The sequence below is a fragment of the Apium graveolens genome, chromosome 3 (assembly GCF_009905375.1).
Source record: "Apium graveolens cultivar Ventura chromosome 3, ASM990537v1, whole genome shotgun sequence".
In the NCBI taxonomy this organism is placed as follows: Eukaryota; Viridiplantae; Streptophyta; class Magnoliopsida; order Apiales; family Apiaceae; genus Apium; species Apium graveolens.
The window spans coordinates 250,486,661-250,558,749 of NC_133649.1; the positions used below are offsets into that span (position 1 = coordinate 250,486,661).

The 72,089-nt window shown below is 37.8% G+C and overlaps 1 protein-coding gene and 2 non-coding genes across 3 annotated transcripts; 1 reads left to right on the forward strand and 2 right to left on the reverse strand.

The window, feature by feature from the left end:
• Positions 1-1,297: 1,297 nt before the first annotated feature.
• On the reverse strand, positions 1,298-1,403 carry LOC141715595 (small nucleolar RNA R71). The gene has a single exon (XR_012572352.1). It is a non-coding gene; the product is annotated as a small nucleolar RNA R71 (small nucleolar RNA).
• A 5,185-nt stretch (positions 1,404-6,588) lies between these two features.
• Positions 6,589-41,149, forward strand: LOC141714945 (uncharacterized). Its single transcript, XM_074518439.1, has 4 exons — positions 6,589-6,739; positions 31,771-32,153; positions 32,230-32,394; positions 41,111-41,149. Exons 1-4 carry the CDS (start codon positions 6,589-6,591, stop codon positions 41,147-41,149), a joined length of 738 nt encoding a protein of 245 aa, XP_074374540.1.
• Positions 41,150-61,966: 20,817 nt separating this feature from the next.
• Positions 61,967-62,073, reverse strand: LOC141715807 (small nucleolar RNA R71). The gene has a single exon (XR_012572556.1). It is a non-coding gene; the product is annotated as a small nucleolar RNA R71 (small nucleolar RNA).
• Between the last annotated feature and the right edge of the window lie 10,016 nt (positions 62,074-72,089).

Below are 72,089 nucleotides of genomic sequence, written 5' to 3' on the forward strand. Positions count from 1 at the left end.
TTCACTTTGACTTGTCGATAACTTAAAGTTCTCTAGTGAATTTTGACTTATCGATATCCCTGAGTTCTCTAGTGGAATTTGACTTATCGATAACTCAGAGTTCTCTAATGAATGTTGACTTGTCAATAACCCTGAGTTCTCTAGTGAAGAAATGACTTGTCGATATCTCCAAACTTCATGTATTCAATTCGCTTGTCGATGTCTCTCTGAGTGCTCAATTAGCTTTCCTGACTTCTCGATTAGTCATTTGGAGTTCTCGAGTGACTTCTCTATAACACTAAATCTGTGACTTATAGAGATCTTGACTTAGAGTATTTTTATCCAAACATATTTATTGAACTCCAAGCATCTTCAAAATTCTTCTTAGGCATGATCTTCTTATTCTTCTTCTAGATAGAATCCTTAGGCTTCTTGTTGTTTAAGGAAAAAGACTTCAGTCTACTCATATGCATTTTTACAGACTTTAAAATGTTACAAGTATAAATGCAAACTAAGATAACAATACAACTTATATAGGGTTGTAAATTTGACTTAATCTTGTTGAGGTACATGCATGTCTTTCACAATATTCTATTTAAACTAGTCTCTGCAGGAACGAACTTAACTTAATCTTAAACTACTTGTGATCGTGTACACTTGCGTGATTTTGTGTGAACAAGTTTTTGGCCCCGCTACCGGGAATTGTGTTAAATTTAGTTTATGTGCTTGTCATAAGTGGTTTTTAAAGTTCACCGACTCAGATTATTCTTCTTACAAAGTTTGCTTTATTTGTGTGTTTCAGGTATTCGATCAGGCGTGTATGCAAACATGTTCTCAATTTCGTAAGGAAACACTAGACGAAGTTGAAGAAAAGGAAAAAGAAGTTTTTGAAGAAGATGAAAAAGTTGAAGAAGAAGTTTTTGTTGCAATGGGAGAACCAGCAGCAGAAACGAAAGCGTTGAAGAATTATTCTCAACTGAAAATTAATGACATTCAGTCTAGCATTGTTAGACCATCCATTGCAGCTATACCTTTGAAATCAATCCTGGCACGATTCAAATGGTATATAATTCAGTCCAGTTTAGGGGTTCTCCAATGGAAGATACCAATATGCATATTAGCGATTTTATCAAGATCTGCGACACTTTCAAATTCAACAATATTTCTGAAGTTTTTGTGAAACTGAGACTTTTCCCATTTTCTCTGAGGGATAAAGCTAAAATCTGGTTACACACTCTACCACCAGGTTCCAATGCGATATGGGAGGATCTTACTCATAAATTTCTTACTAAATTCTTTCCTATGGCGAAAGACAGCTGTAATCAGGAATGCTCTTACTCAATTCACTCAGCAATCTGGTGAATCTCTATGTGAAGCTTAGAAGCGCTACAAGGTGATGTTTAGAAAGTGTCACATCATGGAATGCCTGAGTGGATGGTGATAAATTGCATTTATAATGGTTTGGGAACACAATCAAGACCTATGCTCGATGCAGCATCAGGTGGAGCTTTATGGGCTAGGAGCTATGAGGAAGCTTATGAGCTAATTGAGATGATGACCACTAATGAATATCAGAATACAACTCAGAGACTACCACAAAGTAAGGTGACAAGAATTATGGAGGTGGATACAGCTACGTCTATAGCTGCTCAGCTGAAGGCGTTGACTATGAAGGTCGATGAGTTTTGTGCAGGTTCGCATGCCACTGAAGCAATGTGCTATATCTAGTGAATCAACTCAGTTTGTGAGCAACTTTCAGAGGTCGCAACAACCAATTCCTGCCACTTATCATCCTAACAACTGCAATCATCCTAACTTCAGCTGGAGCAATAATCAGGGTGGTATACAACAGCCTTACCAGTAGTTTGGAAACAAGCCTTTCAATCCTCCTGGTTTTCAGCAACAGTTTGCGCCAAGGCAACAATTTCAGCCACAGGGAATGCAACAACAATCTCATGGAGGTGCATCTCCATCTTCGAATAGAAAATCTGAATTGGAAGAGTTGAGGCTATTGTGCAAAAGCCAAGCAGTTTCAATCAAAACTATGGAGAATCAAATAGGGAAAATTGCTAATGCTTTATTGAACCGACCACAAAGAACTCTTCCTAGTGATACATAAGCTAATCCAGGCAAGAGGGAAATCAAGGAACAGTTAAGGCAATCACCTTAAGGTCTGAAAAGGTTGCTAGCCCTAAAAATCATCAAAATGAAGAATCTAAAAAATTTCTCCAGAAGGTGGGTGTACCCACGCCCATATCAAGCGCGCCCACTCCCTTTCCATCTTCATAAAATGAAATTCTTGAGGAAACAGCTGATCAGAAGGGGGTTGAAGCAGAAATGAAGAAGACTTCAACTGAAAACACTACTCCTGAGCAAAATACAGGAGATAAACAAGTCTATCCGCCTCCTCCATATCCTAAAAGACTTCAGAAGCAGAAGTTCGATAAACAATTTACAAATTTCTGGAGGTTTTCAAGAAATTACATATTAATATACCTTTTGCGGAACCTCTAGAAAAAATGCCAAGCTATGCTAAGTTCATGAAGGGTATTCTTTCTCGGAAGCTTAAACTTGAGGAGTTGGAAACCGTTGCTCTAACGGAAGAGTGCAGTGATGTTCTGCAACAGAAACTACCTCCTAAACTTAAAGATCCAGGAAGCTTCAGGATACAATGCAGTATTGGAAACTTATCTCTTGATAAGTGTTTGTGTGACTTGGGATCTAGCAACAATCTGGCCATTTTCAATCGTCAAGAAACTTGGGTTAGCTGATCCAAAACCTGTAAACATGTCCTTAGAACTGGTTGATCGATCCATCACTTATCCGTGAGGTATTGTGGATGATGTATTGGTTAAAATGGACAAAATCATATTCCCTGCTGATTTTGTGATTCTGGACTTTGAGGAACTAAGAAGATTCCCATTGTCTTGGGGAGATGATTCTTAGCTACTGGCCGAACTCTGATCGATGTGCAGAAGGATGAGCTTACTATGAGGGTTCAGGATCAGGACGTTACCTTTAATGTCTTCACTGTAATGAAATTACCTACTGATGAAGAGGAGTGCTTTAAAGTAGAGTTTTTCAACTCTGTAGTGAATTCAGAGCTTGATCAATTGCTAAGGATTGACGCTTTAGAGAGAGCCTTAACAGGGGAATCTAATAATGAAGATGAAGAAGGGGAAGAGCAACTGCAGTATTTGATTACATCTCTGTGGAAAAGGAGATTGTACTTTCCATTCAAGTCTCTTGGATTATCAGTGCTTAAAAATTCTCAGGAGCATCTCAAACCATCTATTGAGGAAGCTCCCACACTTGAACTAGAACCACTGCCTGATCACTTGAGGTATGCTTTTTTAGGTGATGCATCTAATTTGCCTGTTATTATTGCATCTGACCTTTCAAGTAGTGATGAAGACAAGCTCTTGAGAATTCTGGGAGAGTTTAAATCAACAATCGGATGGATTATAGCAGATATCAAGGGAATCAGCCCTTCTTATTGCATGCATAAAATTCTGCTTGAGGAAGGAAGTAAACCAATCGTTGAACAACAGAGGAGACTCAATCCTATCATGAAGGAGGTAGTGAAGAAAAGAAATTCTTAAATGGATGGATGCAGGGATCATCTATCCTATTTCTGATAGTTCATGGGTGAGCCCAATGCAGTGTGTGCCTAAGAAAGGAGGTATTACAGTTGTTGCTAATGAAAAGAATGAGCTCATTCCTACTCGGATAGTCATAGGATGGAGAGTATGCATGGATTATCGGAAGCTGAATAAAGCCACCCGGAAGGATCACTTACCTCTTCCATTCATTGATCAAATGCTTGATAGGTTGGTTGGCCATGAGTATTATTGTCTTCTGGATGGGTATTTGGGCTATAATCAGATTTGCATTGCCCCAGAAGATCAAGAGAAGACCACTTTTACTTGTCCTTTTGGCACTTTCGCTTTCCGTCGAGTTTCTTTCAGACTTTGTGGTGCACGTGCTACTTTTCAGAGATGCATGATGGCCATATTCTCAGACATGATTGGTACTAATATGGAGGTGTTCATGGATGACTTTTCTGTGTTAGGGACTTCTTATGATGAGTGTTTGTATAATCTTGGCTTGGTGCTGAAAAGATACGTTGAGACTAATCTGGTGCTCAACTGGGAAAAATGTCACTTCATGGTGCAACAAGGTATCATTCTTGGGCACAAGGTATCTAGCAAAGGTCTTGAAGTGGATAAGGCCAAGGTGGGGGTTATTGAAAATCTTCCTCCACCAATCTCAATTAAAGGAATCTGTAGTTTTCTTGGTCATTCGGGTTTTTATCGGCGATTCATCAAAGACTTCCCCAAAATCTCTAAACCCTTGTGCAATCTGTTGGAGAAGGATGTTCCTTTCAAATTTGATGAAGAATCTTTGGCTGCTTTCGAGAGTTTGAAAAAGAGTTTGACTACAATACCTGTTATTACCTGCACCTGATTGGAATGAGCCCTTCGAGATGATGTGTGATGCTAGTAATTTTGCAGTTGGAGCTGTTCTTGGGTAGAGAAAAAAGATCATTTTCATGTGGTTTACTATGCTAGTGAAACCCTAAATGGTGCTCAGCTGAATTACACTACTACAGAGAAGGAGCTTTTGGCAATTGTCTACGGTTTTGAGATATTTCGATCTTATTTTCTTGGGAAAAAAGTGACGGTTTATCCTGATCATATTGTTATTCGATATCTAGTCTCGAAGAAAGATTCAAAACCTCGATGGATTTGCTGGATTCTCTTGTTACAGGAATTCGAGCTGGAAATCAAAGACATGAAAGGTATAGAAAATCAGGTAGCGGATCATCTCTCACATTTGGAAGATCAAGGAAAAACTTCACAGGATAAGACGTGATCAATGAATCTTTTCCAGATGAGCAACTTTTTAGGGTGCAAAAAGAAGAACCATGGTTTGCAGATATTGTGAAATATCTTATGAGTAATGTTATTCCCCGAGAACCCTTATGCTCAAAGGAAGAAGTTTCTACATGAGGTAAAGTGGTATCGATGGGATGAGCCATTGTTGTTTAAACAGGGGGCATGTCAGATTATCAGGAGGTGCATTCCGTATAGTGGGACGGAGGGTATCTTACGAGAATGTCATTCTACTGTGTATAGTGGCCATTATGGTGGAGAGAAGACAGTTGCCCGTATCCTTCAAGCTGGATTTTTCTGGCCTACTTTGTTTAAAGATGCTCATCAGTTCGTGTTGAGATGTGATCGCTGCCAACGAGTTGGAAATATATCCAAGAGAGATGAGATGCCTCTCAATGTGCTTCTCGAAGTTGAGATTTTTGATGTTTGGGGAATCGACTTCATGGGGCCATTTTTCTCATCATGAAATAATCAATATATTTTTTTGGTGGTGGATTATGTGTCTAAATGGGTTGAGGTTAAAACTTTGCCAACCAATGATGCTAAGATGGTGATCAGTTTTCTTCATAAGCAGATATTCACACGTTTCGGTACTCCAAGGATCATAATCAGTGATGAGGGATCGCATTTCTGTAATTGCAAGTTTACTGCATTAATGGAAAGATATTATATGAATCATCTTGTGGCCACAGCTTATCATCCTCAAATTAATGGGAAAGCTGAAGTCTTTAACCGAGAGATCAAGCGAATCTTGGAGAATGTTGTGAGTCCGTCAAGGAAAGATTGGTCTTTGAAGCTGGATGAAGTTGTTTGGGCCTATTGAACAGTATTCAAGTCTCCTCTAGGCATGTCTCCTTTCCAGTTGGTATATGGTAAGGTGTGTTATTTGCATGCGGAGCTAGAACATAAAGCATATTGGGCTTTGAAGAAGCTGAATCTTAACATGGAAGCTGCTGGAGAAAAGAGAATACTCCAACTTAATGAACTCGATGAATTTCGTCTACAGGATTATGAAAACAACAAGTTATACAAGGAGAAGTTCAAGAGGTGGCATGATAGGAGGTTAGTGCACAAGACATTTGTGCAATGGTCAACAAGTTCTATTGTTCAACTCTCGTCTCCGACTTTTTCCAGGAAAGCTTAGTTCACAGTGGTCAGGTCTGTTCATTGTCAAAATTGTGTTTCCACATGGAGCTGTGGAAATTCTTGATAAGAATCCGGACTAAGCGTTCAGTAAATGGTCAGAGGTTGAAGCATTATTATGGAGATACGAAGAACTGAGAGGTGGTGAGCGCCGTTCTTGAGATAACTTGATTTCGAAGTTCCACGTTAAGCTAAAGATGTAAAACAAGCACTTCGTGGGAGGGAACCCATGCATTTGTTGTATTTTTGATGAAGAAAAAAAATCAAAAAACTTAAATTTTTTCCAGAAGTGCATGAGCAGCTGCAGATGTCCAGTGCTCCCATTGATAGCTCGACGATTTCGGTGATGCAGGAGTGGTATGGCGGTAAATCCCGTGAGAATGGATTGGGTTATACATATGATTATCTACCGGGTGGCCAGCCACCTGACCAGACGTATGCATGGGGTTCTTCTCAGGCACAGCAGGCAGCTGTTAGATCCTCTCATGCAGTTGCTAGATCTTCTCGTGCACAGTAGACAGGGGATAGGACTGGACTTGGAGATGCTCTGTACAGGAGATTGACTAGGCGTATGGATTCCATGCATGACATTCACAACCATTTTTCTCAGGATTTGACACGGGCTTTGATTACTGCTTTTAGAGCCTCTAGTGTCGAGGTCGATTGGACTGTATTTGGAGCGAGCACTATTTACCCGCCACCTGATTCTCCACCCGAGGAGGGTGATCCCACCTACGACTAGGTATGCCTTGTATCCTTATTATTACCTTCAATGAGGACATTAAATATTTTAAGTTTGGGGGTGATAATGTAAGGATTAGTTGTGTTTCATGTTTATATAGATTCATATTGCATGTTTAGTTGTAGTTCGTTCATTATTTTTCATGATTGTTCATATAGGTCATATTTGTTCATGTTATTATGTGAGTCCATATAGTTGCATTTGCATGCATACAACATGATCCCGTAGGATGAGCTATTTCTGATTGGTAGGTTGGTGTTGATTTGAGTGTAGTGATGTCGAATAGAGGGATGATTAAGTCCTAATGACTTGATTTGCATGACCAGAAACAAAGTTTTTTTCACAAGTCTTATAGGTTTCTTTTGAACTAGATCATGATCATACTTGTTTATTTGTTGGAATTTAATCACTAAACTTTTTAAACTAGGGAAAAACATGAATTTCATTGCTAGTTGTGAATAAAATTAGGCATCAAATGGCTAGTAGCCGACTCATATTTTTATGAGTAGTCTAGGGTTGAATGAGATGGAGCGAAACACACTCATTCAGAATCATTGAAAAACAAATCAAGAAAAAATTAAAAAAAAAAGAAAAAATAAAATAAAAGAAAAAAATTGTGTTAGTATATGCAGAATTGACCAGGGGTGAGCTCTTTAATACTCGAGCAATTAAGTTCTAGGGGACTTTGTGCCTAGTGACCTAATGCTTGTATAGTTTGGGATCCGCTAACCTAACACTCGCTACATGGGTATTATTGTATAAGTCTTTTGGGACCTCATTCATTGCACGGTCAAATAAGCATTTGTGTTTGACATGTTTTAGTATTATAGCATGATCCTTGTATAACTCTAGTAAAATTGAGGTATTGTAAGTCATTATGTGTTTAACATCTATTCAATTTATAAATTTGTGATTGTTTTGGCGAAGGATGGGATATGGTTATTGATCTAGCGTTGAGAGTATATCTGATAAACATCTCACACACGCACATTTCTGGTTTGTATGTTGGTTTATGAGATTTAGTTGAGCTCTGTTTAAAGTCATTGCATTCTTAGAGACATTGCTTAGTGATTTGGTTATGGTTATTCTGAGGGGATCGTTGCATTGTCATTTCGTTGCATTTTCACGTAGTTGTATTCATGCAATAGTTTCTTATTAGTGTCGAGTCTGTTTATGCTTGAGGACAAGCATCTATTTAAGTTTGGGGGTGTGATAAGTGGATTTTATATCTACCTTGGAACGCTTCACAACGGCTTAAGTTGGTGTTTTGGACTCAAGTATTTGGTGTTTTTGATGTGTTTTGTGTAGAGTCGTTCTAGGGCACTAGTCAGAGGTGGAAATGAGCTTTTAAAGGATTATATGTTGATCAGTATAACACCCCCTTTTTAAAAATAAAAGGTAGATATTACTTAAAAATCCATAATCCTGCAAATAGAGCACTAATATATTTCTAAATAATAATTAAACAGTATAAAAATCTCCAAAATAATATTAAATCTCCGAACTGTCTAAACCAATGATATAAATGTCGAATTCTCTAAATAAATAATTAAGTCTAGATATTGATAAAGTTTGAAATCCTAATCAAAAAAATGGGGTAGCTCTCCATCACAAAGTCAAAGATCCCCCTCAGCACCTGGCAGAAAAAGAATACGATAAAAGCCAAACGCCCAGTACGGATTTGGAATACAGTTTCTAAAATAAAAATCAGAAATGAAGATTTCACAATTTATAATAAACAATAATTTTAAAAACAAGCATGGCTAAAACAACGAGGAGTTAGAATATTTCATACCGAGATCAGAATAAAAATACACACATCATAGAGTACCAAATGTGTGCAACAGAATGGATAACGTGTATGGCATATACAACGTCACCATAAATAAAATCAAAAATCAAACTCTGGGTGCACCCACGTATCCTGAACAAATATCAAAATGGCCAAAAGCTCCTCCCAAGAACTAACAGAAGGATACGCCGTGACCAATCACACTGTCACAGAAGTGTCATGTCACTAGTGCCGCGGTGACATGGCTGTAGTACCCCTACAGCTGGTTAACTCGGTATACCCTATATCTCTAAGGGTTCAAATAAAATATTCTCACAAAATTTTAAAATCACCTGTCACAAGTAATTCATATTCCCAAAATAGATGGTGACATAAATAATTTTTGAAAACCGCATATATAGATATTTAAAACTTTCCAAATCAATTTTTAAAACAATTTTCAGAAGTCAAAACGATCAAAAAATAGTAATGGAACGAATGAAATATGGAATTGAACAAATCACAGATATTTAATTTGTAAGAGGAGTAGCGCTGAATAAAAAGGGGACAAAATCCGTACCTCGAATATCAGCAACTAAAATACTAAAGGAATTTGAAAAGAGTCACTAAATTCCTGGCTCCCGACCTATTATAACTATAACTTAAATCTTTTAGATATATATACATTAGACAAATATTTTATATAAATTTTACAATTTATTCCTCTTGAGTTGATTGTCCGCAAACCTATTTAGTTAATAATGCTAATGAATTAATAATGTAAATGAGACTACTAAGACTAGTGGCCAGACATGATCAAATATAACATAAATAAGATATACTAACATGAATATATAGACCACAACATAAACCTTAAAAATGCACAGGGAGATATCAATCATATGTTACGACCGGTATTTCTAATCCCTATCTATATATAATTGTGTGTTTATAATTAAATTTTAAATTGTATGGAATTATAGATGTGGATGATCTATATAACTGAGTGCCTATAAAATAAATGTTTAATGTATTAGTTTATATAAAAAAAATTGAAAAGAAAATCTTATCATTTAGTATTTTTAAATGATAATCAAAAGTACTTCATTTTATATGAAAAATCGATTTTAAAAATCTTTTAACAATAAATTTTCAAATTTTATATCAGTAAATTTCTAAAATTATAAGTTATTTTATGATATTTATTTTGTGATTTATGGAGGTGCATTTATATTTATAAAAAATTGTTTTATATAAATTAGTTTATTTTTAAATTGCAAATTACTTAGTTGCCCATGCATGCAAATACCCTCCAATTCAGTTTAAAAGGGCATAAGAGACAATTCATACCCCACTAACCTTCTTCTATCCACCAAAAGACTAAACTACCCTTGCATGCACTTTTGCTTGGTTATTGGAGAAGGGCACTTTAGTACATTCCAAATTCCACTATTGAAGCATGATGAGCCATAAAGAGAGGAGTTAACCCAAAACCACATTCCACTCAAGCTCATCATTTTCACTCTCAAATTTTCTCTCCTCCCCCTCTCTTTTTCTTCATTCGGCTGAAGCCCCTTCCTCCATTCCCTTCAATTTTTCTTCATCAAATCCTTGCCATTCTAGTGTAATTCCATTACGCATTCATATAATATACACTTTACAAGAAGTTCCATGCTTAGGAGATGAAGTTTAATGCTTGCATGTCTTGATTTTATGTGATCTTCAAAGAGAAACTCTTTAATTCATGTGGATTAAAGAGTTCTTTATGAGATATACTTTTTATGTGCATAAATTAAGTGTTTCCGTGAATAAAACTCTTTTAAAACCTTTGCATGATACTGATCTTTAGTTGTAAAGTCATATTCTACTTTTCATGTTAGAGATAGGGCATTATTTTCAAGTATAATCATCTAATATATACTCTTCTTTTAGAAAATGTACATGCATGCCTAGTTTGTGTTAAATTCGACCTTATATGTGCTTAAAATGAATTGTTTCCTTGATATTATGCTTGATCTTAGTTGTTAAAAGTTAATTTGCATGATCTTTTGAAGTAGTTAAGTATTTTAAGTCGAATTTATGAGCTAATAACCCTCTTGTTTAGTCGAACTTGATTTAGTGATCATCTTGAGTTGCATGTTAAGTTTTCTTTTTCATGTTGGTATTATAGGGCATGGATGATCTCCACTATTGGTTTAGGCCTTAGTTAAGATGTCTTATAGTAGTAAATTTTCCTTGGTTGAGATTTAATTCATGGTTTTAAAGTGGGAGTTAAGTTGGAAAGGCTAGGATAGAATCCTGAATTTTTTTTCAGATTTGCATGTGAGTTTTGTGTTGATTTTGAATAGGCATTTCTTAGTAATTGTTAGGCCCACGCCACGGGGAGTTAATTATTGGGGTATAATTGAGTCTAGAAGTCACAAATTAGAGAAACCCAACCATTTAGTGAGGTGCACATACCAAAATTTAGAATCTGTCCAACAGGGACAGTTTTGTTGCAACTTAGAAATGAAGAGTTTTGACCATGTCATGGTAGGCCCTCACTAGGCCTTAGTTATCCCTAGTTAGAGGGAGTGTCAGGGGAGTTTTTCAAGCCATATTTCATAGGAATTGAGTTAGAATCATGTGTCATAGGAATCACGTTTTTTTAAGCTTAGGCCCAGGTAGGCCCAAGCTAGGCCCTTGAGCCACACCAAGTTTGAGAGTTGCCTTATGGTCATAAGAGTCTAGTGTAGAAGTTTGAGAGGTAAAATTGAAGTGTAAGGGTGTCAATTGTACTCATAAACCCATTGGTGTCACCCTGAAATCACTATAATGAGCAAAATCACTTAACCTTTAGTTTTAGGGCACTTATGAGTGAGGCCTACGTTGAACACCATAGTTGTAAGATATTATGAGATCAGTATAGTGTAAGGCCTAAGTCAGGGTCCATAAGAACTTGATGGTTTAGAAAAGGCACTTCGAGTTATGAGGACGATATTAAGAGTTTTGGCTAGTTTAGCATAACTAAGTGAGTTGAGTAAGTGGAGTGAGATCATGCCAAGCCTAGTGATGCAATATAGTGTGTATGGATATATTACTATGTACTTAAATGTGCTAATGTGAACATGAGTGGCTATGTGAACTATTATGCTTATAATGTAATTATAAGCGTTTATGTATATATAGGCCTAAGTGCCAATGTGCGTAATTTCGGTTTATAATTAGGTTGAGTTAGTGAGTATATATTATAATGAGTATATTATTATTTTGCGTAGGCTCTCGAGACGAGGGTAAACTTGCCATTAAAGTCGAGTGAAGCTCCATTTGCTCGCACCTGCCAGTCAAGTCAAGCCTTTCTCAAGGCAAGTGTTTCAACCTACCTTTTTGTTTATACTGCAAGATAGTGTTATCCCAGCTTTTATATATGATGCAAGTATTCTAATTCACCTTGATATATATGATCCAAATTTTTTCAAATCTATCTTTCGTATTATATGCAAGTGCTATGAACCCTCAAGTATCAATCGCAAGTAGTTTAACTTTGCTTGGAGATTTCTATGCAAGTAATTCAAAAATCATACCATGCTAATATATTAAGTAATTGTGATGTGGAACCCTGTGCAAGTTATACTCAGTAACCTTATCTTGATACCTAAAAGTCAACTATCCCTCAAAAGTCGTTCATAATTGCTTGATAACCCTATTCTTACCCCTAAAACATGATACCCTATTATACTTTGAACTGATGCTCACCTTCTTTATATTTCAATACCTATGTCTTATCTGGAACCATTACCTTGAACCTAGTTTGACTTAGTTCCTTCATACTATCCGATAACCATGTTAAATCTCATTGTCAAATCCCTTATGAATAGAAACTTTGCAATTCCATTCGATAAGGTATCAGTCTAATTGATCAGAACCTTAAAATTTATTGAACCTATTCCATGTGCTTCGAAGTTGATCTAGAACCCTTGATAAAGACATTCACTTGTTTAAGAAATTAATCGTCACTTGGCATCAGTTTTTTTTTAAATGAAAAAGTTAAAATTTGGATTTCTAGTCCCAAAGGGGGATAAATATTTTCTTTAGATAGTGGATCTGGACTGAGATGCAAGTCTTTTCCGCTCTAATTTGTAGGCTTAAAAGTTGCCTAGGGATCCCATTAATGTTCTAGAACCCAGCGAAGTTCGGGATTACTTTGCGGATGATCACCAGCTGTAATCCGTAGCGTCATAAAATGGTTTTTGATAAGGAAATGGTTTTGAATGGTTTTATTACAATAAAAGATGCCATCATCCTGAATGTTTATCTCTTGATACTATATTGTTGAATCTTTCAATTCCATTGTTAATGTTTTATTCTTGTTTATGTATATTATAGCGCTTGTTGAGCACTTAGCTCACTACTTGCTTACCCTGATATTACAGCTAGCAGATATGGTTAGATTAAAGCAGACAGCGCGTAAGACATGTGCTGCTGATTCATATGTTCGAGCTCATGTAGTTAGTGATTTTGTGTGTGAGGACTCGATATTAAAATCAGGTTGTATTAGTTAATAGTGTTGGGCTGTTGAAAAACCCTAAACTTGTAAGATCTTGGATTTAGATGTATTTACTTCCTTTTGTTAACTAATATATTTACTCGTATATTGTCTTTTGTAAATGTTTGCGGCGTGACAGGTTTTGGTATCAGAGCTACGGTTTAGAGTCCATGGACAACCCAAATAGGTTATATATTTATATAGGTTTATAGAATATTATACGAGAGTGTAGGTATAGGATATTCGAGTCATTCGCTACTAATTCTCTTATATATATATCTATGCATTGTTTGGAAGCAAAGGGCGCATTCCTCATCATCTTCTGAACCGTCTGACACAATTGCTTTCTCCGTGTATGCTGAGTTGAGGCGTTAGTTCGACAGGCTTCAGGGCAACGATCGAATGTTAGAGTGATCGAAGAACGTGTATCTGGACAGCCGAAACTATGAAGGAAAGCCTAAGGAGCAGATGAATGCGAGACTTGAGACCTTGGTCCAGTATGTTAACACTAAGCTTAATGAGATGCCATCGCACCGAGACTGTACCAGCTAGTATACTATCCATATGATTGCGGAAGAGCTCCAGTGTATTGTGAAGACGCTTCATGAAGAGAAGACTACCGGACCCCGTTGTGATGGAGTGGAGCCTTAGTTCTTTCCATTATCTACTTTTCATGTCATAATATTGTTGGGCTTTCTAGAATTCCCTGTTGTTTCCTTTAGTTAAGCATGTTATCCCTAGATCCAGACTCTATTCCAATCTTGATGTACCTTGACCCTAATTTCGATAATTATGCACTATCATTCTATTTGCTTTCAATTTTTCTTATGCTTTTATACGCATCACCCTTATTGTTTAATTTGAAACTCGATTGAATGAAATGACTTGTGACACCATGACCATGAAATTTTCTGTATTGTTCGTACCTCTTTTGATATAATTTTATCTCAGGATCATGCCACCTAAAAAGAAGAACCTGACAACAACTTCTACCACATATCCTAATATTCTTCGACTTCTGGAAACCTTACAACAACAAACAAACGCTATAGCTCAACAATAACTAACTCTTCAACAACAATTCGAAAACCAAGATAACCGTGAACCACACCAACCACCTGATCCACCAGTACCACCTCGATAAATTGTTACTTTCAAAGCTTTTCAGAATATGAATCCACCTGCATTTCATGATACCCCTGATCCAGTAATAGCTAATACATGGATTAGGGAAATAGAAAGAGCTTTTGAATTGGTTCAGTTAGGAGAAGATCAGGATATGCCATATGCTACTTATTTTCTGAAAGGTGAAGTCATCTATTGGTGGGATTCAGTGAAAGCTATGGAGTCAAATCATCCAGTTTCTTGGGAAAGGTTTAAGAGGTTATTCCAAGAAAAGTATTACCCTAAGTATATGCAGAATCAGATGGAGCTTAAATTTCTTGAATTGAAGCAAGGAAGTATGTCGGTATTGGAGTACGAGAAGAAGTTTACGGAGCTGTCAAGGTTTGTGATGAAGTATGTGAACACTGAGGAAGAGAAAGCAAAGAGATTCCAACAAGGATTAGAGCCTTGGATTAGAGATAGAGTGGCTATGTTTGAGCTTGATACTTATGCTGGAGTAGTACAGAAGGCTGCTCTGATTGAGAGTAATGGGATACAGTCAAGGAAACAAAAGGATAACAAAAAGAGAAAGGTTCCATTTTATGGAGAGAAGTCTGAAGCCGAAAGCTCCCAAGATATGAGTGTGAAAAGGATTGGATTCCACAAAGGCAGAAATTTTTGGAAGAAGGGAAATTTGAACAAGAAACAAGATTCTAAGGGGGACAACCAGTCGAGCCAAGGACAAGTTGGAGAAAATAGATTTCAGAGACCAGAGTGTAAGCATTGTTGTTAGGTCCCAATGTGTTTGTAGAAGGGGGGGTTGAATACAAACAATACCGAATAATCGAATTTAGTGCGGAATAAAAAATTGAAACAAAATTCAAGTTAAATAAAAATATTATTAAACTTGAAAGGTGTTACAACAACTGTATCGATTACAAGGGATTAATCTCAAATTAATTATCAAAAATTTAGAATAAATTTGACATGAACTTTTTCTATTTTTGCAATAAAAAGATTCAAATGCTAAACGCAATTTGAGATTAAGTTCTAGGGATTTTGATCCGCTAGATAGTTACACAAGAACAAGATAATGATTTCTAGTGGTTTGGATTTAACTTTACTAGCTAGAAATTATGATCTTGAATTTAGCAGAGAAGAGATGATATATTTTTCAGCTTCTGCTTTTTTTGTTCTTGAACTATTTTTCCGGATCATTAATTTGTTCTGCTGCTTCTGTCTTTTAAATATAATCAACAGAATTGAAATGAACTGGCAGGACAATCTTTGAATTGGCATGACAATCAGTATGACTATCAGTTGAGCTAGCATGACAATCGGTATGACTATCAGTTGAACTAGCAAGACAATCACATTGAACTGGCAAGACAATTCTCCTCCCTGATAGAACTTTCGGTGAGACAATAGAATTGACCTGGAATGACAATCGGTATGACAATCCAGATTGTCATGCTAGTTCATTTTCAATTGTCTTGCTGATTTAAAACAGATTTTAATCCAATTAAAATTCTGAAAATCCTTAATATTAATTCAGAATTAATTATTCAATTAATTCAATTAATCAATAAATTAATCTTTACAGATATAATTTATTTTCTTAATTAAATTATATGATTAAGTAATTAATAGAGAATTAATACTAATCTTGAGCAGCAACCATTCTTCTGAAAATCTTCTGAAAATCACTGAGAATTATGAATCAATTCCACCACTTCAATATTGACACTCGATGTACTGTCTGGTTCATGAGTGACTAACTTCCGTGACGTTTCTTCATGTCTTGACTTTGATACTTGATTTTCTTCAGATTAAATCCTTATAATTCTCTGATACTCTGACGAGATCTCTGTCACTTGATTAAATCCACAATCTTGATTTGTATCACTGAGGCTTGATCAATTTCTTAAGCTTCTTCCAGTGAATAAATTCCTCAAGTCTGTAGATGAACATTGTTTCTGAATCTTTTAACAGATGTTACTTTGTGAGATCTCTTTGACGGTAGATCCACTATTTACTTGTTACATTCTTATTTGAGTTGAGTTAAATCCTCGAATATACAAATAGGCTATGACATATGCCTTACAATCTCCCCCTATTTGTTTGTTAGACAATAACAACAAATACCTAGAGGATAACTCAACTAACAAATAAGAAAAAGATATAAACATAAATACAAAGTAAATAGCAGAAATGTTCTGGATAACATTTAACCTTTTCCAGATTCCAAATAGATGTTCCTCTAGACTGAACATATCTTCAAGTAGTTTCATCTTCTTTTGTACAACCACATTTCCTGTTAAGAAGCGCATATCTCTCTTGCTTCTCCCTCTATGAGAATCAACTGCTTAAAGAAGATCACCTTCGTTTACCACATCTCCGATACAATAGGATCCGCTGATAAAAACCAATGGTACTCCCCTTTTGGAAAACAACTTCTTACTAGGAAATCACCTTGTGCTTACCACCTCTCCCGTACAATAGGATCTGTAGTTACAAACAACAATGGCGTGGTGTAGTGTACATATGTAGGATCTTTTTCTTCCTCCCTGCTATTTCTCCCCCTTAGTTGAGGAATCCTCCAACCTATTACTAAAGCTTTTATCTCCCCCTTAGAAAAGGAATATATGCCGTTGTCTGAAGGAGTTCTCATATTTTACTTGGTTGGAAAAGAAAGAACAAGTAGTTTCTCTTTCTTCCTCACTGTGAGTGTGTGATTCTGTTTAGTGTACCTCACATGTATTTCACTCTTCTCTCCACTCGTGTTTACACTCATTCTCACAAGTGTATCACTCCTCTCATAGCTCCAAAATTCAGCTGTACCTGCAAGGAAAATCACCTTAGCCATCCTTAAGGAGGTCACATGTGGTGCAATGGGAGTTCGCAAATCCCCATCCTTATTAAACTCGTTAGATGAATCTGAGTCATAATCTACAAGTTGCCAGTTTCCCTTTTAGGGTTCCAGATTTGAATTCTGGGAAGGTAAACAATGATCCAACGAATTTAGCATAAAGATCAAAGTTCCCTTCTAATGTCTGTGAAGACATTTCCTTGTGACTCATCAGGTAATATCTGAATCATTGTCAACAAGTTTCCGATCTGCGCCTATGTAAGATCCACTATCCGCAGATGCATCTAGGGGATTTAAGCCTGGGGAGGTAGACACTAACCACTGACATATGGCTTTTGGATCAGTATCCTCTCCTAACACCTGTAAAGGCAATTGGTCCATTAAGGAACCTTGAACAATCGAATCTGACCTTAAAATGGTCGAAACTCTTGTTTCCGTCAACTCATCCTTTATGTGTGTAACCTTTCCTTGTGCATCAAGAATTGTTTATGTTTGAGGTGGTGACACTACATCGGATACCCTGGCCGACAGGCAAATTTCAATAAACGCACCCTAGTTGAGAAAATGAATCTAGTAACTGTTTTTGAGCCTTTTCAGCCATTACATCTTTTTGAGAAGATGTATGGGAGCTAGCAGTTGTCTCGGTTTAAATACTACTCATCTATTTAGGATACAGAGCTACTGGGTTGACTACAGAACCTTCCTTATGTGGTGCACTAAGGCACTATCTCCCTCACGCTCATTCATACTACATTTAGTGGTAAGAGAGTGTTGGTTGATTCTGTTTCTATGTTTGTCTTTACAGTCTGGGATAGAAGTTGTGGGTTTTCAACCTCATGACTGTCAATGAAAGAAAGTCATTGGAGACTGAACCTGTATCACAAAACATATGGCAATATAGAGATAAAATGTACTTAAGATATATACTGAATGAAAATTATACATTTAATCTTTTGAGAGAAATGATGTACAATAGTGACTTCAAAAGATTTTAAATGAAATAAGAAATCACTAATGTTGAAAGAAGTTTGATTTTCTCCTAAAACTCACTGCACATATAAAATAATATGTTTGTGCCTAGTGATAAGAGAGTTATAAATATGACGACTCTATTAGTTCATATTAAACTATAACTTCAGTTAGAGTGACATACCATGTCCTTGATGATTGCTTGAGTAGTACACTAGTTCATACCAACCTGAAGTGAGATTGTGAAGAAGAGATTGCATAGTCCAATAGATCTGCAACTGTAAAGTCCATGAACTGTGGTGCATTGACTTCCTCTTTTGACTCACCAACCAGGAGTACACTTGTACACATCTTACTAGAGTCCAATTCCAAGTGTAATGTGCATCAGGTGCATGATATGTCGTAATATTCTCAAGTCTCGTCACTGGTGCTATATGTTAGATACTGCTTCCTGATAATAACCTAGCACAATATACAAATTTTCAATGATAACATTACCATCTTACAAACAGCCATATTCCTCAGATAAACCTTTGCTGTTATCTCCAAAGGTAACCAGTGGGCCAGCTTTCTCAACCACATTTGATAGCAGGGCTATATCTCCGGTCATATGTCTTGACGATCCACTATCAAGAATCTACACTACCGGTTCCACCTGTTTAATGCCCTGCACTACAAATGGGTTAGACCTTCTTCGGAACCCAAACTTGCTTGGGCCCGGCATATTTGTAGAATTGACCTTTGTCAGGCAAAACAACATTCTTAACTTTAATGGTCTCAACTTTCTCAATGACTGGACATTTGACCTTGTAAATAGCCTTAACAAATTTCTGTTTAGGCTTAGGCACAAATGTCTCCTTTCTAGCCTTAGAAGGACTAGCAGTCTTAGACCTATCACGCATCTTATTATTCACATGCTGACGAGGAGTAGTCTTATCACTAGAAACATGCTTACCATTAAAATAAGCATACATCGGATTAAAAGAACAAGACATACAATTAGAAACACCACATGCTTTATGAGAGAGATTAACAACAGGCAAAATATGCAAGGTAGACATGGCATTTTTGTTATCCAACTTATGTGTGTTTGAGTTAGTCTCAGTTGCTTTCACAACTTTGACTAGAACTTTCGACACACTTGACTTGAAAACAACCTTCTCATTAGCAAGATCTTCAGCACGCATTTCTTCTTGAATAATAGAGGAGGTCGTATCAAATGGTTCAGCAATTGATCTTTTATAGAGGGGTTCATCAACACCCTTAAGCACATGTGGTACTTCCCTACCTTTAGCACATACACGAGGAAGGGAGTTTATGCCTAATTTTCCAATAGCAGTATTGTAATCATAACCTATTCCAGATGTTTGATTAACAGCTTGCTTACTGTAGAACTCTTTAGCCTTCGAACAAGAATTGAAGTAGGCTCTAACCTTAGTCTCAAGACCGGTGATCTTGTCTTTGAGAATAGTTTCGAGTTGTCTATAACAGTCAACTCTATTCTCTAGAAAAGATACTTGTTCTTTTAACTTGTCTTGATTAATGTGCACAAGTCTTAATTCATTGACCTCTTTCTCAAGGTCTTTGATCTGCTGACTTAACAGTTCATTATCACGACGAGCACAATCTAAGGAACCTCCTAGATGATAAACTAATTCAACATCAGTAAATTTTACCTCTTTTCTTGACGATGAAGCTTTTCCATCAATAGCCATAAGAGCAAGATTCTCATCTTCTTCATCTTCACTATCAGTATCATCCCAGCTTCTTCCCTTTTCCAGGTAAGCCCTTTCAGAGTTACTCTTCTGATTTGAATCATAAGAGTTATTCCTCACTTGCTTTGGCTTCCTTGCATTCTGTGGCAAAGTGTTCCAACTCATGGCAGTTATAGCATCTAATGGTGCTCCGATCAACCATCCCTATTTTGTATCCACCACTACTGGTGTTTGAGGATGAAGATCCACCTATCTGGAATCTGTTGTAGTTGGACTTGTACTTGAACTTGAGATTTCTCTTGAATCTGACATTGGAGAATCTCTTGACAATTTGGGCCATTGACTCATCTTCCAATTACTCCAGCTCTTCCAAGGAATAAAACTCATCACTTGATTGATTTGTAGTAGGAGGATCATATTCTGCTATTATCACATTTTCCTCAGCCTTGGAAAACTGTACCATTCTCTCTGACTGTTGAAATTATTGTTGTTATTGACCTTCAGCTACAAGAGCAGTAGATGTGCTGACCACTCTATCTTTCCCGTAGACTTCCTTCTGCTGAATCTGCTCCAACTCATAGGTTTTTAACACACCATAGAGTCTATCCAAAGAAATCTCACTCAGATCTCTAGCTTCTCTTATGGCAGTGATTGTATGTTCAAGATGAGTTGGCAGTGTTAAAAGGAACTTTTTGTTGACCTCCCTGATTGAATAATATTTTCCATTTATGTTCAGGTTGTTGATCAACGCATTGTACCTCTCAAACACTTCAGTAATTCCTTCTCCTGGATTGGATTTAAAATGTTCATACTCAGAGGTTAGGATCTCTAACTTGTTCTCCCTAACTTCCTCTGTTTCTTCATTAATCACCTCAATAGTTTCCCACATGTGTTTGGAATTTTTACAGTTCATCACATGTCTGTTCATCAAGGGATCAAGGGAATCAATTAAAATTAATTGAAGGCTGGCATCCAAGGAGGCTTCTTCCTTTTCAGGAGGAGTAAAATCTTCAGGCTCTTTTGCATAGGTTCTAGGTTTGGTAATCACAACATCATTTTCTATCACCTCTGGTTCAATAACCATCGGAGTTTTTGGACCCTTCCTTTAACAAGTTCAGATATTTGAGATTTGCAACTTGTAAAAATAAGAGCATCTTCTTCTTCCACATGATATAATTTTCTTTATCAAATAGTGGAATTTTAACAGTTCCAACTTTTTGTGAAGTCATTATGAATTTTTGAATAAATAAAAATTCAAGGAGTTGAAAAATCACAAAAGTCTAGGATCTTGATTTTTCGTTAATCAGAAAGCTCTGATACTAATTGTTAGGTCCCAATGTGTTTGTAGAAGGGGGGGTTGAATACAAACAATACTGATTAATCGAATTTAGTGCAGAATAAAAAATTGAAACAAAATTCAAGTTAAATAAAAATATTATTAAACTTGAAAGGTGTTACAACAACTGTATCGATTACAAGGGATTAATCTCAAATTAATTATCACAAATTTAGAATAAATTCGACATGAACTTTTTCTATTTTTGCAATAAAAAGATTCAAATGCTAAACGCAATTTTAGATTAAGTTATAGGGATATTGATCCGCTAGATAGTTACACAAGAACAAGATAATGATTTCTAATGGTTTGGATTTAACTTTACTAGCTAGAAATTGTGATCTTGAATTTAGCAGAGAAGAGATGATATATTTTTTAGCTTCTGCTTTTTTTTTGTTCTTGAACTATTTTTTCGGATCATTAATTTGTTCTGCTGCTTCTGTCTTTTAAATATAATCAACATAACTGAAATGAACTGGCAGGACAATCTTTGAATTGGCATGACAATCGGTATGACTATCAGTTGAGCAAGCATGACAATCGGTATGACTATCAGTTGAACTAGCAAGACAATCCCATTGAACTGGCAAGACAATTCTCCTCCCTGATAGAACTTTCGGTGAGACAATTGAATTGACTTGGCATGACAATCGGTATGACAATCCATATTGTCATGCTAGTTCATTTTCAATTCTCTTGCTGATTTAAAACAGATTTTAATCCAATTCAAATTCTGAAAATCCTTAATATTAATTCAGAATTAATTAATCAATTAATTCAATTAATCAATAAATTAATCTTTGCAGATATAATTTATTTTCTTAATTAAATTATATGACTTAATTAATTAATAGAGAATTAATATTAATCTTGAGCAGCAGCCATTCTTCTGAAAATCTTCTGAAAATCACTGAGAATTATGAATCAATTCAACCACTTCAATGTTGACACTCGATGTACTGTCTGCTTCATGAGTGACTAACTTCCATGACATTTCTTCATGTCTTGACTTTGATACTTGATTTTCTTCAGATTAAATCCTTGTAATTCTCTGATACTCTGACGAGATCTCTATCACTTGATTAAATCCACAATCTTGATTTGTATCACTGAGGCTTGATCAATTTCTTGAGCTTCTTCCAGTGAATAAATTCCTCAAGTCTGTAGATGAACATTGTTTCTGAATCATTTGACATATGTTACTTTGTGAGATCTCTTTGACGGTAGATCCACTATTTACTTGTTACATTCTTATTTGAGTTGAGTTAAATCCTGGAATATACAAATAGGCTATGACATATGCCTTACAATTGTGGAAAAAGACATCCATGAGTCTTTAATAAGTTGAACATGACATGCTATAGATGCAATCAGAAAGGACATTTGGCTAACGAGTGTAAGATACCGAAGCCGGGAGTTACATGCTATAAGTGTGGAAAGACTGGATATATAGCTAGGGAATGCAAGTCAACCGGACCAGTCAAGGCTTTGATGAACGTGGCAAGTACTAGTGCAAGCATGCCAGCTGAGGTATTGGCATTACCTCCACCATCTACCACAACTCCGCAAGCGACAGAAAGGACATTTGATTTAAAGATGAAGGATGCTGTTCAGAATTCTGAGGTGGTAGCTGGTAAACTTTTAATGAATAATGTTGAAGCTAAGGTATTGATTGATTCTAGAGCTACTAGATCTTTTATATCAGAAAATTTCGTTGATAAACTTAAATGCGATAAAATGACCCTGAACGAGGTAATAGATGTGGTAATTGCAAACCAAGAGAAGATTCCTATGAGTCAATTCTGTCTTAACTGTGAGATTGATATTTTGGGGCATAAATTTTCAGCAGACTTGATACTTTTCAAGTTAGGGGAGTTTGACATAATCTTAGGCATGGATTGGTTAGGGAAGAATAACGCCCAAATAGATTGTAAACCTAAGAAAGTTATTTAAAGACAGAGATTGAAGAAAAAAGTGGTATTTAAGGGTCAGAGGTAAGAGCGACTGTTTCTTACAATCGTCCAGGCTAAGAAATTGCTTTGGAGAGGTTGCGAATCGTTTCTAGCCTATGTAGTGGATTTAGAAAGATAGAGCCTCCGCATGGAAGATATCCCCGTAGTCAACAAATTTCCAGATGTCTTTCCAGATGAACTACCAAGTTTACCACCCGATCGACAGATTGAGTTTGAGATCAACCGTGCTCCAGGTACGGAACTAGTTTCGAAGGCACCTTATAGAATGGCACCAGAAAAAATGAAAGAGTTGGCGAGCCTGCTATAGGAATTGTTGGACAAAGGAGTGATACGTCCAAGTACGTCACCATGGGGAGCACATGTTCTATTCGTAAAGAAGAAGGATGGAAGCTTGAGGTTATGTATAGACTATCGGGAGTTGAATAAGATGACGATTAAGAACCATTACCCGCTACCAAGGATAAATGATTTATTTGATCAGCCGAAAGGATCTAAGTGTTTTTCCAAGATTGATTTAAGATGAGGATACCATCAATTGAAGATCAAAGAAGTTGACATCCTGAAGATAACATTCAGAACAAGATACGGATATTATAAATTTTTAGTAATGCCTTTTGGGTTGACTAATGCTCCTGCAACATTTATGGATCTAATGAACTGGGTATTTAAAAAGTATTTGGACAAGTTTTTAGTGGTATTCATTGATGATATTTTTATATATTCAAAGTCAGAAGAAGAACATTTGCAACATCTATGGTTAGCATTGGAGATACTCCGACAAGAGAAGTTGTATGCCAATTTTTCTAAGTGTGAGTTCTGGTTAAAAGAAGTTTAATTTTTGGGACATGTTATTGGAAATGAATGAGTCAAAGTGGATCCGGCAAAGATTGAGGCAATTATGAGTTGGGAGAGACCAAAGACACCTACGGAAGTGCGAAGTTTTCTAGGATTGGCGGGATATTATAGAAGGTTTGTTAAAGATTTCTCGAAAATCACCATGCCATTGACTAAGTTGACTATGAAGAATCAGAAATTTGAATGGAATGCAGAATATGAAGATAGTTTTCAAGAATCGAAATAGAGGTTCGTTATAGCTCCGGTACTAGTATTACCAGACAATCAAGGAGACTTTGTGATTTTCAGTGATGCTTCATATAAGGGCCTGGGTTGCGTGCTAATGCAACATAACAAGGTGATTGCGTATGCGTCAAGACAGTTAAAACCACATAAATTGAAGTATCCTACACATGACTTGGAATTAGCAGCTATAGTATTTACACTTAAGATCTGGAGATATTACCTTTACGGAGAAAGGTGTGAGATTTACACGGATCACAAGAGTTTAAAGTATATTTTCACTCAGAAGGAGCTCAATATGAGGCAAAGGAGATGGTTGGAATTAATTAAGGACTATGATTGCTCGATAAATTATCATCCGGGAAAGGAAAATATTATAGCTGATGCTTTGAGTAGGAAAGAGAGGTTGAATATGGTAGCGGTATCAAAGGAATTATCTGGAGAAATGAGGAGATTTGAATTAGAACCGTGTGTTTGCGGAAAAGCTGAGGAGATTTGTCATACTATGACTTTTCAGCCATCATTGTTGGAAAAGATAAAGAAATGTCAGGAAGAAGTGATGAAACAGGAGAATAATAAACTGACCAGAGAAGAGATTTGTACTCAAAGGGATTAACAAGGTATAGTAAGGTTTTCTTCAAGAATTTGGATTCCTCATATGACTGAATTGAAGAATGAGATATTGCAAGAAGCTCATAATTCTAGATTTTCAATCCATCCGGGAAGCACCAAGATGTACCAGGACTTGAGGCAGAACTTTTGGTGGCCAAATATGAAGGGAGAAGTAGCAAAATGGGTTGCGAGGTGCTATACTTGTCAGAAAGTAAAGGCAGAACGTCAAAGACCAAGTGGATTAATTCAGCCTTTAAAGATTTTAGAATGGAAGTGGGAAAACATTTCCATGGACTTTATAGTAGGATTACCACGAACAAAATCCGGACATGACGCTATATGGGTTATAGTTGATCGCCTTACGAAGTCAACACATTTTCTTCCGATTAATGAGAGGTCTTTACTGGACAGAGCGGTCCATCTGTATGTGCGTGAAATCGTATTACGACACGGCGTACCTGTATCAATAGTTTCGGATAGAGATCCACGATTTAACTCGAGATTCTGGAAGCAATTTCAAGAAAGTCTTGGCACCAAGTTGAATATGAGTACGGCGTATCATCCGCAGACTGATGGTCAAAGCGAGAGGATAATTCAAACAATTGAAGACATGTTACATTACTGTGCGATTGATTTTGCGGGAAGTTGGGACGACCACCTGCCATTGGTAGAATTCTCCTATAACAACAGCTATCACACTGGTATTGGCATGCCACCATATGAAGCTTTATACGGATGGAAGTGCAGATCACCAACCAGTTGGGATGAAGTGGGAGAACGAAAGATTCTAGGCCCGGAATTGGTGCAACAAATGCGCGAGACAGTCAAGTTGATTCAGAAGAGATTACTTGCTACTCAAGATAGGAAAAGAAAATATGCAAACCCAGCACGTAAGGATATCATATTCCAAGTAGGTGAAGCCGTATTGCTGAAAGTATCACTGAGGAAAGGATTGTCTCGATTTGGAAAGAAAGGGAAGTTAACACCTAGATATATTGGTCATTTTGAAGTTTTGAGTCAAGTAGGGGAGGTGGCCTATGAATTAGCTTTGTCGCCTCGGTATCAGCATGAGCATAACGTGTTTCATGTGTCATTACTTAAGAAGTATAATCCTGATGCCAACCATGTGATGGAATATGAACCTATGGAGATTCAGGAAAACCTGTCATTTGTGGAGCAACATGTCAAAATACTCGACTGGCAAGAGAAGAGTCTTATAAATAAGTTGGTCAAGTTGGTAAGAGTACTTTGGAGAAATCCCAAGGTTGAAGAGTCAACGTGGGAACAAGAGTCAGATATGCGTAGCCGATGTGACGGCCTCAACCCCGGGTCAGGAGTTGACGTCACTAACAGTATTAAACTACAATAATAATACAACCAACCTACTTTTATTTCAATATAAACAACTCTTCCGCAAGATCTTTTCCAGGTGCAAGTATAATTTAGGTTACACACTTATTACAACCCAACTTAACTAAACAACCTGACATAACTAATATTCTACAGCAACTCACAGACCACACTTGGTCTGACACACAACACACTTAGAGGATCTCAACAAAGGAGGAATTGGAAACTGGCCCTTACCAAGACAGCACATCTCCTAGGCATGTACAATGCGAAAATATACAAACATATTTGCAAGAGTGAGCGATCAATCGCTCAGCAGTACCACTATATGAATATTAATTAAAACAGTTTATAATAAACAATTGTAGGCACAGAAATCACAACTTGTGACTAGAAACAAGTGAAACAAGTGTAAACATGTGAAAAACTGATGAACTGTTGAAAATTGGATCTCCATAGCTAGCATGCTCTCTAAAACATTTTATTAACTGTGTTTTGTAAATACCAGAGTTAAATTTTAGCATGCTACTTTCATTTTTAAATCTTCCGTCCCATCGCAGGACCTATAAAACTATTTGTCCCGTTACGGGGACCCAAAACCATTTGTTCCGCCACGGGAACCATAAAACTTGTCCCATCGCAGGACCTATAAAACTTGTTCTTCTCCGGGAACCTCAAAATCACTTGCTCAGATATAAAAGTATTGGATGATCCCTGGTGAGACAGTTGATCAGGCTATCTCCATAGGATAACTCTATCTTGGCTATCCTATGAAAACTTGTTCCGTAACTCAGAGACTCGCTAGGTCTCTATCACGCTAGGCTGGTGGTTATAATAGGGTGCGCAACAACTTCGCCTTATACGCTATCTTCCAGGCCGTTACGGGCCTCTTGTGCACACTCATCCAATTATCTGATCATTTTTATCCAGTTTTCCAAATCATTTACCTATCACTTTTCAAAACCATTCTATCACGGCACACTTTCCAAAACATTATCATTTTATTCAAAGTTTCAGAGATAGGTATTTTCAGAAGCTACTTTTCCCCAAAAACACAAGTTAATAAAACAATTTAAACACAGGGGATACGTAACTTAAAACGTTCTGTTCCACTACAAGAATAAAACAACAGTATATTCATATATGCTGAACCATAAAGATATGGCCAGGGGTACTTGCCTCAATACGCTTTAACAACTATTTTCGACTGGCTTTGCACCGACCGGAATGCTAAGGATTTCGACTGGAACGTACAGGAATCGAGATACCCTAAATTAGACGTCCGAATATGCTTGACTATCCTCGCTAACAATCTACCCATACGTTAACAAACCCGATCCGTAACATTCTTAATATAATAATACACTTGTCAATTAGGGTTCACGTCTTTGAAACTCGGTTCGATGTTCATTTTCAGAAAATAGGTATATTTGTCCTTTTACGAAATTAGGGTTATTGGTTTTCGCAAAGTATTTCATCACACCACATAACCAGGGTTCGTACAAAGTAGTTACATATATAACCGATCGACGTTCCGATAGTCATTGGGTACGACCTCATATTTTCATCATTTAATTTCCGAAAATCAAGAAGCACCTCCTTTAATTATCGGCTAACCCGTCGAACGTCACGACGTCATATCAATCACAACTGCAATCAATCCTCATCCAAATTTCAACCACCAACTTCAATCAACAACGGAAATTCGCAAATTCACAAATATGACTTAAATACAATTATTAATCACTATTATCCGTATTTTGTATTTTTAAATCATAGGACTCAGATTATATCATCATAGTCCACCATCGGCTCGCCGCAGCTCATCGCTGACGGCGATAATACTCTCGGGTACCCGATAAATACGGGTTTCCAACACGAATCATCGATTAAATTAGTAATTTCCTCGCACGAAATAAATTTTATTTAACAAATTGCAATCAATTAATTTCTGCAGGAAATTAATAAAATAAAATGCCCACAGAACAGTTAAACCAAGGCATCTAAACACAGAACACACACGCGCGTATGTGCAGTACCGAACTCCGGTCACCACGCCGGAAAAAGCCCGGAGGTAACCGAAAAATTAAGCAACCCACAGCAAACACAGCACATATAGGTACATAGATATATATATATATACACATATGTAACTGCGGGAGTAAGCAACAAAATGGGTAACGGGGCCAACCGGAGATACGGTCGGAAAGAAAAGAAAAATAGGCGGCGAATAAAGCTTACCAACATAGGGAGGAAAACGGGAAGGAACAGAGAGATGTGAGAGGGAGGAAGAGAGCGGAGGGAGAGATTCGAGAGAGAGAAGTACAGAGAGAGATTATGCGAGAGAGAGTCGAAAGAGAGATTGGAGAGGAAGGAGACGGGTCATACCCGATTAAAACAGCCCCCTTTTTTATTCTATTTGTTATGGATAAAAAACTAAGGTTATTATTTGCTGTATTTATTACTAAGATTCGGGAGCTCAAGGCCTTTAATGGCTGCTCTCGTGTTTCGTGGCTCAAATCTGCCTTTACGAGATGCCTACGTGTCTCTGTATATTAGAGAATCAAGCCAAAAAACGTAGTTCTGATCTGTGGGGTGAGACCCCTTATATAGATGTTGGTGGTCCTTGAATTGGACTTGGTATAGGAGACTTGGTGGGCAAGTCTCATAATTAGAATGGACTTTGGAGTCCTAGATAGTAGGAAACTGATTCCTTATCCTTTTAGGTCCCCTTGAGGCTTATCTATAAGGATTTATATCCTTATCAGGACTCTTCTCAACAGCTGATTTTTCCCTTATTAATTAATTACGAAATTAATTAATAATCAGGGCTTTTGGGCCATTTTTATTCGACCAGACCTGATCTGGTCCATCAGGCTTAACCTTTCTGGTCTGAATATCAAACATCTTCTTATTGGGTCTAGCAGCCCATTATCAGGATTTATTTATCCCTATCATTTGCCCCCCAACTTTTGGGAAACATTGACTATGTTTCGCAGAAGTTAAGTCTATTCATTCCCTTACAGGGTTTCGTTCTTGCGTAAAGTGTGGAGCGACCTACACGTTTACAACGAATTTTTCATTTTATTTAGGAATTATTTTGATTTCCAGGAATTTTTCCCTTATTTCCGGGATTTTTCCCTAATTTCTGGAATTTTCCCTAATTTTTCTGGGATTTTTCCTTATTTTTCTGGGATTTATCCTTAATTTCTGGATTTTCCCTTAATTTCTGGGATTTATCCTTAATTTCTGGAATTTTCCCTTAATTTCTGGGATTTATCCTTAATTTCTGGATTTTTCCCTTAATTTCTGAAAACATTAACATTTTTCAGAAACTACTTAAGGAATTTCCTTATTTTTTGTAATTTTCCAGGATTTTTTCTTCCCTTTTTCTTCCTTTTTTCTCTCTTCTCTTTTTTTTTTTATACAATTTTCGACCAGGAATCCATTCGACCAGGATCCTGGTCGAATTAGCCTTTGTTGTGCCTTGGTCGAAGGGAATTCGAGGAGGATACATTCGACCTCACTTCCTGGTCGAATTTCGACCAGGATTTTTGCTTTGTATTTTATTATTTTTTTTATTTTTTTGAGCAGAAATCTTCGACTAGGAATTTTCGTCCCTTTCGGTCAGGATTCCTGTGTTTCTGACCGAATTAACCACCTTTCTTGCCTTGGTCGAAGGGAATTCGAGGAGGATACATTCGACCTCACTTCCTGGTCGAATTTCGACTAGGATTTTTGCTTTGTATTTTATTATTTTTTTTTATTTTTTTGAGCAGAAATCTTCGACTAGGAATTTTCGTCCCTTTCGGTCAGGATTCCTGTGTTTCTGACCGAATTAACCACCTTTCTTGCCTTGGTCGAAGCTATTTCGAGCAGGATTGGTTCGGCCAGGATTCCTTCGTATTTCTTGGTCGAACGGGTCTAAATCCTGATCGAATTAAGTCTGGTTTTGAGCCTTGATCGAATTCTATTCGACCTTAAGCATTTCGATCAGGAATTCTTATGATTTCTGGTTGAGCTGGGTCAAGAAGCAGGGTTAAAAACTATTCCGGTATTTTCGACCAAGAATTTTGGTCAGAATTTTTTCTTGACCGAATTAGCCCCTTTTTTCAGCCCTGGTCGAAGGAAATTCTACCTCAATTCATTCGACTAGGATTTTAAGGCAAGTCCTGATCGAATTGGGTAAAGGGCACCAACTTTTTATTTCTAACTTTCCTGGGCCTCTATCTTGGGCCATCCCTTTTTCTGACTAGATTTTCTTGGGCCAACCCTTTAGTGGGTTTTAATCCTGGGCCCATTCCCTAATAAATCTGGGTTTTCCCTTTTGGGCCTTTGATTTTCAACTAATTGGGCCCTTTTCTGGGCTAGTTTTATTGGGCTAATCTTTGGGCCCTCTGTTTTTAACTGGGCTTTTGTTTCACCCCTCTTAAAAAGGTATTTGGGCCTCAAACATGGCTTTTATACCTGGGCCTTAATTCTGGGCCTTTATCTTTAAGCCCAAATTCCAGGTTCTTCTAAGGTTTTTCTGGATTCTTCTAGAATCTTTTAAAAATTAAAATTTTTCACTTGGTTTTTCCAGGAACTTCTTGGATAGTTCCAGAGCCTTCTAAGTTTTGGGCCCAAATGGGCTTTTTAAGGCCCATTATCCCCCTTCCTTGGCTATATAAAGGTGGGGTGAGAGTTTGATTTCTCCACACCTCTCATTTCACCTCTCTACTCATTATACAACTTCTCCTCATCCTTCCTCCAACTTTCTAACCTTTCCTCTCTCAAATCCCCTCCTTTAGTTTTCCAACCTCTCCTTCCTAGCTTTACTAATGGCTGACAAGAGTTCTGAGAGGGCGGCCAAGATAGCCTCGGCTTCAAAACGAGGTAAGGATATCGAGATCCGTTCTTCATATATGTCTTTAATTGATATGATTAACACTAGGGGGGATGAATATCCCTCCACTGCACATCTTGACTCTTTTAATCATTGTAATACTTGGCACAACATAGATTTCAATAAACTAAATGCTCGTTATAACGTCCTTCCTCCCCTTAGATTAGTTCCAGTCTCTGGTGGTGATCGTACTTGCCACTGGAGACCCGATACTCTCTTCATTTACACAGATGCCCTTAATGCTGGGCTTAGGTTTCCTTTTCACCCCTTTATTCCTCATCTTTTGGCTGATTTACAAATCAACCCGTGTCAGCTTCCTCCAAACGCCTGGAGGAACATTCTATGTTTTATGGTCTGTTGTCTTAGGGAGGGCTTTCCTCTTTCTGTAGCTGTTTTTAGGAAAGTCTTTCAGTGTTACAATAGTTCTTCCAGCATCTGCGGCTGGGTCTATGTCAAGCAAAGGCCCAAAAGCAAACATATTTTTAACAGTGCCTCTATTCCTGATAATAATCAAAATTGGAGGAATAGTTTCGTCGGGTTACATTGGGAGAATGGCGACTGGGGCACACTTTTTCGATCTTCCTTTGGGAAGGTCAGTGATGGTAGCCTCAAATCCATTCACTTAACTCCTGAAGAAACTATTATTTATAATGGGCTTACTCAGGATGATGGCACGACCACCAGCTGGACTCTCTTAGAGGAGTTTTCCCTGATTCATGTGGGACTATCCTCTGTTTCTCAACAGGGTATTTTTCTTCCCTTCTCAATTTTACTTCATTTCATGCATTATTAACTTCACTTATTTTGTCCTTTGCTTTGTTTCAGCTGCTAAGGAGATTAACGAGGACAATGTTCCTTTGGTTGAGGAAACAGCTAGGATGAAGAAAGCTCGGCTCGCAGGCCTAGACACCCGGGGAAAGGCCACGGAGCCTATCTTTTTGAAGAAGCACAAAGAGCCTATAGGGGAGGCCTCAACTGAAGGAGCTGGAGGCCATGGTACTCCTATCACTGCTGCTGCCCCTACTGCTGCTGCCACAGGCGCCTTTCAGCCTCTCTGGGGATTCCGCCGAGGGGACACCGTAGTTGGTTCCACGAAACATGCTTGGGATTGGTCTTACCATAGCGTGACCCCCAAGGATTTTACTGATGTGGTGGCCACCCCTGATCTTGAGAGGATCAAGCTCATGGGAGCTCAGTCTCTGGCTTCGGTATGCCTTCTCTTTTTTGAACTTATTTTTCGTTCTTGTAGCATTGCCTTATACTTTGTTAATTGCTTTGTTTCAGTCTAACGCCTATTTTCAAGGCGCTGTGAGGCAAGCCGAATCATGGAAGCGGGCTTCTGATAAGGCCGATAATGCCCTCAGGAGGCAACAGAAGAAGTATGCTACCCTGGAGAAGAAGCTCAAGCGCAAGGAGGAAGAACTCGGAGAGTCTATCGCCGAGCTGGTGGTACTTCGGGCGGAGAAGGATAAAGCTATAGACAACTATCTGGACTCGGAGGAGTTTGCCCAATCCATGAGGATTAGGGATGATTCAGTCTTTCCCGAGTTTTTTAGGACTGGTTGGGACACGGCCCTTGGGACCGTGAATGAGGCTTGTCCTGATATTAACCCGGCGGACTACATCTGCCCTGATGACGAGGCTTTGCTACAGAGGTTTCGTACCCGAGTAGTTGTCTCGGACCATGTTCCTCAGGATCCACTCCTTCCTCCTCCCGAGTCTTCTTCCAGACCTGCTGAGGACGACAGCTCTTCCTCCTCCTCCGAGACGACAGAGACATCCAGCGAGAGTGGAGAGGACGATGATATGGATGCCGAGGGTACTTCAGCTCCTTAGAGCTTTTTCAGCCCTACGTGGCTTTTTTTTTATTTTCGAGACTTTATTTATCAAACTTTTGTAGCATCTATCAGATCTATTTCATTTATCACCTTTTATGCTTGCATCCATGCATTTGATTTTTATTTGTTAGGCCACAAACATACTTTGAAGAACTTATGAATTTCATAAAATTGTCTGGGATTCGTCCCTTACACAAGTCTTAATAAATTTCGTAATAAAACTAAAACATATAAATCCTAAGCAAGCAAAGCTTCAAGGTGCTTTTCAACCTACTCGCCATCCTGACGAGTGAGAATCGCATCCGGCTTCCCTACACATAGTAAACCTTCAGGTTTTGTGCATGCCAAGTTCTCGGGACTTCAAAACCATCCATAGTCTCTAGCTTGTAGGTTCCTCTACCTTGAACACTCTTGACTCTGTACGGCCCTTCCCAATTCGGGGCAAGCTTCCCTTTTTGTCCTACACCAGATGCTTCTATCTTCCTCAAGATTAGATCGCCTTGTTTAAAAAACCTTTCTTTAACCCTTAGGTTGTAGTAGAATGAAGCTTTTTTCTGATATTCTACTATCTTTGCATGTGCTTTATCTCGCACTTCATCAATTAAATCCAGGGCTAATCTCTGCCCTTCCTCATTTTCTTTCTCATCGAAAGCCTGAATCCTTGGAGAGGAATGTGATATCTCCACGGGAACTACTGCTTCCGCCCCATATGCCAACATGAAAGGAGTTGCATCTGTCGTGACTCTACAAGTAGTCCTGTAGGCCCATAATATTGGAAGTATCTCATCTACCCAATTATTTCTTGACTTCTCGATCCTCTTCTTTAGTCCATCCAGGATTATCCGATTTGCTACCTCTGCTTGTCCATTGGCTTGCGGGTGAGCCACAGAGGTGAATCGTAACTCGATTTCATTTTCTTCACAATACTTCTTGAATTCCTCATTGTTGAATTGTGTTCCATTGTCAGTGACAAGGATACGGGGAATTCTATATCGGCACATAATGTTTTCCCACAGGAATTGTGCAACCTGCTTATTAGTGATTTTGGCCAAGGGTTTGGCTTCAATCCACTTGGTGAAATAATCAATGGCTACAATCAGAAATTTCCTTTGTGCCGTGGCCATAGGAAAAGGCCCTAGAATATCCATCCCCCACATGGCAAAGGGAATAGGCGAGTTGATAGAGGTCAGCATCTCAGGGGGTTGTTTAACAATTGGTGCATGCTTCTGACAGCGGTCACACTTCTTTACATATTCTTTGGCATCAGCCATCATTTCTGGCCAATAGAAGCCTAAACGAGTTATCTTATGAGCCAAGGCCCTGCCCCCCAAGTGTTGTCCACAAATACCTTCATGCACTTCTTCAAGAGCCAAGCGTGCCTCATCGGGCATGAGACACCTCAAGTAGGGAACCACGAAAGATCTTTTGTAAAGAATCCCATCTATCAAAGAGTATCTTAGTGCCCGAACAGTTAACTTCCGTGCTTCAGTTGCATCACTTGGCAACCAACCGGTCTGAATGTGAGCCTTAATGGGATCGATCCATGACGTCCCCAAGCCTATGGGAGCCACTAGCTTAACATCTATGCTCCGTGTCTTCAAAACACGGAAGTACACACTTCCTGAACTTTCTTCAATCTCAGACGAAGCGAACTTTGATAGCGCATCCGCCTTAACGTTTTCTTCCCTTGGAATGTGTTCAACATGGCATTCATTAAATTGGGTCATCACAGCCCTTACTAGGCGGACATACTTAGCCATCGTATCATCCCTTGCCTCAAATTCTCCCTTTACCTGGGATATGATCAGCTTCGAGTCTCCACGGACCTTTAAGTTTTTGACTCTAAGTGTCCCAGCTAGACCAAGGCCAGCTATCAGGGCTTCATACTCTGCCTCATTGTTTGTGGTTGGAAAATCTAACTTCATAGCATACTCAATTAAGAACCCATCAGGGCTTTGCAAAACCAACCCTGCTCCACTGGAATTTGTTTTTGATGCTCCATCAAAATAGAGAACCCAATATTCTTTCTCCTTGTCATTCTTCTCCCTGTCCCCATTGTCGACTCTCTTGTCTTGAGGTATGGTATCTTCCTGCCCCCCGACTTCTTGGTTGGGTATGGTACATTCCACCACGAAGTCAGCTAGTGTCTGGGCTTTTATGGCCGTACGTGGCTTATACTTGAGATCGAACTCTCCCAACTCTATTGCCCACTTAACAGTCTCCCACTTGCCTTGGGACTGTGAATGATATTTCTCAGTGGCTGATTTGTTAGCACTTCAATTTGGTGAGCTTGAAAATAAGGACGCAGCTTTCTTGAAGCCATTACCAAGGCCAAAGCGAATTTCTCAATGGCTGAATAATTCAACTCAGCACCATGCAAAATTTTGCTGACATAGTACACGGGTTTCTGGACTTTCAGTTCCTCCTTAACCAACACCGCGCTCAAGGCGCTCTCTGAAACAGCCAAGTACAAGAATAAAACTTCATTCAGAACTGGCTTGGCCAACAACGGGGCCTGGCCCATATACTTCTTTAACTCTTCAAATGCCTTCTGATTTTCCTCACTCCATACGAAGTCTTTGATGTTCTTTAGTGACTTGAAAAATGACAAGCACTTGTCTCCTGACTTGGAGATGAATCGTCCTAATGCAGCAACCCTTCCTGTAAGCTTCTGAACATCCTTAACAGTTTTTGGTGGTTCCATGTCCAGGATTGCCTTTATCTTATCCGGGTTAGCCTCAATTCCCCTCTTTGAGACCATCAGTCCCAAGAATTTTCCAGATCCTACTCCGAAAGCACACTTCGTAGGATTCAACATCATCTTGTGGTACCTCAGGACCTCAAAAGCTTCCCTTAAATGGGCTATATGATCATTCTTTACTAGACTCTTGACTAACATGTCATCAACATAGACTTCCATAGTCTTACCGATAAGATCCTTAAAAATTCTATTCACCAACCTTTGATAGGTGGCTCCTGCATTCTTGAGACCAAACGCCATAACAAGATAACAATAAACACCAAAGTCAGTGATAAATGATACCTTTGGAATGTCATCCTTATGCATTTTGATCTGGTTGTATCCGCTAAACCCATCCATGAAACTCAGCATCTCATGTCCAGCGGTGGCATCAATCAAGGTATCAATTCTAGGCAGCGGAAAACAGTCTTTGGGGCATGCATCATTCAGATCGGTGAAGTCTATACACATCCTCCACTTTCCATTAGCCTTCTTTACCATTACAGGGTTTGCTAACCACTCCGGAAATTGAATCTCCTCAATGAAACCAGCCTCTAAGAGCTTTTCCACTTCCTGCCTTATAGCCTCTTGTCTTTCCGGGGCAAAATTTCTTTTCTTTTGTTTCACTGTCTTCCGGCTTGGATCCACGTTTAGCTTGTGAGTAATTAACTCCAGGTCTATGCCTGGCATATCAGCTGCTGACCATGCAAACACATCACTATTTTCTTGCAAAAATTTCACTAATTTCCCTCTAAGGGGCTCCTCTAATGTGGCTCCAATGAAAGTCATCCTCTCAGGATTCTTGGGATCTAAAGGAACCGAAACCAATTCTTCTACTGGCCTTCCTCTATTCTCATCATTTTCTCGAACATCCATATCTTCAATAGGAAGAACCTGCCCCCCGACTCCATCTGCCCTCAAAGAGGCCACATAACAGCTTCTAGCCATTTTTTGATCTCCTCTCTCTTCTCCAATCCCGTTTCGGGTGGGAAACTTCATGACTGAATGGTAGGAAGGGGGACTGCCTTGAAGGCATGTATCCCTGTTCTCCCCATGATAGCATTATAAGTTGAACTAGCCTTTACCACCATAAAATCCAGCATCTGCGTTGCTTGCCTTGGCTCCGTACCTATGGTGGTTGGCAATTTAATTATCCCTTCCACAGGACATTCTACTCCAGCAAATCCATATATCGGCATGTCGGTTGGTGTCAACTGGGAGTCGTTATACCCCATCCTTAGAAAGGTGTCGTGGAGCAAGATATCCACAGAAGCACCATTATCCACAAGGACCCTCTTAACCGGGCTATTTCCTATTATCGGCGTTATGACCAGCGGGTCGTCATGGGGAAACTTCACACCCTCTAGGTCGGAATCATCAAAAGCCAATGTTACTTCTGTCCTGGCCCTCTTCGGGGCTTCTCCAACAATATGCATAACCTCTCTAGTATATGCCTTTCTGGAATTTTTGGACAATCCAGCAGCAGTTGGACCTCCAAAGATCGTGTTTATCACAGGCCCTCGAGGTCTCGGCCCTCCATAAATGATGTTTATAACTGGTCCTCTAGGTTGGGGATTCCGCCCCTGATCGTCTTGGTCCCTCCTACGATCTTCAAAGTTCTTCCTTCCATTATTATTTCTGTCCCCTCCATCTCCAGTATACTTGTTCAATCTTCCTTTTCGAATCAAAAACTCAATTTCATCTTTCAATTGCCTACACTCATCGGTGTCATGGCCAACATCTTTATGAAACCTGCAATACTTGCCCTTATCTAGCTTGGCGGGATCAGCCTTCAAGGGCTTAGGCCAGCGAATATCTCTGTCTTTCTCAATCTCCATCAAAATCTGACTTCTAGGAGCATTCAGCTTAGCGTATTCAGTGAACTTTTGCCCAGGTCCTCCCTTCTTGGGGGTTGAATCAGGATTTTGTTCGGTTCTAGGATATTTGTCCTTAGCGATATACTCCAAATCAGTTTTTCGTTTCTTGCCTCCAGTGGGCTCATTACTTACTACGGTCTTCCTAATATTTTCTTCAACCTTGATATACTTCCCTGCCCTCTCTTGGAGCTGCAACATGCTCTCAGGGGGTTGTTTGGCCAAAGACATTTTGAAAAACTCATCCCTAGTTCCTTGTTGCAGTGCTATCATGGCTACCTTATCATCAAGGTCTGGGACTTTTAAAGCCTCTTTTGTAAAACGATTCAGGTAATCTCTTAAGGATTCCTTAGCTCCCTGCACAAGACTCATAAGAGATGCTGAACTTTTCTCATGGACTCTTCCACTGATGAATTGCTTAATAAAAGCCTGACTTAATTCTCTGAATGATCCAATAGAATTTGGGGGTAGGCGACTGTACCATCTTTGAGCCATACCCGACAGGGTTTGAGGGAAGGCCCGACATTTTATAGCATCATTCACGGGTTGCAGCAGCAGTGCATTAGAGAATGTCCTAACATGATTAGCGGGGTCTCCCGTGCCATCATAGGCTTTGATAGTGGGCATCTTGAATTTCCTTGAGATATGGGCATTCATTATCTCTTCTGTGAAGGGTGGAGTTGGATCGTCAGGATCTCCAAGGGGAAGGAGATTGCTTGGATCAGTTCTTGGGACAGCAGCCCTTCTTCTTACCGGACCATCCAGGTCTATGATAGAAGGAGGATTTCTCCCCCTAGGAGGTATATGGGGTCTGGTGGTTTGGTGAGCCTCCAAATCATGCCTCAGCCTTTGGATTTCAGCCTCATGAGCCCTGATCTTTTCCTGCACTTCTTGGGGATTCACCCCTGGGGTGCTTTGGGGGCGTTGCCTTCCATCGGCCATTGGCTCTTTTCCAGGACGCCTCCTTCTCGGGGCCACTTCATCATCCGAAGATTCGGAGTCTCTCTCAGTGTATGGACCAGAAAATTTCCGATCCTCAGGGATAGGATCCAAACCTCGTATATAGGGGGGCGACCGCCCTCGTGCTTCACTTCGCCCAGCATATCCGCTTCCTCCAACCTCAGGGTAAAGGGGCATCCCATAAGGGGGGTTAGTAGTAACAACAGTTGAATATTCATACCCGACGGGTCGAGAATTCACAGGTATATGTACTTGTTGAACTTGAGGATTCGTACCTTGAATAGTCGGGGGAGTTGTCCCTTGTGGCTGAGGTTGAGTTGCCCCTGTCTGGGCTTCCCCCTGAGTAGATGCATAAGTTGAATGGGGAGGAACCTCCACGGTTGATGAAATCACCTGGGTTGTCTCTGATGGTGTTCCTTCCTCTAGAGCTCCAATTGTTCTCCGTGTTCTCGCCATGGTTGTTGTTTTTCCCACAGACGGCGCCAAATGTTATGGATAAAAAACTAAGGTTATTATTTGCTGTATTTATTACTAAGATTCGGGAGCTCAAGGCCTTTAATGGCTGCTCTCGTGTTTCGTGGCTCAAATCTGCCTTTACGAGATGCCTACGTATCTCTGTATATTAGAGAATCAAGCCAAAAAACGTAGTTCTGATCTGTGGGGTGAGACCCCTTATATAGATGTTGGTGGTCCTTGAATTGGACTTGGTATAGGAGACTTGGTGGGCAAGTCTCATAATTAGAATGGACTTTGGAGTCCTAGATAGTAGGAAACTGATTCCTTATCCTTTTAGGTCCCCTTGAGGCTTATCTATAAGGATTTATATCCTTATCAGGACTCTTCTCAACAGCTGATTTTTCCCTTATTAATTAATTACGAAATTAATTAATAATCATGGCTTTTGGGCCATTTTTATTCGACCAGACCTGATCTGGTCCATCAGGCTTAACCTTTCTGGTCTGAATATCAAACATCTTCTTATTGGGTCTAGCAGCCCATTATCAGGATTTATTTATCCCTATCACTATTAATATTAGACTAAATAACCCCGCGATGACAATATTATCTGACCCGTATTTTATTTAACGATACACTACACGAGTAATGCAAATTGAAATAAACCCCAACTCGATCTCAAAATTCCCGAATTAAATATGACTAACCAAATAAAATTTTCATAAGCTTTAAAATAATTTTTAAAACGAAATGTATTCCCACTTTTATCGATTAAACGAACCGATACGCAGGTGGAATAAATCCGAAAATCTCCAAAATAATTTTAAAATTCTCGAAATATTCCAAACTTAATAAATTACAAATTTCATAATTTTTAAAATATTTCTGAATTTAATATTAAATTTATTGTAAAATAAAATCAAAAAATCATTCAGGACAAAATAATTAATGAATTATTGATTTCTAAATTTTTTAAATTCCTAAAAATAATAAATAAAATTTTAAAGTGATAAAAATGTTTTTAGAGACAATCCAAATATTTATGGAAATAAATTTTGAATAAAATCACCCTTAACTATAAAACAAATAACACAGCGTCACAACTAATTATACAAATGATCATCAAACACCAACAATCACACATAATTAATAAAATATTAACAAGATAATATCCAGCTGACATAACTCATACACATAGCTTATTTACTTAATTATTTAATGTTTACATATTTGAATAATACAGAAATATACGAGTCGTTATATCCTTCCCCCCTTAAAAATATTATGTCCTCAGAATATAATCTAATTAAATTATTGGGGATATTTGTCAAGCGTATCTGACTCTAACTCCCAAGTGGACTCTTCCACTCGAGGATTCCACCACAGTACTTTAACTATGTGGATAGATTTATTTCTAAGAACTCGCTCTTTACGATCTAGGATCTGGATCAGCCGTTCCACATAGGACAAATCTGGCTGAAGCTCAATTGGTTCATATTTAATAACTTGGTTCGAATCGGGGATATAACGCTTCAGCATGGACACGTGGAATACATTATGGATATGTTGTAACTGCGGTGACAATGCCAACTCATATGCAACTTTACCAACTTTCCTCAATATTTCAAAGGGTCCGATATACCTAGGACTCAACTTGCCTTTCTGTCCGAATCTAACCAGTCCTTTCCAGGGCGATACTTTCAACAATACCAATGACCCTATTTCCATATCCATGTCTTTTCGATGAAGGTCCGCGTTCTTTTTCTATCTATCTTGAGCTGCTTGTAACCTTTTTTGAATCAATACAACTGCGTCCTTGGTTTGTTGAATCAACTCAGGGCCTAATAATTTCTTTTCTCCTACTTCATCCCAATAGAGAGGGGATCTACACTTACGTCCATATAAAGCTTCGTAGGGCGGCATTCCTATACTGGCATGATAACTGTTATTATAAGAAAACTCAATTAACGGCAAGTGATCATCCCAGTTTCCTTTAAAATCCAAAGCACAAACCCTTAACATATCTTCTATTGTCTGAATGGTTCTTTCACTTTGGCCATCTGTCTGGGGATGGTAGGCTGTACTTATTTTTAACTTAGTCCCCAAACATTCCTGGAATTTTGTCCAAAATCTCGAATTAAACCTTGGATCTCGATCGGACACAATTGAAACAGGGAATCCATGCTTGGTCACAATTTCATCCAAATACAGCTAAACTAACCTGTCCAAAGAAAACTTTTCATTGATTGGAAGGAAATGTGCGGACTTCATTAATCTATCAATAATTACCCAAATAGCATCATGGTTCGCCTTCATCTTTGGTAGTCCTACCATAAAGTCCATCGCGATTTCATCCCATTTCCACTGTGGAATCTCCAAAGGTTGCAACAATCCACTTGGTCTCTAATGTTCTGCCTTTACTATCTGGCATACATGGCATTTGTTAACCCAATTTGCAATTTCCTTCTTCATTCCTGGCCACCAAAAGTTCATTTTCAAATCTTGGTACATCTTAGTGCTCCCTGGGTGAATGGAAAACTTGGAATTTTGAGCTTCCCACAATATCTCATTCCTCAGTTCAGTCACATTGGGAATCCATATCCTCGAGAAAAACCTAAACATACCCTTGCTATCCTTTTGTGTTCAAAGTTCTTCTTCAGTTAAACTATCTAACCCTTGATCCATCATTTCTTCCCGACACTTCTTAATCTTGTCCATCAAATCTTGCCGAAAAGTGATCTTATACAATTGTCCTTTATTTTCTTTTGTCACTCGAACTTCAATTTCCAGCTTCTCCAATTCTTTGGCGAGTTCTTCGGAAACTTTGATCATATTCCATCTTTCCTTCCTGCTCAGGGCATTCGCCACTACATTGGCTTTTCCTGGGTGGTAATTAATGGAGCAATCGTAATCTTTAATCAGCTCTAGCCATCTCTGTTGTCGCATTTTTAGATCCTTCTGGGTGAATATATACTTTAAGCTTTTATGATCCGTATAAATCTCGCATTTTTTTCCGTACAAGTAATGTCTCCATAACTTCAACATGAACAGGATCGTTGCTAATTCCAAATCATGCACTTGATACTTTTGCTCATGAGGCTTTAGCTGTCTGGAGGCGTAAGCAATGACTTTATCATGCTGTATCAATACACAACCCAAACCTTTCAAGGAAGCACCACTATAGATTACGAAGTTTCCTGTCTCATCTGGCAATGCTAATACTGGAGTTGTTACTAATCTCTTTTTCAATTCTTGGAAACTTTCTTCACACTTCTCCGTCCAAATAAATTTCTCATTATTCCTGGTCATCTTGGTCAATGGAGTCGCAATCTTGGCAAAATCCTTTACAAATCTTCGATAATAATCTGCTAACCCAAGAAAACTTCTGACTTCCGTTGGGGTCTTTGGTTGTTCCCACTTGGATACAGCCTCAATATTTACGGGATCCACTTTAATTCCATCTTTTCCTACTACATGACCTAAGAATTGAACTTCATCTAATCAAAATTCGCACTTCAAAAACTTTGCGTACAACTGCTTCTCTCTTAGCCTTTGCAGGGCAATCCTCAAATGGTTAGCATGATCTCCTCTAGTCTTTGAATAGATGAGGATGTCATCAATAAATACAATCATAAACTTATCTAAGTACTCTTTATACACCCGGTTCATTAAATCTATGAAAGTAGTTGGTGTGTTGGTCAGTCCAAATGACATCACTAGGAACTCATAATGTCTGTATCTGGTTCTGAATGCAGTCTTTGGTATGTCTTCAGGCTTAATCTTTAACTGATGGTAGCCCGATCTCAAGTCAATCTTCGAGAAACAGCACGCTCCCTTAAGTTGGTCAAACAGGTCATCTATCCTGGGTAGGGGATACTTATTCTTAATGGTCAACTTATTTAACTCCCGATAATCGATACACAGTCTCATACTTCCATCCTTCTTCTTTACGAACAGTACTGGAGAACCCCATGGAGATACACTTGGCCTAATCACGCCTTTGTCCAATAATTCCTGGAGTTGCTTAGCTAGTTCTTTCATTTCTACTGGAGCCATGCGATAAGGAGCTTTTGAAACTGGTTCGGCTCCGGAAACTAATTCAATGGAAAACTCAATCTCACGATCTGGTGGCAATCTGGGCAATTCATCTGGGAAAACATCCGGAAATTCCCTTACTATTGGAATCTTGTCTAGATCAGGTACTTCTTTCTCCACGTCTACTACATGTGCTAAGTAAGCTTCGCGTCCCTGTTTAAACAATTTCTGTTCCTTTAATATTGAGAGAAATTTCTTTTCTTACCTTTGTCCTTGATAAGTCACCTTAATGTTGTCCTCGGTAACCATCAAAATTTTCTTCTTCTTACAGTCAATATCTGCCTTATACTGAGACAACCAATTCATTCCTAAAATTACATCGAACTCTCCTAGGTCGAAGGGTATTAGATTAGCCGAAAAAGAATATCCATGGATTTCCAATTGACACTTAGGGCAGAACTGACTCACTGAAACTCTATCCTGATTGGCTACTTCTATAGCCAAAGGTTCATCCAAATCTTCTAACATTAAATCCATTTTAACCACACAATCCTTTGATATAAAAGACTTAGAGGCTCCCGAATCAAATAAAACTTTAACAGGTACGGAGTTGAAAGAGAGCGTACCTGCCACTGCGTCCGAGTCCTGAGCATTGGACCTTTTTGTCATTTTGAAAGTTCTGGCTTTAGCTGTGCTGGATGCCGGTCCTTGAGATGCAGTACCTGGAGTAGCGGTCTTACAATTCTGAGCAACATGTCCCACTTTCCCACAGTTGTAGCAAGTAGCTGTGAGTTTCTCTGTATTGCATTTCGATACGTAATGACCCTTTTAATTAGGGGTGATCACGGTTCGGGTTAAACCGCATAATACGCATAAACCGAACCGATATTAAACCGACCCAAACCGAAACCGAAATATGGTTTGCTGGTACGGTTCAACTATTTTAACAATCCGCGGGTTATGGGTTGGTTTTGGTTTGACCTTAAACCGACCTGCTTCTGATCCGAACCGCATTAATATATATATATATACAATTTAATATTTATGATTATATAACATAAAACAATTATATTCTATAATCAGTAACTAAAATTGTGTATTATGTATTTCTTTCCTTTAAAAATAATGTTGATGAATATTTTATTACTTTTATATTGAACATTTATTATTACAACTAATTAATCAACATGTTATTAGACGTTTGTCATTTGCAACTAATACGAATGATATACTTTACTACGATAGAATAAATAAATATATCATTACTTATTTAAATTATAAGAAAGAAACTTTAAATATAAGAAATGTTGCTTAGAAAAAAAGAAAATAAAAAATGTTACTTTATTTCCCGAGTTCACTAATAAGAAATATCTTAAACCGCCAAAATCCGCTAAACCAAATCGAATAAAACCGAACCGAGTGGTTTGGTTTTATTGGGTTATGAGGTGTGGTTTGGTTTGAATTATTAGGTCCCAATATGTTTGTAGAAGGGGGGTTGAATACAAACTATACCGTATAATCGAATTTAGTGCGGGATAAAAATTGAAACAAAATTCAAATTAAATAAAAATATTATTAAACTTGAAAGGTGTTACAACAACGGTATCGATTACAAGGGATTAATCTCAAATTAATTATCAAAAATCTAGAATAAATTCGACATGAACTTTTTCTATTTTTGCAATAAAAATAATCAAATGCTAAACACAATTTGAGATTAAGTTCTAGGGATTTTGATCTGCTAGATAGTTACACAAGAACAAGAGAATGATTTCTAGTGGTTTGGATTTAACTTAAATAACTAGAAATTGTTTATCTTGAATTTGCAGTTGAAGGATGAAATGTTTTCTGCTCTGTTTTTCTTTTTGTTCTTGGTTGTTTGACTTCTGTTGCGTGTCTTGATTATTGTCTGCTGCTTCTGTCTTTATGTTTTAATCAACAGAACTGAAATGAACTGGCATGACAATCGGCATGACAATCACTTGTACTAGGAAGATAATCGGTATGACTATCTGTTGTACTAGCATGATAATCTGATTGAACTAGCAAGACAATCCTCCTTCTAGTAGAACTTTCCGTATGACAATCGAATGAACTAGTATGACTTTCGGCAAAACTATTGAATGAACTGGTATGACTTTCGGTATGACAATTGATTGTCATACCAGTTCAAAATAATTGTCTTGCTGAATTAAAACTGATTTTAATTCAATTATAATTCTGAAAATTCTTAATATTAATTCAGAATTAATTAATCAATTAATTCAATTAATCAATAAATTAAACTTTTCAGATTTAATTTATTTTCTTAATTAAATTATATGACTTAATTAATTAATAGAGAATTAATACTACTCTTCAACAACAACCATTCTTCTGAAAATCTTCTGATAATCATTGTCAATTATAAATCAATTCCACCACTTCAATTTTGACACTCGATGTACTGTCTGTTTCATGAGTGACTAACTTTCGTGACATTTCTTCATGTCTTGACTTTGATAACTTGATTTTCTTCAGATTAAATCCCTGTAATTCTCTGATACCCTGACGAGATCTCTGTCACTTGATTAAATCCACAACCTTGATTAAATCACTGAGGCTTGATCAATTTCTTGAACTTCTTCCAGTTAATTAATTCCTCAAGTCTGTAGATGAACCTTGTTTCTGAATCCTTTGACAGATGTTACTTTGAGAGATCTCTTTGACGGTAGATCCACTATTTACTTGTTACATTCTTATTTGAGTTGAGTTAAATCCTCGAATAAACAAATAGGCTATGACATATGCCTTACATGAATTTTTCCGAAACCGCAATTATGCGGTTTGATTCTGGTTTAATATATCAACAGAACCAAACCAGACCAGGATCACCCCTACTTTTAATGACATTTGAAGCACTGAACATCCCTTTTGCACGGGCCATTATGTCTTTTCCCACATACGTTACAATCCATTACTGAGTTTGCTGACTGAGCTGGAGTGGAGGCAACTGAGGTGGTAGCAGGCCTAGCCTGAGGAAAATTCTGTCTTCTAAATCTTTTATTCCTGTTTTGGCTAAACTGCTTCTGAAACCTTTGACTGTATCCTCCTGGAATCATCTAACCAGTAATACCTTCAGATTTTCGCTTCTTATCTCCTTTTTCCTTGGCAGCCAACTTCTGATCACTTTCAACTACTAGCGCGGCTTGAACTACAGAGGGATATGTCTTGAGCTGCAAGGCTACAACCCCACTGCGAATTTCTGGCTTCGGTCCTTGCTGGAACCCCTTCGCTTTCTGAGCTTCAGTACTGACATACACAGCCACCAATCGGGCCAATTTCGTAAACATGGCCTCATACTCGGCCACACACCTTTCGTCTTGTTTCAATTCCAAAAACTCGACCTCCAACTGGTTTTGCAAATAATCCGGAAAATACTTTTCCAAAAACAACTCTGTAAACCTGGCCCAAGAGACAGGGCCTTCTCCTTCCACAGCACGGGTGGATTCCCACCAATAATTCGCTTTACCCTTGAGAAAATAGCTCGCATAGTCTGATCTAAGGTTATCACTTACTTGCGTGAGGGTGAAAGCTTTCTCCATTTCCTTTAGCCAAATTCTGGCAGCAATTGGGTCCACCTCGCCTTTAAACTCTGGGGGCTTTACCGACTGAAAAGATTTAAAATTCATAGTTTGGTTCACTTCTCTTTGTTGAGGCTATTGCTGAAGTTGCAGCTGTTGCTGTTGAATTTGTTATTGCTGCTGCTGTATGAACTGTTGCTGTTGTTGCTATTGTTGCAGAAATTATTGCTGCTGCTGCTGAAATTGTTCTTGCTGCTGAGCCATTTGATTAGACTGTTGGTGAAGCAAATCTAGCAACTCACCCATAATTGGGCCCCCTTCCGAAGCTCTGCTTGAGGAATTGGACGGGATATTCTTCTTGGGCGGCATTCTCCTGAAACATAACAAATGGTTTTAGTTTAAAAGAATTGCCCCCGGGTACCAACATTTTCATGTTACAAAAGAATTCTTCCGCAATGAAATATTTCCACCCTCATTTAATTGGGGTCCGACTGTAATGAGTGGCTAGATTTAACAAAATCAGCAACAATTACAACAATAAGAATAACAACAATAATAATAGCACGCCACTAGCAGCATACACCAATACTTATAACAACCACCAACTAATATCGCAACCTACTAACTAAATTTACGTGGTAAGAATCGTTATCGTGGAAAGACTGTCTTGGAATCCCTATCGGCCATTACCCATGGTACCTATAACAGGGAAACAATAAAGATCAGGGCAATTCCAGAATCCTCAAAACATGCCAGGGTTATATCTTCAAACCCTCGACTAGACTCTTAGACTTGCTTCTCTAAATGTGAGTTACTGATTCACACCCTATACACCAACTTTACACCTTTACGACTCTATTTCTAACCTAAATAAGGGTCTCAAACCTGTAGCTCTGATACCAACCTGTAACGGTCTCAACCCCGGGTCAGGAGTTTACATCATAACAGTATTAAACTATAATTATAATACAACCAACCTACTTTTATTTCAATATAAACAACTCTTCCACAAGATCTTTTCCAAGTTCAAGTATAATTTAGGTTACACACTTATTACAACCCAACTTAATTAAACAACCTGACATAACTAATATTCTACAACAACTCACAGACCACACTTGGTCTGACATACAACACACTTAGAGGAGCTCGACACAGGAGGAATTGGAAACTGGCCCTTACCAAGACAACAACATCTCCTAGGCATCTGCAATGCGAAAATATACAAACATATTTGCAAGAGTAAGCGATCAATCGCTCAGCAGTACCACTTTCATTTTATTAACTGTGCTGTAAACATATTTAAAACAGTTTATAATAAACAATTATAGGAACATAAATCACAACTTGTTAGTAGAAATAAGTGAAACAAGCGTAATCATGTAAAAAAACTGATGAACTGTTGAAAACTGGATCTCCATAGCTAGCATGCTCTCTAAAACATTTTATTAAATGTGCTGTGTAAATACCGGAGTTAAATTTTAGCATGCTACTTTCATTTTTAAATATTCCGTCCCATCGCAAGATCCATAAAACCATTTGTCCCGTTACGGGGACCCAAAATTATTTGTTCCGTCACGGGAACCATAAAACTTGTCCCATAGCAGGACCTATAAAACTTGTTCCTCTCCGGGAACCTCAAAATCACTTGCTCAGATATAAAAGTATTGGATGATCCCTGGTGAGACAGCTGATCAGGCTATCTCCATAGGATAACTCTATCTTGGCTATCCTATGAAAACTTGTTCCGTAACTCAGAGACTCGCTAGTTCTCTGTCACGCTGGGCTGGTGGTTATAATAGGGTGCGCAACCACTTCGCCTCTTACGCTATCTTCCAGGCCGTTACGGGCCTCCTGCGCACACTCATCCAATTATCTGATCATTTTTATCCAGTTTTCCAAATCACTTACCTATCTCTTTTCAAAACCATTCTATCACAGCACAGTTTCCAAAACATTATCATTTTATTCAAAGTTTCAGAGATAGGTATTTTCAAAAGTTACTTTTCCCCCAAAACAGAAGTAAATAAAACAATTTAAACAAAGGGGATCGTAACTTAAAACGTTCTGTTCCACTACGAAAATAAAACAACAATATATTCATATATGCTGAACCATAAAGATATGGTCAGGGGTACTTGCCTCAATACGCTTTAACAACTATTTCTGACTAGCTTTGCATCGACCCGAATGCAAAGGATTTCGACTGGAAGCTATAGGAATCAAAATACCCTAAATTATACGTCTGAATATGCTTGACTATCCTCGCTAACAATCTACCCATACGTTAACAAACCCGACTCGTAACATTCACAATATAATAATACATGTGTCAATTAGGGTTCACGTCTTTGAAAGTCGGTTCGGTGTTCGTTTTCAGAAAATATGTATATTTGTCCTTTTACGAAATTAGGGTTATCGGTTTTCGCAAAGTATTTCATCATAACACATAACCAGGGTTCGTACAAAGTAATTAAATATATAACCGATCGACGTTCCGATAGTCATTGGGTACGGCCTCGTATTTTCGTTATTTAATTTCTAAAAATCGGGCAGCACCTCCTTTAATTATCGGCTAACCCGTCGAACGTCCCGACGTCAAATCAATCACAACTACAATCAATCCTCATCCAAATTTCAACCACCAACTTCAATCAACAACGGAAATTCGCAAACTCACAAATATCACTTAAATACAATTATTAATCATTATTATCCGTATTTTGTATTTTTAAATCGTAGGACTCAGATTATATCATCATAGTCCACCGTCGGCTCACCGCAGCTCATTGCTGACTGTGATAAAACTCGCGGGTACTCGATAAATACGGGTTTCCGACACGAATCTCATCGATTAAATTAGTAATTTCCTCGCACGAAATAAATTTTATTTCACAAATTGCAGTTAATTAATTTCTGCAGGAAATTAATAAAATAAAATTCCCATAGAACAGTAAAACCAAGGCATCCAAATACGGAACACACACGCGCGTATGCATAGTACCGAACTCCGGTCACCATGCCGGAAAAAGCCCAGAGGCAACCGGAAAATTAAGCAACCCACAGCAAATACATCATATATAGGTACATAGATATATATACGCATATGTAACTGCGGGAGTAAACAACAAAACGGGTAACGGGCCAACCGGAGATATGGCCGGAAAGAAAAGAGAAACAGGCGACGAACAAAGCTTACCAACACAGGGAGGAAGACGGGAAGGAACATAGAGATTTGAGTGTGAGAGGGGGGAAGAGAGGGGAGGGAGAGATTCGAGAGAGAGAAGTACATAGAGAGATTACGTGAGAGAGTCGAAAGAGAGATTGGAGAGGAAGGAGACGGGTCATACCCAATTAAAATGCCCCCCCTTTTTTATTCTATTAATGTTAGACTGAATAACCCCGCGATGACAATATTATCTTACCCGTATTTTATTTAACGATACACTACACGAGTAATGTAAATTGAAATAAATCCCAACTCGATCTCAAAATTCCCGAATTAAATATGACTAACCAAATAAAATTATCATAAGCTTTAAAACAATTTTTAAAACGGAATTTATTCCCGCTTTTATCGATTAAACGAACCGATACGCAGGTGGAATAAATCCAAAAATCTCCAAAATAATTTTAAAAATCCCGAAATATTCCAAACTTAATAAAATACAAATTTCATAATTTTTAAAATATTTCTGAATTTAATATTGAATTTACAGTAAAATAAATCAGAAAATCATGCAGGACTAAATAATTAATGAATTATTGATTTCTAAATTTTTTAAATTCCTAAAAATAATAAATAAAATTGTAAAGTGATAAAATTGATTTTAGAGACAATCAAAATATTTATGAAAATGAATTTTGAATAAAATCACCCTTAACTATAAAACAAGTAACATAACGTCACAAATAATTATACAAATGATCCTCGAACACCAATAATCCCACAAAATTAATAAAATATCAACAAGATAATATCCAGGTGACAGAACCCATACACATAGCTTATTTATTTAATTATTAAATATTTACATATTTAAATAATGCAGAAATGTACGAGTCGTTATAGACGGTATCCTCACTTATTCTCCTAGATTCTGAGGACAGAATCCTTAAAGGGGGAGAGGATGTTACGACCGGTATTTCTAAACCCTATCTATATATAATTTTGTGGTTATAATTAAAATTAAATTGTATGGAATTATAAATATGGATGATCTATATGACGGAGTGCCTATAAACTAAGTGTTTAATGTATTAGTTTATATAAAAAATTTTTGAAAAGAAAATCTTATCATTTAGTATTTTTAAATGATAATCAAAAGTACTTCATTTTATATGAAAAATCGATTTTAAAAATCTTTTAACAATAAATTTTCAAATTTTATATCATTAAATTTCTAAAATCATAAGCTATTGTATGATATTTATTTCTAAAAGCATTTATATCTCATGAAGTCTCTCTAATAGGAAAGAAGTGAGCGGAGTTAGTAAGTCTATCAACTACCACCCATATAACATCATTCTTCTTGAAAGTTCTCGGAAAATGAGTCACAAACTCCATAGTAATGTTTTCCCACTTCCAAACTGGAATATCTAACTGGTGCAACAATCCATTAGGCCTCTGATGGTCTATCTTCACTTGTTGACATGTAAGATATTTACCCACAAATTCCTCTATGTCTCCCTTCATTCCACTCAACCAAAAGTGCTTCTTCAAATCTCCATACATCTTAGTGGAACCTGGATGAATAGAGAATGAAGAACTATGAGCCTCCTTCAAAATTTTCTTATGAATCGTCGTGTCTGAAGGAACACACAATTTTTCACCCAACCATATCACACCCTCATCATCAACATAAAAATGTGTTTGCTTTCCACCTGCCACCTTGGATCTAATAGCTTCCAAACCTGCATCATTCTTCTGAGCTTCCTTAACCTTTGAAAAACGATTTCGTTCCACTTTCAAACATGCAATGCTACTTCCTGACCCTCTAACATACAACACAATGCCCAATCGCTCCAAATCTGAAATAAGGTGCAGCCTAGTAATGAGAGCTGCAACAATCTCCAAGTTCATCATACTCAGAGTGTCTGCCACTATATTCACCTTTCCTGGATGATACTTAATATTAGCATCATAATCCTTAAGATGTTCAAGCCACCTTCGCTGCCTCATATTAAGCTCCTTTTGAGTAAAAATATATTTAAGACTCTTGTGATCAGTGAAGATGTCACAAGTCTCTCCATACAAATAATGCCTCCAAATCTTCAAAGCAAAGACCACTGCTGCTAATTCAAAAGTCATGGGTAGAATAGTTTACCTCATAGGGTTTGAGCTATCTAGAGGCGTAAGAAATTACCTTCCCGTGCTGCATAAGGACACACCCTAATCCTCTCTTAGAAGCATCAGTATAAACCTGAAAACCTCCCCTCCCTGATGGCTACACAAGTATTGGAGCAGACACCGGCCCCTTCTTCAACTCTTTAAAGCTCTTCTCACAATCATCATTCCACTCAAACTTAATGCCCTTCCTCATGAGCTGAGTCAATGGCAAAGCTATGGAAGAGAGACCTTCCACAAAGCGTGTATAATAACCTATTAAACCTAAGAAACTCCTCACCTCTGTCACATTGTTAGGTCTTGGCCAATTAGTAATAGCCACGACTTTCACATGATCCAATTCAATGCCTCTACCAGATACAATATGGCCCAAGACTGCCACCTCCTCCAACCAGAATTCACATTTTGAAAATTTTGCAAACAACTCCTTCTCCCTCAAAATTTCAAGTACAATACGTAAATGCTCCTCATGCTCCTCTCGGCTCCTAGAGTATATCAAGATATCATCGATGAAGACCGTCAAAAATTTATTCAGATAATCATGAAAGACCCAATTCATCAAATCCATAAATATCGCTGGTGCATTCGTCAACCCAACGGACATCACGAGAAACTCATAATGACCATAACGAGTGCAAAATGTAGTCTTCGGAATATCCTTTTCTCTTACTCATAACTGATGGTAATCAGATCTCAAATCTATCTTCGAGAAGTACTTCACCCCTTGTAACTGATCAAACAAGTCATCAATGCATGGCAGAAGATACCTGTTTCTTATAGTCATCTTATTCAACTCCCTTGTAGTCAATGCACAATCTCATGGAACCATCCGTCTTCTTTACAAATAGCACAGGAGCGCCCCATGGAGACACACTTGGCCTCTTGGCCTGATAAATCCCCTATCCAAGAACTCTTGCAACTGCTCCTTCAGTTCTTGCAACTCAAATGGTGCCATCCGGTAAGGCGCCTTAGAAATAGGCTCAGCACCCGGAACAAGTTCAATAGTAAACTCCACCTCCCTATGCGTTGGCAAACCTGGTAGCTCATCGGGGAACACATCTTCATACTCCCTCACAACTGGATAATCATTGATACGAGGTTCATCCTTCGATGTATCCTTCACAAAATCAAGGTAGCCATCACAACCCTTAGATAAAAGTTTGCTCTCCTTTAGAGAGGAAATTAATTTAACCTCCCCTTTCGGATGAGACCCTTGGTATACAAATTCTAGTTTATCTTTATCCCTAAAGATCACCCTTTTTCCTTGACAATCAATTGTAGCACGATATTCACTCAACCAATCCATGACCAAGATAATGTCAAAGTCATGCATTTCCATTGGAATCAAGTTAACCTTAAAATTTCTATCTCCAATAGCTATCAGACACTCTCGATATATAACATATATAATAACATAATTCCCCATCGGGGTAGTAATAGACATATGAGGATATAATAATGAAGATGCAATGCCAAGATGACGAACAAATGATAAAGACACAACAAAATGGGTTGAACCAGTATCAAATAACACATAAGCATCACGCCTACAAACAAAAAGTGTTCCTGAAATGGTACCTGAATTAGCTGCTACCTAATTTGCAGTGAATGGAAACACTATGGCTATAGGATTCTGCTGACTTTCACTGCCACTACCACCGCCAACTCCTCCTCCACCAGTGTTGTGTGAGACTGTACAATCCTTTGCCCTATGGGACATGCTACCATACAAGAAACAAGCCCCAGTCTATCTGTAACAAGCTCTACCTAGATGATGCCCGTCACATGTAGCACAAGAAGCCACGAGAATCATATTGAGGTTTCCCCTATACACTGAGTAACGGATCTGCCCTTGTTGACAATTCTGCCAGTGCCTAGGCTGCTTATGTCACTGAAACTGCTGATTCTGATTCTGACCAACATACTGATTCTAGCCATGGAATGACTAACCACCCATATTCTGATTCATTCTACGCCACTGTCCCTGTTGACCAATCTGACCTCTATACCACTGTCTACCATGTACAAAACCTTGATCATCTCTAGTCCTCTTACTACCATTGTTAGACCTAGAAGTCCTGAAATCTATGAGCTCCTTCTCGACATCCTTTGCTGCATCAACCACCTCTACCACATTATCAAATTCAAAAGAAATTATGGAACCCCTTAGATAAGACTTCAACTCCCATTTAAATTTATCAGCCTGCTGTACAGTAGTCCCTGTAATTGTCCCAGCAAATCCAGCCAACCTTATAAACCTCGCCATATAATCAGTAATGCTCTCATCATGGTGTTGTACAATAGAACGAAACTCCCTCAAATAAGCCTCCCTATCAGCATTAGAGAAGTACTGCTCATAGAATACCTCCTTGAATCCCTGTCAATCCAAAGGCTCTATATACTGCTCCCCTCTAGTAGCTTTCACTCATCTCCACCACCTCTGAGCATCACACTCCAACTTATACACAACTAACCTGACCTTCTGAATCTCATCACAACCCAGTGCATCAAAAATCTTCTCGAGATGAACAATCCAATTTTCAGCATCAACTAGAGTTGGTGCGGTACTGAAAGAGTCTGGTTTCTGCTTCACAAACCTCTCCAACCATACAAACGGCTCCAACTGATGGCCCTGACCATTCTGATTTTGATTCCCATTGCCATTCTGATTTTCTTGCTCATTCTGATTTCCCTCGCCATTCTGATTTCCCTATCCATTATGATTTCCCTCGCCAATCTGATTTCCTTGGTTTTCCAAGGCCTGCTGTACAGCCTGAGCCACTGCTGGGCCTATCATCCCAGTAAGCTGAGCGGGATCAATATGAAAAGAATCACGTCCATGATGCATCTACATATAAGATAATGAACGAATGAAGATTACGAGATTAATTATGATGAAGCAGTTATAAACAGATTTCAAAATGATGAAGTAGAATGAAATGATAAGAGCATAATGAAACGAAATTAAATGGAACACCCATCATATCGTCTAGCCAAACTCACAGGTCAACCTAAGCAGGTTTTCTACAAGAAAGAACCTAAGCTCTGATGCCATCTCTATAACACCCCCTTTTTAAAAATAAAAGGAGATATATTTAAAAATCCATAATCCTGCAAACACAACACTAATATATTTCTAAATAATAATTAAACACTCTAAAAATCTCCAAAATAATATTAAATCTCTAAACTGTCTAAACCAATAATATAAATGCCGAACTCTCTAAATAAATAATTTAGTCTAGATATTGATAAAGTCAGAAATCCTAATCAATGAAATAGGGTAGCTCTCCATAACACAGTCCCAGATCCCCCTAAGAACCTGCCATAAAAAGAATATGGCATGAGTCAAACGCCTAGTACGGATTTGGAATACAGTTTCTAAAACAAGAATCAGAAATGAAGATTTCACAATTTATAATAAACAATAATTTTATAACAAGCATGGCTAAAACAACGAGGAGTTAAGATACGTATCGAGATCAGAACAAATACAGATACACACATCATAGGATACATAATATGTGCAACAGAATGGATAACGTGTACGACATATATAACGTCACCATAAATCAAATCATAAATCAAACTCTGGGTGCACCTGCGTATCCTGAACAAATATCAAAAGGCCAAAAGCTCCTTCCAAGAGCTAACAGAAGGATACGCCATGACTAATCACACTGTCATAGAAGTGTCATGTCACTAGTGCCATAATGACATGGTTGTAGTACCTCTACAGCTGTTTAACACGGTATACCATATGTCTCTAAGCGTTCAAATAAAATATTCTCTCAAAATTTTAAAATCACGTGTCACAAGTAATTCATATTCCCAAAACAGAGGGTGATATAAATAATTTTTGAAAACCGCATAAACCAATATTTAAAACTTTCCAAATCAATTTTTAAAATAATTTTTGGTAGTCAAAATGATCAAACAATATTAACGGGACGAAGGAAATATGGAATTGAACAAATCAGAGATATTTAATTTGTAAGAGGAGTTTTGCTGAATAAAAAAGAGACAAAATCCATACCTCGAATATCGCAACTAAAATACTAAAGGAATTTGCAAAAGAGTCGCTAAATTCCTGGCTCCCGACCTATTATAACTATAACTGAAATCTTTTAGATATATATACATTAGACAAATATTTTATATAAATTTTGCAATTTATTCCTCTTGAGTTGATTGTCCGTAAACCTATTAATTAATAAGTGATTGTATTATAAATCATGTACACATCCATGGATCAGGAAGGAAGCAAAATCAATAAACTCGCCTTGTTAATCTATACTAACAAGTTTGTGGTCACAGAAGGTAAATCATGAATTAATTATACTTCATAGCTCCAAATCATGACAAAATTATAAAACATTCCACAAGTTAAATGACTTTATTAACACTATTAAATTAGACTCTTAACTAAATCCATGCCAAAAAAACAAAATAAATAATTAATTATTATTTATTTATTATTTTAAAGAAATGGATAATAAAAATATTATTATATAATATTAGTTGGACAAAGGAGCAATTGATTTTGATATGAATGTACATAAATTGTCATGTTCATGAATTATAATAATCTTTAAATTTTTAACACATGGTTTCATATGTTACTTATACGTACATGACAACCGAATTTATCATTATAATATTAATATATATGCACGCACATGTAGTCTCTCTCACTAAGTTTCAAAAAAAATACTTATCATGTAAAGTCAAAAACAGAATTTAATTTTGTAACATGCCTGATAGATAATCTATCATGTACATAATTTGTACGTGCTATTTCTTTTAGTTGTGATGATAGAAAGTAAACAATTACCTATACTTTTGGACATAGAACCAGTAGCAGTAGCGCCTCCGTTCCTCTCCTCTGTTTTTCTTTTACCTTTTTCTTTGCGCAGTCTTGATTTTCTTTTAGGTTTTCTTCTTTTTATTTATTTGCCTCGATACTTTAACAATAACCGATATATAGTGCACTAAATATCATATGCCTTATATTATTAGAATTTTTAATAAACAACTAAAGAAGTTCTTTTTCTTTTCTAATTAGTAAATATTAAAATCACTTATTCTAATTTTAATCTAAGTCTTATTATTATTATTATTATTATTATTATTATTATTATTAAAATTCATGTATATTACAATAAGAGATCAGGGAATGAGTCGTGGAAGTTTGTACGAAGGACGTAGCACAAAAAGAAGAAAGCTGCAGAATTTTTACAGAAAGCAGGCGCGCTCGCGCCCAAAGGAGCGCGCCCGCGCCCCATTTGTCAGTCACAGAGCGCGTCCGCGCCTGTTCAAGCGCGCCCGCACCAACCAATTTCTGCAGAATCTTGATTTGATTACAATTTGGTTATTGCGAGTGTACAAGTCAATCAAGGCTATATATATAAAGAAAAGAAGACGTTTTTAAGAAGATGGAAGCAAGGGAGAACATAGAGAAGACCTAAAACATACAAGATGGCTAAGAAGAAGAAGATTTAGTTTTCATTTTTATATTCTTTCATTTAGGCGATACTTTTGGATGCTTATTTTTAAATTATTCTAAACCCTAGTACTTTTATATTATCTCGTAGTATTTTGAACTTATTTATTATCATGTTTTCATTGGAACCCATGGTGCCGATGTGTTCGATCATGAACTAATCATTGTCATGGGGTTTAACGGATTTATTTATGGATTTGAATAGTTGATTATTCTAAATCGTTAGTGTGTGGTGATTTATTATTTCCTAGTATAATTATACTTATTCTTCTTAGATGTGTAGCTAACATCTTAGTCATTTGTTAATCTTTATTGAAGCAAAAATGGATATAGAGGTTTAGAACTTGCCATGCTAGCATAGGTTTATGTATGTTGTCATGCATGATTCGCAGTATAATTTTAATCATCTTACGTTGCCCTATGTAATCTTAATAGATAACTTGCTCATTAAACCTTTATGTTTTCAAATCTTACAGACAAATAGGGTCTAAGCATAATTGGTGTATGCTCAACTTCTATCTTATTTATGGATGTTTAGTGGTAGGGTATACGTATATCAAAAGATAGCGTGTACTAATTTCATGTTATCTTATTAGTTGCCATCACCATCACATGCTAAGATTGAAGGCATAAACTCTGAATAAAGTATTTAATGAAGTTAGAATCCCATGTTTTATCTCATATAAGTAAATCAATTTTATTCTCTTAGTTAATGCATGATAGTATAATCACTTTAATTAGTTAATTAATTCAAAACTGATACTTGTCTTAGCAGTGAATAATAATCATACATTGTTGCATAAGTACATATTCAGTTTAAACCAGTCTCTGTGGGAACGGACTTAACTTAAGCTTATACCACTTGTGATCACGTACGCTTGCGTGGTTTTATGCGAACAGCTGCATCGACTCTGCAATAGTCTGTATCATGTTTTATTCCAGCAATAGAACTCTGTTCTTTCCTTCTGATCGAAAACGTGAAGATTTTGCCGAAGGAACATTTTACCACATCCACCACTCCCGTAAATAAAAAACATTCCACCTTTATTTTTATTTACATTATCAACAACGGCATTATATACATCCAGTTGCCTTGAGTTCAGATTTTTATGTGCTTTTTCGTGATTAAGTCTCAATTCTTCTTTATTGTAGCTAGTTTCCTCAACAATGAGACGATTGACAAAAGTGTGAAAAAATTGTTCGTCAGGAAATGGCATCATATGCAAATCTCTTAAGGACTTACCAACATCATTTAACAACTTTTCAATCTCTGCACAAAAAAACAATGGTAAATGGTCTGGAATCTAATTAAAAACAATAAAAGTACTACTACAAAGTAACGGATGTATCATTTATTTAATAATTGATCACATACCTACTAAAGCATAGTTCTGGATTTCATACTCAGACAATGTTAAATGAATGTTATCTAAAATCTTGCACCTCATATATAGAACATCGTCTGACAATGTTGGCCAGTGTTTTTCCCATAGCGCAAGCGGATCAAACACAGAACAATTTTCCAGGATGTTAACAAAAATAGCCCAAATTTGGGTTGGCATTGCTGAGAATGTATTTTCTTCCAAAGCATCATGCCACTTCTTGTCATTATTTAACAGACCAAGAGCACCGCATGCTTCCTTTAATGTATTATATGTATTTCCATCAATAGTTCGTAGCTAAGTGAAAGATAAAGCACCTTTACATCTAAGTAACAGCATTCAAAGACAATAATTAACCAGTTATTGCATGAACCTCTGCTAACCTCCCAACCACATCACCTCTTTGTCTAAGCTTCCATTTAGCAGTTTTCTTGATCCATGTAAAATGGGTGGGAAAGTCAGAATACGTAAAATTTCGAGCTTGTGGAAATTCACTGTTAGTTACAAACCAAGCCTTTAGTTACTTTTTTTAGAAGTCGCGTTATTGCACACATTCTCCAAATTTGCAGAACTCTGAAAATTCAAATACTTCCGACCGGGAAATTATATTGGTAAGCGATCAACACTTGGAGAACGATGCCAAAATCCTTCAGGATGCCTCAGATGCGGAAACATATCTACCATCAAGAAAATTCTTGACCTCATTCAAATTCTTCACGGATCTTGTAGTTTGTTCATTCCCCAATTTTTTACTTTTATTCTTGAACACCATTATAGCAGTGTCATGAGCCTTCAAACAGTACTTGAAGAGATATTTCAACGATCTTGAACTATTACAAATTTCCAGATTTACATGACACTGAAACCGTAAAATAAGATCTCGATTGTATAGCACTACTTATTGATTGTCAAGGTTGATCCCTTTTTTGTTGATAACTCTACCGGTGTTACGTCTCCGATAAAGAGGAAAACCACAATCGTCAAAATAGGTATTACCATTAAATCTGCAAAAAAAAATTACATGCGTCGAGATTAATAATAAAATAGACTTATTACGGAATATATGTATCATTCTATTTATTCACTCCTCTTTGGGAAATGATGCATGCATTTTCCTTTCACCATATATAGAGATGTGTATAAGTCTTTACCACAGGGTCCATGCATCATGTTGTTTTTAACAGCTTTATATGCTATTGGATCTGAATTCTTATATTGTATTTAAGCAGAAACCAACTGGTCAACCTTTTCAATATAATTAGGTCTACTTTCAGGGCTCAGCCAGATTAGCAGTGGCATTTATGTCATCTTATAACACTCCATAAATCTTTGAATTGGAGTTTTGAACTCAAGTTGTTGGTGTTTTTAACGTGTTTTTGTAGTGATTTGCATTTCAGGAATTTAACAGGAATTCAGGTGTCAAGAAGATTGCTCGTGAAAAGACCAACTCAAACCGACAAGAAAAGAAGAATTCGGGATTTTCTCCAGAGAGTCAGCGTGCCCGCGCCAGGATTGCAGAAATGCAGCGCGCCCGGTCGAATTTCAGAACCCTGATTCTCTTGTGATTTTGATCCGTTGGACTTCTAATCTGCATGGGCAACTATATATACATAACTTATGATCGTTTTTCATAATAAGACGTACCGGAGCTTAAAGAGAAGGCGTAAGAAGACCGTATAGCACAATTCAATGAAGGCGAAGAGGATCTAGTTTATTCTTGTGATTATTTGTTTTAAGTTGTAATCTTGGATGCTAGTTTTCTTATTTGTTGAACCTATACTCTTGTTTCACGTAGTTGGTTTATTTATTCAGTATAAAGACTGCGTTTATTATACCATGCTTTTATCGGAACCCATGTTGATGATGAGTCTGATTATGGGCTAATCGTTATCAAGGGGTTCTAGCAGATTTATTTATGGATTTCAATAGTTAATCTTGTTTCGATATCTTAGTGTGTGGTGATTGTATGATAACCTAGTATTGGTTGTGCTTATTCGTCTTATGTGCGTCGCGAACATATAAGATAGCATTTTAATCTCCAATGAAGCGACAGTGAATTTAGAGGTTTAGAACTTGCCATGCTAGCATAGGTTCATGTATTCATTATGCATGATTTGTAAGTAATTTTAACCATCTTACTTGCCCTATATAATCAAGATAGATAACTTGCGCATTAAACCTTTGTGTTGTTAAATTCTATAGACATATAGGGTCTCAACGTATTTGGTGTCTATTCAGCTTCTATCTCTTTTGTGGATGTTTGGTAGTATGTTATTCGTGCAACAAAAGTTGGCATTTAGTATTTTTGTGTTATCTGGTTCGTGTCATCACCATGTTAAGGTTAAAAACAAGAAGACTTTGAATGAAGTATTTAATGAAGTTAGAATCCCATATTTGTCTCATATAACAATCTAACCCTTTTTTCTCCTATTTTATTACATGTTAATTAGTACCTTAGTTATAAACAAACCAACTTGTTATTCGCCTTATCATTGAATAATAACCATATCGTTGTTGCATAAGCACATAAATCATTAAGTTAACCGAAAAAAGTCTCTGTGGGAACGAACTAGAATTAATTCTATATTACTTGCGAACGCATATACTTGTGTGAATTACTAGCACGTGTTCTAGCCCTAACAAATTTTTGGCACCGCTGCTGGGGACTCAATGTTAAGTTTTATTTTATGTGTTTGTCATCAGTGATTATTAAAGTTTATAGACTCCGACATTGTTACTTATTTATTTCCTTGTCGTGTTTCAGGTACTCTAGCGAGCGTGTATGCATATGCGTTCGCGGTCTCGTAAGAGAACTCTGGATCAAGCCGAGGAAGAAGTTGGGGTTCATCGGCAAGTTTTTGAGGAAGAAAAGAAAGTTGAGGACGAAGAGAAACTCGAGGAAGAATAGAAAGCTGAGGAACCATCTCTAGTTGTAATACGGGATCAAGCAGAAAATACAAAGGCTTTGATGGACTATTCTCATCCTAAGATCAATGATATTCAATCCATCATTATCAGGCCAACCATCTCGACTAGCACCTTTGAGATCAAGTCGAACATGATTTAGATGATACATAATTCAGTTCAGTTTGGGGGTTCTCCTATAAAAGATCCCAACATGCATATCAGGGATTTCATCGAGATATGTAACACGTTCAAGTTCAATGGTGTGACTGAAGATGCTATCAAGCTGAGACTTTCCCATTTTCTCTGAGGGATAAGGCTAAGTGTTGTTACATTTTCTACCAGCTGGCTCTATCACTACTTGGGAGGATCTTGCTCAAAAGTTTCTCACTAAATTCTTTCACATGGCGAAGACGGCTGCAATCAGGAATGCTCTTACTCAGTTTGTGCATCAATCTGGAGAATCTTTGTGTGAGGCTTGGGATCGCTACAAGGAGATGCTTAGGAAGAGGTCACACCATGGCATGCCTGATTGGATGACCATACACTATTTTTACAATGGTTTAGGCGCATAGTCTAGACCTATGCTCGATGCACCATCTGGTGGAGCCTTATGGGCTAAAAGCTATAATGAAGCTTATGAGTTGATTGAGCTAATGGAAGTTAATGAATACCAGAATCCAACGCAAAGAATGTTGCAAGGCAAGGTAGCATGAATTCTGGAAGTGGACACAGCTACTGCTACAGCTGCTCAACTTTAAGATTTGATGATGAAAGTGGATTCTTTAACTAATTATGGAGTTAATCAGATCACTAGTGTTTGTGAGCTTTGTGCGGGGGCACATGAGACTGAGCAGTGTGCTATCTCTAGCGAATCAGCTCAGTTTGTGAGCAACTTTCAGAGGTCGCAACAGCAAGCTCCATCCACTTATCATCCCAACATCCGCAATCATTCTAATTTCAGTTGGAGCAACAATCAAAATGCGGTGCAATAACCTTATCAGCCATACACAGCAAAGCAGTATAACCCTCCTGGTTTCCAACAACCGCAATATGCACCAAGGCAACAACTTCAACTTCAGCAGTTACCTCAAGCTAATAAAAAATCTGAATTGGAGGAGTTGAGGCTCATGTGCAAGATCCAAGCTGTTTTTATCAAGACCTTGGAGAATCAAATTGGGCAGATTGCTAATGCCTTGCTAAATCATCAACCTGGCACACTTCCTTGTGAAACTGAAGTTCCAGGCAAAAGGGAATCTAAGGAGCATGTAAAGGCAATTACATTAAGTTCTGGAAAGGTTGTGAATCCTGAAAAAGCTAAAGCTCCAGAATCTTAAGTTATGGCTGATGAAGAAGAGCCGAAGGAAGCAGAAGTGGAACCAAGTAAGACAGCTGTTGTCAACACTCCTCCTGAGGGTAATATAGGGGAAAAACAGGTTTATCCTCCACCTCCTTTTCCTAAGAGGCTGCAGAAGCAAAAGCTGGATAAGTAATTTTCTAAGTTCTTGGAAGTTTTCAAGAAACTTCACATCAACATACCTTTCACTGAAGCTCTTGAACAGATGCCTAGTTACGCGAAGTCCATAAAAGGTATTCTCTCTCAGAAAGTGAAGCTCGATGACTTAGGGACCGTTGCTCTAACAGAGGAATGCAGTGATGTGCTGCAACAAAAGTTGCCTCCGAAGCTTAAAGATCCTGGAAGTTGCACTATTCCGTGCACCATTGGAAAAGTGTCATTCGACAAATGCTTATATGACTTGGGAGCTAGCATCAACTTGATACCTTTATCTATCTTCAAAAACTTGGGTCTACCTGATCCGAAGCCTATATATATGTCCTTGCAGTTGGTCGATCGCTCTATTACATATCCACGAGGCATTGTGAAAGATGTATTGGTCAAGGTGGATAACTCATCTTTCCTGCTGACTTTGTTATACTTGATTTCGAGGAAGATAAGAAGATTCCCATCATCTTGGGAAGACCTTTCTTGGCTACTGGCCGAACCTTGATAGATGTGCATAAGGGTGAGCTTCCTCTGCGAGTTCAGGATCAGGGTGTTACCTTCAATGTTTTTATTGCCATGAAATTCCCTAGTGATGAAGAGGAGTGCTTTAAGGTGGAGTTGGTCGAATCTGTTGTTACTTCAGAATTAGATCATATGCTTAGATCAGAAGCCTTAGAGAAAGCCTTATTGGGGGATTCCGATAGTGAAGATGATGAAAGTGACCAACAGTTACAATATTTGAATGCTTCTCCATTGAAGCGAAGATTGGAAATGCCATTTGAATCTCTTGGGTTGGAGGAGCTGAAAAGTTCTCCAAAGCGCCTCAAGCCATCAATAGAGGAAGCTTCTACTCTTGAGCTTAAGCCTTAGCCTGAATATTTGAGGTATGCATTTTTAGGTGATGCATCTAGTTTGCATGTTATTATTGCATCTCACCTTTCAGGTAATTATAAGGAAAAGCTTTTGAGAATTCTTAGAGAGTTCAAATCGACAATTGGTTAGACTATAGCAGATATCAAGGGATCCAGCCCTTCTTATTGTATGCATAAAATTCTACTAGAGGAAGGAAGCAAGCCTACTATTGATCAACATAGAAGGCTAAATCTGATCATGAAAGAGGTTGTAAAGAAGGAAATCCTCAAGTGGTTAGATGCATGGATCATCTATCCCATTTTTGACAGTTTTTGGGTGAGCCCAGTTCAGTGTGTGCCAAAGAAAGGAGGTATCATTGTGGTTGCGAATGAGAAGAACTAGCTCATTCCTACTCGAACAGTCACGGGGTGGAGAGTTTGTATAAATTACAGAAAGTTGAACAAAGCTACAAGGAAAGGTCACTTCCCACTGCCTTTATTGATCAGATGCTTGATAGATTGGTTGGGCATGAGTACTACTGTCTTCTAGATGGCTATTCAGGTTATAATCAGATTTGTATCACTCTAAAAGATCAAGAGAAGACTAAATTCACATGTCCTTTTGGTACTTTTACATTCGTGAGAGTTTCTTTTGGGCTATGTGGTGCACTAGCCATATTTCAAAGATGCATGATGGCTATGTTCTCTAATATGATTGGAAATAATATAGAAGTGTTCATGGATGATTTCTCAGTCTTTCGAACTTCTTATGATGAATGCTTGTAAAATCTTAGGTTGGTGTTGAAAAGGTGCGTTGAGACCAATCTGGTTCTCAATTAGGAGAAATGTCATTTTATGGTGCGCCAGGGCATCATTCTTGGTCACAAGGTCTCTAGTAAGGGTCTCGAGGTGGATAAAGCCAAGGTGGGGGTTATTGAAAATCTTCCTCCACCAATTTCTGTTAAGGGAATTCACATTTTTCTTGGACATGCGGGTTTCTACAAGCGGTTCATCAAGGACTTCTCTAAGATTTCGAAGCCATTTTACAATTTTCTAGAGAAAGATGTTCCTTTCAAGTTTGATGACGAGTGCCTTGCTGCTTTTGAGAGCTTAAAGAAGAGTTTGATTACGAAACATATCATAGCTACACCTGATTGGACTGAACCATTTGAAATGATGTGCGATGCAAGTGACTATGCAGTTGGAGCAGTTCTTGGACAAAAGAAGAACCACATATTTTATATAGTCTACTATGCTAGTAAGACCCTCAATGGTGCTCAACTGAACTACACCACTGCTGAGAAAGAACTTTTGGCTATTTTCTATGGTTTCGAGAAGTTTCGATCTTATTTACTTGGGACGAAGGTGACAGTTTTCACTAATCACACTGCCATTCGCTATCTCGTCTCGAAGAAGGACTCGAAGCCTAGACCGATTCAATAAGTTCTTTTACTTCAGGAGTTTGAATTAAAGATCAAGGATAGAAAAGGGACTGAAAATAATGTCATCGATCATCTCTCTCCTCTAGAGGATCCAAGTGCAACTTCACAAGATAAGTTTTTGATTAACGAGTCTTTTCCCGATGAGAAATTATTTGGAGTGCAAGCAGAAGAACCGTGGTTCGCCGATAGTATGAACTACCTTGTGAGTAACGTTATGCCTCCAAATTTGACTTATGCTCAAAGGAAGAAGTTTTTGCATGAAGTGAAGTGGTACATATGGGATGCGCCATTTCTTTTTCGGTAAGGAGCTGAGCAAATCATCAGGAGATGTATTCTTTACAGCGAAATGGGGGGATTTTGCGAGATTGCCATTCAACAGCTTATGGAAGTCACTAAGGTGGAGAAAAAATAGCAGCTCGTATTCTTCAAGGAGGTTTCTTTTGGCCGACTTTGTTTAAAGATGCTCATTAGTTTATTTTGAAATGTGATCGATGTCAGTATGTGGGTAATATGTCCAAGAGGGATGAGATGCCTCTTAATGTGCTTCTTGAGGTTGAGGCCTTCGATGTTTAGGGAATTGACTTCATAGGGCCATTTGTCTCATCTTGCAATAATCAGTATATCTTGTTGGCGGTTGATTATGTCTCAAAATGGGTGGAAGTCAAGGTTTTTCCGATGAACGATGCGAAGGTAGTGCTTAATTTTCTTCACAAGCAGATATCACAAGATTTGGAACTCTAAAAGTCATAATCAGTGACGAGGGATCGCATTTCTGCAATCGCAAGTTCACTGCTATGATGCAAAGGTATAATATGAATCATCGCATTGCTACAGCTTACCATCCTCAGACGAATGGTCAGGATGAGGTATCTAACATAGAGATCAAACACATTTTAGAGAAAGTTGTGTCTCCATCGAGGAAAGATTGGTCTATGAATCTTTATGAAGCTGTTTTGGCATATTGAATAGCGTATAAAACTCCGCTAGGCATATCACCGTATCAGTTGGTTTATGGTAAGGGTTGTCATTTACCTGTGGAGCTAGAGCATAAAGCGTATTGGGCTTTGAAGAAGTTGAATCTTGATTTGGATGCAGCTGGTAAAAAGAGGATGCTTCAATTGAAGGAACTCGAAGAGTTTCGACTTTAAGCATATGAGAACAACAAAATGTATAAGTAGAAAGTCAAGAGGTGGAACGATAGGGGTTTAGTGCTCAAATCATTTGTGTTGGGGCAACAAGTTCTTTTGTTCAACTCTCGGCTCTGTCTTTTTCCTGTAAAATTGAAGTCGAGGTGGTCAGGACCGTTTGTTGTCAAAACTGTGTTTCCATATGGAGTGATGGAGATTTTTGAGAATGATCTGGGCCAAGCATCAAGGTAAATGGAGAGAGATTGAAGCATAACTATGGTGACACGGAAAACCGTGAGGTGGTTAGTGTCATTTTGTTGTCCGTTTGATCTCGTGATTCTATGTCAAGCTAACTATGTAAAGAAAGCGCTTCTTGGGAGGCAACCCCAGTTTGTTGTACATTAGTAGATAGAGGAAGAAGAAATAAAGGAGAAAAACACAAAAAATATCAAAAATTCAGAAAATTTCAGTGCTAAGTACAGAAGCACGGCGCGCCTGCACTGAGAAGCGGGGAGGCCGTGCTCAAAAGTCAGTAGCACGGCGCACCCATGCTGGCATGCGGGGCGGCCGTGCTGGTTTTCCAGAAGCACGGTACGCCCGCGCTGCCAGGCGGGGTGGCCGTGCTGGGTCACTAAAGTTGAAAAAAAATAAGGCAGAAAATAACCGAAAATCAGGGACTTCTGTGACGACTGAGAATTTTGCGATGTAATTGAGTCAATAAAGTATGTGAAATATGATGTGATTATAATTATGTGACTAAGTGATGATTATTTGTCTTATCTGTATACTAGAGTTTAGGAGCGTGGATAAAAACGTTCCAATTTAAAGAGTCAGCTTAGAAGTATTGCTGTGGTGTGGGGCCGTCAGGTAGGACGGAACCCGTCCCAGTAAGGAATTAAAGAATATAAAATGTGAATTATGTATGATTGAATGAAATGAATGAGTAATAAAGTATTTCGTCCTAAATGACGTGTTGACTGGTAAAGATATTGAGAAGCGTAATCGAAATGCTGAGCGTCGGGCCGTCAGGCTGAACATGACCCGGTACGCGTAAAAGAGGATAAGGATTAAAGAAGGATAAATTCTATGATCAGACCTGAGTCGTTATGTGACTGTATATGTGTGATTGCTTGACTATGTGCATGACTATGCGTTCTGTGTCAATTTTGTGAATTTTAAAGGAATTACGTGATTTAAATAAAGGTTTAATTAACCTTCGTGCATTTTTATAAAATCAACCGAGTAAGATAAAAACATGGGATCTGTTCTGTTATCGTCGTAATGGTCCTAGAGACTTTTTAAAAATGATGAGTGAATTTAATTGATGGTCTTTGCATTTTTAAATTGATTTTATGTGAAAAATGTATTTATTAAAGCAAGTTTGCGAAATTCATATAAAATTAACCGTTCACTCAAAAATTCATCATGAGTAATGGTTAAAAAGCTAATTTCGAGACCTACATGTTAAAATTGTCATTTTCAATAATTCTCGACTTCCCGAGAGAGATATATTTTATATTTTAATTTTGTTGCATTTGAGTAAAAAGAAAAGTAATGAGTGAGCTAAAAAGGAATTAGTAGATTACCATTTTGCCCTTGTTTTGGTGGAGTATAATTCATTCACCCTCCCCCATTTTTCTTTTTCTTTCCGTGCACTCACTCTTCCCTCTCTTCTCTTTTCTCTCCTCTCTCTCTCACTCTCTCTCTCTCTCTCTCTCGGCTACTCTCTCTCTCTTTTTCCTCTCGGTATATTATCTCTCCCTCTCTAATTCTTTGAAACCCTCCATGAATCATCAACCTTATTCCATACAAGAGCTTCAATTCATGTGCATGTGTGTGTTTATGCTTTCATGCAAAGTGTGTGTATGTGTGTGTGTTTGGGTTCGGTTTTGAGCCGAGACCCAAGGGTTTGCTTGATTAATTCGTGTTCTGTGATTATTGTGATGAAATCATATTGCATTTAGTTTTGCTGCATTTCTTTTGTTAAGAAATCGGGGGTTTTGTGGTTGGACACCCTCGAATGACGGCACCACCGTGAAGCCACCGCCACCGGTGATGAACTCCGGTGAACCGGTGGTGAGTTATGATGTGTAAACTGAACTCTAGACTAAATACACTCAAATTCTTGTGTTTGCATGCGGTGTTATCTAAAAAGCCGAATGAGTTTTTGTTTCTTTTAAAAGAGATCAAGTTGATTTTTGACAATGAAATTGTTAGTAGATAGTGATGATAGGAACTATAGAATAATTAAAATTGATTTGTGATTTACAAACTTGAAATGATGCATGTATGTTGTGATTTAGGTGAAATTCGAATTCTTGGATTTGTGTTAAGAAATTTAGTTGGTTTAATCAATGAAAATGAGTGTTTGATATAGTGAAGAGATGAATTTGAATTGTATGTGAGCATGTATGTATGTTTTGGTTCGAATGGTTGTTGATAAGAAAAGAGAAATTCGATTTTGTGAGTTAATCTTGGTAAACACTAAGTTCATATGGCCTAAAAGTAATTGCATGTTAGTTTTAAAGAAAAACAAGGTGTGCATGCTATTGATTAGTCCTTGAGTTGTAGATTATGTTCTTGCCAAATGAAAAATGAGATAAAAGGGGTTAATTATTGATTAAGTAAATGTATGTTGGTTGAATGAATTAGGTGATGTATGATTTGGTGTTTAAGTGAATGGAATGATCTAGATTGGGACTAAAATAAGTGGGAAATGTGATGTATTGCCTTGCATGTTAAAAATCCATTCTTGCATGTTGATTTATGGAAAAACCCGAATGGGTCTTAGGAGTAAAAAGGAGGGATTAAGTAGGTTCTTCCCAATTATCTTAATGTCTAGTAAGAAATTGATTGCATAATAAAGATTGGATGGTTTTATGTTCAAATTTTAATATTTAAACAAAAGTGTTGATTTTGATCCTTAATGTAAGTGGGATTCAGATTTTTGGTTAAAAAGGGATGAAGTTTAAGTGCTAAATGATTTTTGTGAATTGCACTAGTTGTGTTTGATTATATGAGGTTGAAATTGAATATATGTGGATGTGTTTTGAAAGTATGGTTCGAATTAAGGAATAAAAGAAAGAGGAAATTAAATCGTTTGTTATTAAGAGCTATACGTGGTAGCTATTGGCGTAAAAGAGTTATATAGGTGTGATTTGGGAAATAGCCAAGGTTAAGCAAGTACGCTTTGATTGTTAAGTATATAAGGATATAAAAGTTACAAGAAAGGAATATGCTATGTGCTATGTGCTTATGTGTATAAGCTATATTCGTATACTCGAGTCAGAGATATAATCGAGTTATCTTATAGAGTGATCGTTCCGGGAATGAGAGTTGAGAATCTGATTAAGATTTTGGTTTTATTATAGATTCGGAGCGTGAGGGCATTCAGGCTATGAAAGGAAAGGATTTACTAGGTGGCAGTTGTTCAACCTTCAGGAAAGCAAATCCAGGAAAGTAACTCTGATTACTTGTGTAAATGGTTTTAAAGAGAATGTTGTTCATACCATGTAGAGTATTAAACTGTTTAAGTATGAAACCCTTGTTTTATGAAACCATGACATTGATTTGATGAACCCTTGTTCTTGATAATCTGTTATTGATAAGCCTATTGATTTCACCCTTTGATAATCTGTCTTTTCTGTTCAAGTTACCTATTAAGCCATGGATTATATTGGACCCTTTGTTTATTCTTGTTAACCCTGTTTAATGATACCCTGTTTCTCTTGGTCACCCTTTTGATCCCTAAATCAATGCTGATCTTTCTAATTTAGTGCTTTGTTATCCTTGATACATAATTCTTATGAATTGTTCCTTGCGTACCTTTGAACCACTCCCTGAACTTTGTTTCCTTAAAATCTGAACTAAGAATGAGTTTCGACTTGAAAGACTCCGAATGATTTCAAATGCTTGGTAATGATAAAATGAATTTTAGAAAACCTATTTGTTTTTCCAACTCAAGGTTTTCCAAATGAATTCTTGATGGATTGGATTGGGACGTAAGAGGCTAGTGGGACTAGTCCAGTCATGGTAAGAGGCTAGCGGGGCTAGTCCAACTTAAGGCTGAAATTATGTCGATTGATACCTTAAAGACCGGAATGGAGGTCGATACGGGCTGATCACCCGTATATAATGAAATGGAAAGATAAAGTGATCAAATCAAGGGTTCTAAGTGATTATTTAAAAAGGGAACTGAAACTTTTGTTCAGCAAATTGATTTTTAAAATGAAAATGGTTTATATTTCTTTGAAAAGAGTTGATATGTTATTGTAGAGCTTAAAGCTCGAGAACCCTGATTCTTGAAATTGTTGATCATATGATTGATTCTATATATATTGAAATACTGTTGCTTTCCTCTATCGAAAGATCTATTCTGATCCTTTAATGATCTGTGATGAATGTCGGCTTTCGTCCTGCTTTGAGCCTTGTTCCTTGAACGCCCCCTCTATTCTTCAGAAACCTTTCCTTAACCCAAAAAGATGAAAATCTGCCACCTAGATCAAATAAAGTAGAATGCCCTGAGTTTGGTAAAGCATATTATGAATTGATATTGTAGAACTGCTATATAGTTACTTGCTGAGTTTTATACGCATTTGTTTGTTCTAATCTAACCATGGCAGTTAAGCAAGAAGATGGCCAGGCTTAGGCGCACTGCTCGTAAGAGCATACCTGGTGGTCCCTATCATGTTGAGGGCTTCGGGTTGCCAGAGCAGGTAGTGGTAATTATGAGTGAGCTCGCGCCTAGAAAAAAGTGTTTAAAGATACAATGGGTTATCTGTCAGTTCCCAGCCGGAATCGATATTGTTTATTTAGTAATATTTTGGGCTTGTAAGTTATAGTTTATGATTGGTAGTTGTGATCTTGTCTCATACTTTATCCTGTTGATCCTGTTAGTAGTTAATCGTGGTTTATGCTTATTTAATTATTAGATTAGAGGTGTGTGAGTCCTCATTTCCTAACCCCGAGATTGAGGGCGTCACAAGTTGGTATCAGAGCTACAGGATCTAGTCCCTGAGACAAGTTAGGATTATAAAGGCGTATTTTGGGAATATATCTGTATCGCGAGAGAGTTCGACTCACATAGAGTTGAGTTAGACTATTAGGTATAGTCTAAGGAAAGTGTTGATTGGTAAAGCGGAAATTAGAGTTAGGGTGTGAGTTAGCTGGAAGCTTTATTTAACCCTAACATTGTTTCTTGGTTGATGTTTTGTATTTTCTCTCAGGATCCTAGTAGTGGTAGTGACTCAGAGTCAGAGATTAGTTTGACTGGTACCCCTGTGGACCCTATTCCACCCTCTCCAGAGGAGCCTGTGTATGTTAGTTCAGACCCAGAGGAGGACCCTTCTGAGAGTAGTGAGATCCCCATGCAGATTTCACCCTTGAGGCCTGATTCAGAGACCCCTGCCCTTGAGCTAGAGTCCGAGATGCGTAAGACTGTTCCTGTCAGTGTTGGTGGCAAGTTCGCCCAGGATCGAGACTTTGAGTACTCCCGCATTCCTGAGTTGGGAGCTTTGGTAGATAGGTTGATTCGAGATTCTAGGCAGAGGACTTCAGTGGTGATGAAGGAGTGGAGAGCTAGGATTTAGTTGGTGGAGCAGGTTGCCAGGAGGAGATTG

Coding starts and splice junctions, on each gene's coding strand:
- LOC141714945 (XM_074518439.1), top strand. CDS start 6,589: ATGGATTCCATGCATGACATTCACAACCATTTTTCTCAGGATTTGACA. Junction 6,740..31,770: donor TGATTCTCCACCCGAGGAGG/GTGATCCCACCT, acceptor GCTTTGTTTCAG/CTGCTAAGGAGATTAACGAG. Junction 32,154..32,229: donor GAGCTCAGTCTCTGGCTTCG/GTATGCCTTCTC, acceptor GCTTTGTTTCAG/TCTAACGCCTATTTTCAAGG.